Source organism: Phacochoerus africanus, chromosome 14 (assembly GCF_016906955.1).
Source record: "Phacochoerus africanus isolate WHEZ1 chromosome 14, ROS_Pafr_v1, whole genome shotgun sequence".
Taxonomy (NCBI): Eukaryota; Metazoa; Chordata; class Mammalia; order Artiodactyla; family Suidae; genus Phacochoerus; species Phacochoerus africanus.
Genome location: NC_062557.1, coordinates 18,617,372 through 18,677,791, shown reverse-complemented (window position 1 = coordinate 18,677,791; position 60,420 = coordinate 18,617,372). Strand labels below are relative to the sequence as shown.

The 60,420-nt window shown below is 48.9% G+C and overlaps 5 protein-coding genes across 7 annotated transcripts in view; 3 read left to right on the top strand and 2 right to left on the bottom strand.

Annotated features, from left to right (window-relative positions):
• Positions 1-7,398: 7,398 nt before the first annotated feature.
• HIGD1B (HIG1 hypoxia inducible domain family member 1B) lies at positions 7,399-10,064 on the top strand. The gene is given in 4 exon segments (XM_047756872.1): positions 7,399-7,647; positions 8,446-8,608; positions 9,142-9,276; positions 9,916-10,064. Coding segments are annotated over 3 exon segments (297 nt in total). The 5' UTR covers positions 7,399-7,647; positions 8,446-8,511; the 3' UTR covers positions 9,981-10,064.
• A 434-nt stretch (positions 10,065-10,498) lies between these two features.
• Positions 10,499-51,001, bottom strand: EFTUD2 (elongation factor Tu GTP binding domain containing 2). The gene is made up of 28 exons (XM_047756869.1): positions 50,799-51,001; positions 47,497-47,605; positions 38,878-39,043; positions 38,161-38,239; positions 37,416-37,491; positions 36,881-36,946; positions 36,089-36,124; positions 34,073-34,163; positions 32,764-32,846; positions 29,301-29,467; positions 27,426-27,550; positions 24,035-24,098; positions 23,640-23,730; positions 21,614-21,749; positions 20,331-20,458; positions 19,228-19,421; positions 17,536-17,647; positions 17,067-17,207; positions 16,324-16,425; positions 14,933-15,015; positions 13,919-14,005; positions 13,593-13,719; positions 13,306-13,393; positions 12,394-12,512; positions 12,194-12,288; positions 11,597-11,750; positions 11,311-11,418; positions 10,499-10,966 (listed from the first exon to the last, which is right to left on the bottom strand). Exons 2-28 carry the CDS (start codon positions 47,599-47,601, stop codon positions 10,871-10,873), a joined length of 2,919 nt encoding a protein of 972 aa, XP_047612825.1. The 5' UTR covers positions 47,602-47,605; positions 50,799-51,001; the 3' UTR covers positions 10,499-10,870.
• A 152-nt stretch (positions 51,002-51,153) lies between these two features.
• Positions 51,154-55,758, top strand: CCDC103 (coiled-coil domain containing 103). The gene is made up of 4 exons (XM_047756871.1): positions 51,154-51,233; positions 53,361-53,512; positions 53,881-54,013; positions 54,840-55,758. The coding sequence occupies exons 1-4, from the start codon at positions 51,207-51,209 to the stop codon at positions 55,269-55,271; spliced, it is 744 nt and encodes a 247-aa protein (XP_047612827.1). The 5' UTR covers positions 51,154-51,206; the 3' UTR covers positions 55,272-55,758.
• Positions 55,759-56,151: 393 nt separating this feature from the next.
• Positions 56,152-58,007, top strand: FAM187A (family with sequence similarity 187 member A). The gene has a single exon (XM_047756870.1). It carries the CDS (start codon positions 56,573-56,575, stop codon positions 57,812-57,814), a length of 1,242 nt encoding a protein of 413 aa, XP_047612826.1. The 5' UTR covers positions 56,152-56,572; the 3' UTR covers positions 57,815-58,007.
• An 838-nt stretch (positions 58,008-58,845) lies between these two features.
• GFAP (glial fibrillary acidic protein) overlaps positions 58,846-60,420 on the bottom strand; it is a 10,310-nt gene continuing 8,735 nt past the window's right edge. For 2 of the 3 annotated variants that reach the window (XM_047758400.1, XM_047758401.1), the window contains one exon: positions 58,846-60,420. This exon is cut by the window's right edge and continues 28 nt beyond it. In XM_047758400.1, coding sequence (XP_047614356.1) covers positions 60,407-60,420 — 14 coding nt within the window. In that variant the 3' untranslated portion in view covers positions 58,846-60,406. The other variant, XM_047758402.1, reaches the window with a different exon arrangement.

Sequence of the window (60,420 nt, the reverse complement as noted above, 5' to 3'; positions counted from 1 at the left end):
TGTTGCGATGAGCTGTGGTGTAGGCCTGCAGCTACAGCTCTGATTGGACCCCTAGCCTGGGAACCTCCATATGCTGCGGGTGCGGCCCTAAAAAGAAAAGAAAAAAAAATCTATCTTTTCGGCTTCTCTCCAAAAATTCAAAACTTTGAGCCTCCGTTTTCATGTGGCAGCTACTTCTGAGTAACATTTAGCGATCCAGGGCAGGCAGTCTCCACTCAGCTGCTTGAATCATTTTCACTGCCTGCTTGGTCTCTGTATTTAGGTTATCTTCCCCCATATCAGCCATACTCCAGTCCTCATCCCTTCCCCATTATCACCTTACCTCTCTACAAATGCACTTAAAATGACAAGTGTGAAGACCCTATAAATATATGAAAATATGAGTAAAAAACATGTCAGCTAACACAGGAGACAGCGTCATTGTATATACTGATTAAAATATTAAAACTCACATGTTGCTAGAGCAGGAGTAAGTTGGTGCAAATCACTTTGGGAAGCTGGCGATACCTACTAAAGCCAAACCTAGGAATGCACTATGAACCTGCAGTTCCATGGAAATTCTACGGAAACATGTACAAAATACTTGTTCTAGAATATTTATAGCAGCACTATTTGTAATAGCCAAAACCCTGGAAACTACCCAAAATATCCATCAACCGTAGCGAGATAGATAAAATGTTGTATTCACACAATGGTACATTATGCAGCAATTAGAATGAGCAATCTACAACGACACACAACAAGACAGACAAATCTCACAAAACTTCTATTTATATAAAGTGCAAAAACAGGCAGAACTAATCTGTGCTTAGAGGTAAGGCTAGTGGTTATCCTGGGGGAAATGAGAGTACCAGAAGGGAGCAGGAGAGGGCTTCTAAGGGGGCTGGTCCTGTTCTTTCTTGATCTGGATGCTGAATACACAATATGCAGGGGTTTAGCTGCCACATTAAACTGTTCCATTTCAGTAGTGGTAGTGCACTTTTCTGTGGCATATTAAGACTTCAATAAAAACCTTTAAGACATTTGGTTATATATGTATTTGTATATGATATATAAAACATATGTATTGTGTGGTATATATAAATTATATACATATGGGAATGTTTATCAGGTATTATTTTAAATTCACGGATGAACCTGCCAGGGAAGTCTCTCCATCCTTTAGCGTACCTTACTACAAAGCCTGCAGCCTGTCTCTGTCCTGGTAGAGCAAACTTTTTGTTTTGGGGAGATTTTCTTGTTTGTTTTTTTGGCCACACCTGTGGCATGTGGAAGTTCCCAGGCCAGGCATCAAACCCAAGCCACAGCAGTGACAGTGCCGGATCCTTAACTCACTGAGTCACCAGGGAACTTTGAGAGCAGCCTTTTATTTTTTTATTTTTTGTTTTTTTGTCTTTTTAGGGCCGCACTCATGGCATGTGGAGGTTCCCAGGCTAGGGGTCTAATTGGAGCTGTAGCTGCCGGCCTACACTACAGCCACGGCCACACAGGATCCGAGCCGCATCTGCAACCTACACCACAGCTCATGACACCGCCGGATCCTCAACCCACGAGTGAGGCCAGGGATTGAACCCGCAACCTCATGGTTCCCAGTCGGATTCGTTTCTGCTGTGCCATGACAGGAACTCCAAGAGCAGCCTTTTAAAGAGGGAAATGAGACCCAAGGAAGCTAAGTTGTTAAGAGAGTTAAAAAGCCAGAAATACAGCCAAAGACCTCCTAGTCCGGATACTTCTCCTCTATCTAAACTTGCCAGCTAGTGACAACTTTTAGTCCATTTATAGGTGGGGAAGCTGAGGCCAGAAACCTAAGCCAAAACTCCAGGTATTTCCCGGGATCCGGAGCAAACCAGGGCAGCTGCTAGAATGTGAGATCCCTGATGGCAGGGTCACTGGGTCCGAGCTCCTAGAGCCTAGCCCAGCACATAGTAGGTGCTTGGCAAGTATATGCAGAGCGAATAAGTGAAGGAAGGCTTGCCTAACACACACACAAAAAAAGGCTACCAGGAGGAAGGGAAAAAAAAGCCCAAGTTTCAAACAGCGAAATGGGTCTGTTTTCCAGCTTCTGGCAGGGAGTGGTGAAGCCAGCTGGGTGCTGTGAGAACCACGTCACTTTTTATTCACATGAGACCCAGGCAGGAAAGGATCAAGACCCAGTTTGAGAACTTGAGAGTCGCCCCTGGGGCTCTGTGGTTTGGGAACTGTAGGGTCAACTTGAAAGGCTGCAGTGTGTCACTATTTCCGTGACACATTTTCCAGGGTCCCCACTTGGCTGGTAAACTTGAGCAGATTCCTCCATCCTGGGGGATGGGAGCCAAGGACCAGAGAGGTAGGATTTGGGAAAGCTCCCCGCTGGCAACAGGAAGCCCTGCCAGCCCCAGATTGGCCAGATAAGCAGGTCTTGATGACTTGGGCTACAGGGAGGGGAGCGTTAGTAGCGCAATCCCTGCCCCCTCATAATCCCCGGCAGTTTCAGTTAACCTGAGACAGATTATGCCACTCCTCCCTGCCACAGGGACCTCCTTTGAAGCAGATGTTTTTGTCAGAAATTTTTTCGAATAAGGAACACAAGTAGTGTAGAAGGAAGAGTAAGGTGATTCCCTATCAGTGGTTCTCAGAGCCAGCCAAGCAACGTCTTCCATATAATGCTGGAGTTCAAGGTCGGTTTACTTGCAAATGAAGGGTAGGTGATGTACGTGCAGAAGCTGGGGGTTGGGGAAAAGGGGACAAGGGGACGGGGGTGGGGTGGGGGTGGGGGGTGAAGAGACCTCCTCTGGTACCATCTGCTGACAAGGACTTTCGGACACACCCAGGATGCGCTGGCCCAGGACCTACTCTGCCTTGGTGAGACGCTATGGGGTGGGTGTGTGTCCTTGAAGCCCCGGGTTCAGAAGTCTGCTCTGCCTAAGTGTGTACATTCATTAACTTGTATTTCTAAGATGGTGTGAGAATGTGATGAAAGGGACAGGAAAGCACATTGTAATATGCTAATTTTTCATTGTAAAATGGTCTATAGCGGTTATCATGATAGGTTGGGTAGCCCAGCAGCTATGGACCTATTCTGTGGTATGGCTGTTACTTAACCTCTCTCAGCCTTGGTTTCCTCATCTGTAAAATGGGGATAATGCTATCTACCAGTGGAGGCTATTGTGCAGATTAAATATGAGAAGTGCCAAAAAACTTGCAGGCTCTCAAGACATTTCGTCCCCTTGCATAGTGTGCTTTGGGTACGTTGAGTTGTCAACAGCACCCAACACAAGAACTTGAGCAAAACATTTCAGGTCTCTGGAGCATCCATTTGTTGGCTGGTACAGGGGTCTGTACTGGTGTCTTCTGCAGCTCAGAATTATTCCTTCACAAGACATGATTCTTTGTCTGCATCACCACAGTCTGATTCAGCCTTCCAATCATGATTACCCATACCCTTCTAGAATTTTTTTTTTTTTTTGTCTTTTAGGGCCACACCCGAGGCATATGGAAGTTCCCAGGCTAGGGGTCAAATTGGAGCTACAGCTGCCAGCCTACACCGCAGCCACAGCAACGCCAGGTCCGAGCCCTGTCTGTGACCTACACCACAGTTCACGGCAATGCCAGATCCTTAACACACTGAGTGAGGCCAGGGATTGAACCCAGGCAGATTTGTTTCCGCTGAGCTGCGGACAAAGGGAACTCCTAGAATCTTTTAAAATAGTGAGCAGTCTCTCCAGAATGATTAGTGGGTACCCAGGCCTGTGGCTCTTGAGCCTGTCCTTGGATAAATGCTGCGAGGTCCTTGGAACCCAGTGCGTGTTTTTAGAAAGAGAAGGAATGTTGTACCCTCCCCACCCCAGGCACCTTTTAGAGGCTGCCTCAGCCTAGCCACATCATCTGGAAACTTCCATTGCCCCTGCCTGTTCCTGCTACCCACTCTTCGCCCCTCAGGTCCCCCAGACACTACCATACGGCCCAGTGGTTTCTCCCCTGTGATTATCCCAGCCCGTCGGCCTGGGTCCTCCCTATGCCAACCCCAGTGCAGCCTCCTCTGTTCCTTGTCCATTTCATTCATCGTCATGCCCTCACTCGCAGCACTCTTTAGCTCAAGGCAAAAGCTGCATGTTCCTCGCTTCCCCCTTCTTGTCACTCAGCTCCCTTGGGCTATATATAGCACAGCTGTGTCTTCGATTGTGTACAGCCTCAAGTCCAAGCCCTTCTCCCCACCCATTCCCTTCCCCCAACACAGTGAAAAGAACAGGCTGAAGCTTCCAGTTAGGGCAGGGAAGCCCCAGCAACCAGGAGGAGGGGGGTTGGAAACGGACAAAAGTGTGCTGAACTCAGGACCACTCAGGACATGGGAACTTTCCCATCCGCTGTCAGGGACTTTCCACTTCTCCCCCAGCCTGTTACCCGTTCTCTGGCACTGGCTTATTCTGGAGGAAGGGGGCAGGCAGTGTGCAGGGGAATTCTAACAGTCCTCTTATTTATTTGGCCACACCCGCAGCATGAGGAAGTTCTGGGGCCAGGGATTGAACCTGTGCAACAGCAGTAAGCAGATCCACAGCAGTGACAACACTGGATCCTTAACCCTCTAAGCTACTGGGGAATTCCAAAATCATCTTATTTAACACAATGATCCTCTGGGTAGATGCTACCTCCATTTTATAGATGATGACATAGATCTGCAGAGGCTGAGTGACATAAGACCACATGTTAGAACGTGGTCTGATCGCACATCTGACTCTGGCCTGCACTCTGGATTCATTAAGTCTGTGAGCATCCATCATTCAATTAGTCCCTCCTAAATTAGAATTTCTATTGGTGTGACCTAATCTGGAAAAAAGAGGTTTACCAAGCAAATCACTAGTGTAGAAAGGCTTACATCAGAGTTCCCATTGTAGCTCAGTGGAAACGAATCTGACTAGAATCCATGAGGACACAGATTCGATCCCTGGCCTTGCTCAGTGGATTAAGGATCCGGCATTGCCGTGATCTGTGGTTTAGGTCGCAGATGTGGCTTGGATCCCGCATTGCTGTGGCTGTGGTGTAGGCCGGCGGCTACAGCTCCGATTAGATCCTGACCCTGGGAACCTGCATATACCATGGGAGCAGCCCTAGAAAAGCCAAAAAAAAAAGAAAAGAAAAGAAAGAAAGAAAAGAAAAGAAAAGAAAAGAAAAGAGTTGTCTTGTGGCTCATCGTTTTAAGGATCTGGCATTGTCACTCTCGTGGCTCAGGTTGCTGCTGTGGCTTGGATTTGATCCCTGGCCCAGGAACTTCCACATGCCACAGGTGCAACCAAAAAGGAAAAAAAAAAGCAATTTTCTTTTTTCTTTTTTTTTTTAGGGCCGCACTCACAGCATATGGAAATTCCCAGGTTAGGGGTCAAATCAGAGCTGTAGCTGCCGGCCTATATCACAGCCACAGCAACACGGAATCTGAGCCGTGTCTGCGACCTACACCACAGCTCACAGCAATGCCGGATTCCCCACCTGTTGAACGAGGCCAAGGATCAAACCAGCATCCTCACGGATACTAGTCGGATTCGTTTCCGCTGCACCACAACGGGAACTCCCAATTTTATTTCTTCTATTTTAAGAATTTCCCTCTACTTTGTAGTCATTCTCCTATTTGTCCAGAGTAGTGGATCTGATTTTAGGAATGTCTAGAAGTCTGGTCCTTTTTTTCTGTCACTTACTATGTCATTGAGCGAGACATTTAACTCGAGCCTCAATTTTCATCTATGAAATAGGGATGATAATGATAATGGTATCTATCTCATTTAGTTGCGAGGATTAAACAAAATAATCTACTTGAATCCATTAGCATATTTCTAGGCCCACAGGTATCCAGTAAATCATAGCAACTATTAATATTTTCTCAGTTCAGGGTTTAAGATGATGCTGTGGGAGCAGCAACATAATCTCAATGGGGAGAAGTTGAACTTCGCCCTCCATGGTTTGGCCCCTCTTCTCCAAAGGGCTTGGCGTTGATCCTGTCTCATCCAGATATTTCTGTCCCCCTGCTTCTGGCCTACACCATCCATCTCTGGAGAATTCAGGTCACTGTTGGGACCAGGAGAGGCAACACAGCAGTGTGTGTGAATGACTGGGAGGAGAGTTCCCATGGACGCTGGGGAGAGCAGAGGCCCAAGGGAGCTGCTGTGACCCTGGGTCTCTCTCTAGAGCAGTGAGTGCTGGGGAGAGAAGAGGGACATCAGCTGCTGGACAAACTGCCAGTGCCGCAAAGCCCCTTTAGGACAGACACACAGGCTGAGTGTAACCTAGGGGAGGAGCGAAGGCCCCGGGATGGAGTGGGGCTCTCCACGGCACAGCCTATCTTTCTCCATTTCTCAGCAAGAAGGTACTTTGGGGAGCTCCCATCAGGGCTCAGCGGAAATGAAGCTGACTAATATCCATGAGGATGCAGGTTCGATCCCTGGCCTCACTCAGTGGGTTGGGGATCCGGCTTTGCTGTGAGCTGTGGTGTAGGTTGCAGACATGACCTGATCAGGCATTGCTCTGGCTGTGGTGTAGGCCAGTAGCTACTAGCCTGGGAACCTCCATGTGCCGTGGGTGCGGCCCTAAAAAGACAAAAAAAGAAAAAGAAAAGGAAAGAAAAGAAAAAAAGTACTTTGGAGCCAAGCAGACTTAGGTTCAGATCCCGACACTGTCATTTGCTAGCTGTGTACCCTCGAATAATTCATGCAGCCTCTTAGAAGCTTATTTCCTGGTCTATGAACAAGCGGCTGCTTACTTGTGTAGAAGGGTTGAAAGGTCTGAAATGTAAATGCCTGAAACGGAATAGATGATAATGCTGGTCGTTGTCACCTCGTTAACCTGAGTGAGCATCATCCCACAGGCATCCCAAGGGCTCTGAAGATGTGAGGGAAGTCCTGGATGATGCAAATTCCTGGACAAATCTCCCTGGGCTAGAAAACATCCTTGGAGGGATCAAGACCAAGACCAGAAGGTCTATCTCTCATAATTAAGGCATTTCATTTACATCCCATGTTGGGTTTGTTCTTTTTGTTTTTGTCTTTTTAGGGCTGCACCTGTGGCATATTCCCAGGCTACAGGTTGAATTGGAGCTACACCTGCCGGCCTCTGCCAGTCACAGCAACACAGGATCTGAGCCACCGTGTCGCGACCTGCACCACAGCTGATGGCAACATCAGATCCTTAACCCACTGAGCAAGGCCAGGGATCAAACCCACGTCCTCATGGATACTAGCTGGGTTCGTTACTGCTGAGCCATAGCAGGAAGTTTTCCACGTTGTTTCTAAGAGTATTTGGGGCAGTATAACTTGGGGAAGAACCTAGGATCTCCACCCATCCTTGGCTATGTTCCCATGCCAGTTCTCCATACCAGGTCCATCGCTGATCCAGCCACTTACATCCACAGGCTGAATCAAGGTAAGGGCTCCCCTCCACCTGATCTTTCATTTCTTTCCAGTACTCGGAGCTCCAGCTTGGAACTCAGCAGATGGGGGGTTAAGATTGGTGCCCTGTCCTATCTCCTCCCCTCTCCCTTCCTGACTTCAAAGTCTCCATAAAGCCGGTCACTGCTTCCCTGACCCCAGAGTGGCAGCTCTATCATCAGCTCTTGGCCGTTTCAAAACAGCAGACGCTGAGCCCTGGCTAGGCTGCTCGCACCCCACTTTCCAGCCATCTCCCAGGGTAAGCGCTGGCATGCTGAGGACCTGTGGGGCACACAGTCCCTGCTCCTCCAGGAGAGGGGGAACTAGGAATAGAAATTACCTCAAGAGGGGACTTTGTCTCATGCTTAGATCTGGAAGGCATCCAGCAGGCAGAACCCCTGATTTAAGGACCACGACTCTGGGACTTTGTCTAGTCTGTGATCAGACATTTACAGGGGTTTGCAAAGTAGAGTAAGAAGGGTCCGCCACCCAGGGATGAGGCAGGGGGTTGGCAACTGCAAAGAACCTGGCAAGAGATGGACCTGGAGACAGGGGAGCCCCCAGGGACTGGAATTTGTTCTGTTAGCCTAATGTCCAAAATCTACATGAAATTATACACAAATCCATGTTTAATGGTCTCAATCTCTGGCTCTGGTGATTGGGTAACCAGTGCTGTCACATCGTCTGGGATGGCTCTGCAGTTTCCTTAGGAACAACCATCACAGACTCGAGGCCAGTGGGGAACCCAAGGCTAAAGGCCTGTTCCTCCCACCCTCATGTGTGGATTTTTCCAGCTGCTTTTCTTGGCCCAAGGATCATACCCATAGAGACACAGATGGAAGAGGGGGAAGCAGAGAAAAGGGCAGAGTCAGAATGAGCTGGGGAAGAGACAGATGTTAAGAAGCAGCGATGGAGAAATGGTGCTAGTGGTCCAGCCACCGGAGACAGTCACCTGGGACATCTTTTCAAGTAGCGGCTGTGCCGGGCACGGTAAGACAGTCTCAGAGCAGCATCTTCCTCCTGCCCACCCGACTGAGAACTGGAGTTTGTATTGCAGGTGCCTCCTTCTAGGACTGGGCTGAAGCCTCAGGAGACCCAGCTGCTAACATCTGGGGGCGGGATCATGTCTAACAAAGGCTGGTGGGCACCACCCGAGGGCGAGGACAGCGTGTCTGAGAAGCTCCTGAGGAAGACCAGGGAGTCTCCGCTGGTGCCTGTAGGTGAGTAGGAAGCAGGGGGAGTAGGGGGCCTTCTCTCGGAGAGAACATGTCTCCCAGTCCTTTCAAAGAATGAAGCACAGAACTCAAGTGGTCCTACCCACTGAGTAACCAACAGCAAAGGTGCCAAGGGACAAAGGGACACATCCTGACAATGAAACTAAGGGAGTCTGGGTGGATGGAGATGGCAGCCAACCAAGATGGGCACAAGTTTGGGGTCCCCCAGGGCTTCTTCCCCCCAGGCCCTGGGAGAGCAGAACAGCTGTGGGAGCTGGCAGTGGTTGGAGAAGAGCCGGGGCAGAGCCAAGAGGGATGAGAGAGTCATGACGATGGGCTGTTTGTACAGGGAGGAGGGTATTCACTTCACAAACACTGAGAAGAAACAACTCAATACTCTGATAACAGCCCCTACCCACCCCCAAAGCAGCAGCAGGAAGGCAGGTGATTTATCCAGCCCGCCTAGTGAGGTGTCCCTCAGCAGAAGAGCGATGTGCTTGGTGACTGGGGCCCAAGGGTCACGTTTTCTGCCTATACAGGCTTAGGGGGCTGCCTGGTGGTGGCAGCATACAGGATCTACCGGCTGAAGGCTCGCGGTTCCACCAAGATGTCTATACACCTGATTCACACCTGAGTGGCAGCGCAGGCCTGTGCTGTGGGTGCGATCATGCTGGGTGAGTAGCTGGTGGGGTCACGGGAGAGTGGGGAATAAAAAACATTAAGCAAGATCTGGCTGTGAGTCCTGATAGTTAAGGGACCAGGAGTTCAGTCCCTTTCCCCTCTACCAGGCTCCACACTGTGTTCCTGGTGAAGCCCTCGGCCCGAGATGAGTTTACTGGGCTCCCTGTTTATATCTCCTGTGTTCCAGGGGATGGCACCCAGTTAGTTTCATGAGTGTGTCCTAGAGGTGAGATAAGCCATGCAGCAGAACTTACGCTGAATTTTTCTGGATCAAAAGGCAGACAGCTACTCACTAGCTAGGCGACAGTGGACGAATCCCTTTCTCTGAGTCTGGGGCAATGGTCACACTCCGGCTTGCCTCCCTCACACACCGCAGGGAGGCTGCTCAGAGAATCTACGTGAAAGGGCTTCGGGAACTGGCAGGCTGTTTCCCGGGCCGTGTGGCCAGGTGTTTGTAGCAGCTGTTGAGACCTGGGGCGGAAAGCTGAGCAGGGAAGCTGGACTCTCTAGGGAACGGGGCATGTGTCAGCCCCTGGGAGCCTGCGGCTGTTACTCCTCTGGGACACCTGGGAGAGCCCGAGCCCGGGTGGAGGTGCCAGGTCATGGGCTGTCTTTCCTTGTCCCTGACACAGGCGCTGTGTATACAATGTACAGAGACTACAGCAAGAGAGCAGCGCAGGACGCCGGGGAGAAGTAGGATCCCTCCCTGCAGGGCCCGGGGCAGCTGGAAGCTCTTCCATCAAGCCCTGGTATGCACCTAATAAAGTGGTTTTGAGGCAAATCAACAGTGTCTTCTTCACACAGGGGACAGCAGAGTAAGGCTGGTGGAGGGACTCGGAGCAAAGGGCTGGAAATCATAGTCCTGGCCCCCGGCTCCAGGGCACGGGAGACGCGTCAGGGGCAGGAGGAGGTGGAACGGACCTCTGATTCCATAGACCCAACCACTCCCAAGCGACCTCAGGACCCACCCACCAGGAGCGGGAGCTGGAGACAGTCAAGGGCGCTCAATGCTGGTGGGAACACTGAATTAAGAGGCAGGCGTCCCTCCCCCTGCAGGCCGCCTCCCCGGGGAGCCAGGCCGGAAGAAGGCTACAGCTGGGAGCAAGAGACAGTGAAGCCTCCTGGGGGCCAACATACATCCAGAACCCAAGTGCCAGGACGGGACTGTGCTGGAGGACAGGGCGGAGGGTGGGGATGAAAGGAACGGATCAAGGCAGAGGTCAGAATGTTCTGTTCACTTAAAAACCATGTCTAAGGTCAAACTTGTATTAAAAAAAAAAAAAAAATCCTGAGGACAGGGCCCTGTGGGGCCAAAACTTCCATCCCTGTCTCCTTCCCTGAGCCCAAGCTCCTCTCTGTTCTCCGGGAATGGAGCCAGGCAGAGGCCACAGTAGGGACCAGAAGGCCAAACGCTCTTCCCTCTGGGGAGGGGCTCTGTGTTGGAGGCTTGGAGGCTCCTGGGTTAGGGACGACCGCCGCAGCGCCCAGACACACTCTCGCGACGTGGAGTCCAGGTCACACCAGGTCCTAGCTCGAGTCTAGGAAGCTGCCCTGCGCATGGCACAGGAGCTGCCAGGAGTCCAGCGCTCACATGGGGTAATTGAGCACAACATCCTGCTTGGCGAGCTCCAGCAACATAGGATCATCGAAGAACTTGCTGATGCTCACGTCCTCACTCAGGCCCTGCAAAGTGGGGGCAAATGCAAGCAATGAGCCCCGGGTGGCGGGGGACTGACCTGTGCTTGAGCTGGGGGTCAGGTTGGGGGGTGGGGGGGATGTCGGCCGAGCTTATTTCTGGAGCCCTGCCTTCAGGGTGTCATCAGGGGGAGAAGAAGGCTCTCCCTTCCTGGCCAGACTGGGCCTCAGGTCCAGCTGGCTGATGCCTACACAGACGGTGTCTCTCCATGCTGTGCAGTAAACTACTCTCAGTCTTTAGAGAAAGGCCAAAAGGCAAGAAATGAACTGATCTAACTCCTGCCAAGACCCCTGGGGGTGAGGGGACGGCCACGGGCCCAAGGGGCACGTACCTTCCTGCGACGGGTTTTGATCATGAACTCTCGGGCCAGGTGAGGAGCTGGCTGTGGCTCCAAGGGGCGGATGACAATGCTCTTGTCCAGAGGATCACCGGGTACGATCTGAAAGGCAAAGTGGTCTCAGATGTTCCGGGCCGACCTCCCAGACTCAGGCCTAGAAGCAGGACTCTCCCCTAGGATGCTGGTAACCCCACTCAGGGCCCGGCAGGGGAAGAGGTCGGAAGGGACTGGCCCTGCAGAGGTGAGAGGCCACCCTGGGCAGCCGGTACCGTTTTCTTACCTGCCAATGGTGGAAGACAGACAAGGAAAAGGCCTGCCCCTGCGTGTGAGTCCGCAGATCAGTCTCGAAGCCAAAAGAGTCAATGGCCGGGATGAAAGCTTTGATGGTGTAGAGAGGGGAGCCAGGGATGGGAGCATCCTGAGTCACATGTCCCCTGAGACAGAAAAACAAAGGCTGAGTCCCCAGTCCTACAGGGGTCAAAAGCAGAGAAGCGGCATACCCCCAAATGTTGACCATCAAAGAATCAGCACAAGTGTGCTAGAGAGGGCAGGGAGGGCCTGGGGCTCCAGCGAGTTCCCTGGGGAAGTCAGGGGGGCAGCGACCTCTGGGCAAGAGCGGAATGTGGACTGGACAGACACTCTCATCATGGGCACGTTCCCGTGCGTCCGCCAGGAACTGAAGAGGGGGTTCCAGGAGAAAACTCAGATTTTAAGCTGAGGTCAGGCTGGAGACGGCCTCCTTCCTTTCCTCCTCCCTTCTAAAAACCAGCTTACCAGGTTTCAGGACTGGAGAGTGTGGGGAGGCCAACCCCTCCCTCTCCCCCCAGAGGCTGAGCTGCCCCTCGCCGCACTCTCCCTAAGGTGTCTGGCTGCTCACCTGCGCCTGGCCAGGACGGTGTAGACGGCAGAGACACAGTCTGCAGGGGCCTGGACCTCTACAAAGTAGTACGGCTCCATCAGACGAGGAGTGGCCTGCAAGAGAGTAAGAAGAAAGGGTTCCTGGATTAGAGAAGCCTGGGGACTGAGAACCTGGCGAGCGGGCAGGCTGGGGGGCGGCAGCCTGGCCCATGCCCTTACCATGAGGAAGGCAGAATAGACGACTCTCCTGGCTGTGGGGATGATTTGGCCCCCGCCCCGATGCAGGGGCTCCTGGGCAACCACTGCATCCAGGATCTTAAACTTGACATTTCGAATCACTGAAAAGCAAAAAGGAGAGCTGACTTAGGAGTGGTTCTGGCGGTAGTCAAGGGCACAAGGGCAGAGCAGCACTGCAGCTGCCTCAGGCCCAAGAAAGAGCCTCCTGCAGAGGCGCATTCTAGTAGCATATGCGGGGGTCAGAGGTAAGCAGATGCCCGCAGTGCTGGTTTAAGGCCACGCTCGGACAGCATAAAGTATCCCTACACATTTTCTTTTGCAGATATTTAATTATATGGGGGATACGATTAATTCTAGCAATTGTACATGTGTTCCTCCCTCAGTCCCAATCCTGGTCTATAAACCACTCCAATCCCATCTTCCCTTTTCTTTGTGTTTTTAGGGCTGCACCTGCAGCATATGGAAGTTCCAGCCTAGAGGTCGAATCGAGCTATAGCCACTGGCCTACACCACAGCTCATGGCAATGCAGGATCCTCAACCCACTGAGCGAGGCCAGGGATTGAACCCTCATCCTCATGGATACTCATCAGGTTCGTTACTGCTAAGCCACTAGGGGAACTCGCCCATCTTCCTCTTGATACCCTTCCTCAAACACATCCCAGAAATGAGGAGCAAATGTCAAACTAGAGATGACATCCATTTCTAGGAGGTACCAAGCGGCAGCAGCAGGATAGGGAAGGAGCGGAAGCTGGCCCAGGACGTGGACTGGCCCTGAATGCCCCAAGCCACTTCTCCTGCCAGGTCCCAGAGATGAGCCCAGCCCACTGCATAGCCCCAGGTGCAAGGACCCAAGGGGACTGGGGTGGAGAAGGCAGAGGCGCTAGAGGACTTACACTCGTCACAGAGGGGCCCCTCCCTAGTTCCCCACTGGAAACCTTGAACGATGCTGTCCTTCACCGAGCCGAGAAGAGCCTTGTCCACCTGCACAAAACACGAGGGCCCTTCAGCAGTGACCCTGGCAACAGCCAAAGACTTTAGAGGGAGGAGTGGGCAGGCACACCAGTCAAAGGGCACTCTCCTTCACCGGAAGATGCTGGATGCTCTCGGGGAAAGAACACCTTGTAGCTTCTCCCATTTGAGAGCTAGGAGACCGACGCGGCTCCCACCGCTCCCGCCGTACCTCAGAGGGCAGGGTGTCATCCACCAGGATGTTGGGGCCAGTGGCATCAGGGCCAAAAGCCCAGATGGAACGGGCAGCCAGCAGATCCCAATCGTACTTGGTCTGGAAGAACTCGCCCAGCTTCTTCCTGGGGGAGGGAGGGGCCCGGGGATGTCAGACAGTTCTGGGATTCACAGCTCCTCCACGGCTCTAGTCACCACAGCCTCGCCACACTGCACCCAGGACCGCAGAGAAGAGGAGGAGACCACACCGCTCCCGGGAGCGACGCGCTGTGGTGGAGAGCCCGCGGGGAAGCTGTCAGCGCTGGAATCCGAGCCCATTCTCACCTGTTCCATGTGATCTGCACCACCTCGTTCTCTATGTCCTCGGCCAGGCCCTTCTCAAGGGGCTCAGCAATCATGGTGATCTTGTTCCTAGTCAGAAAGGACGTGGGTAACGAGGAGGGTCGCAGGACTATGGGAAGGGCCGTTCTTAAGAAAAGGGGCACCGGAGTTCCCCTCGTGGCTCAGGGGTAACAAACCCGACTAGTAAGCAGGAGGATGCGGGTTTGAACCCTGGTCCTGCTCAGTGGGTTAAGGACCTGGCGCTGCCATGAGCTGTGGTGTAGGTCACAGATGAGGCTTAGATCCTGTGTGGCTGTGGCTGTGGTGTAGGCCGGCAGCCACAGCTTCAATTCGACTCCTAGCCTATATGGGAGCTTCCGTATACCATGGGTGCTGCCCTAAAAAGACAAAAGAAAAAAAAGGGTGACAAGGGGAAGAGCTAAGGCAGTGACATCACTGAAAGCCACAGGGGCAGAGTTGGGCCAAAAGGACTCATCTTCTGTCTTCTGGTTTTTTTCGCCATGCCTACAGCATACAGAAGTTTCGGAGCCAGGGATCAAACCCGTGCCATGGCAGTGACCTGAGAGCCACAGCAGTGACAATGCTGGATTTTTAACCTGCTGTACCACCAGGGCACTGCCCTGTCTTCTTTCATTTGAATCCATCACTATTTTAAAAAGTAAGGTTTGGGGCAAATTTATTTTTGAAAGCTTTGAAAAGCATTTGTATATTACACAGTAGAGCTGCTGCTAGGGAAAATTTTAAGACAGTCATGTTGCACAGGGAAAAATGGCAATAAGAAAATGCACCCTGAAAGTAACTAAGGCAAAAAATTCCGCAGCATGGTGTCCAAAGGCACAAGGGATGAGAGGGCTGGGGTAAAACTCCAGGGACCTGAGCACCCACAGCCTATGACTTAGGGGTCTCTACTGCCACCTCGCTCGTGATTGGGGTAGAGTTTTGGGGAGAGGAACGTGTCCCCAGTGAGTCCCAGGGTCACTAGGACTCTCGGCTTACTTCTTATTGGGAGTTTCAGCAAAGCACTTGAGGGAGGACGTTTCCACTACTGTCTCACAAAACGTGACCACGGGGTCAGCCACCTGAGAAACAAAGCAGACTGTCAGGTTCCCTTGACACTAGCTCTGCGAGAACCCTCATCCTAGTCAGCATTAGTGACAAGCATGACAGCAGGCTAAAGGCTGTACCTTCACTAGGAAGCCTGGAAAACTTAGGTAGTGCAGAATTTATGTTCCTGAGCCAGTGGAGGAGCAAATCAGGGCCTAAATCAGAGACCCCCAGGGTATCTCTCAACATCCACCATTCACTGCACAACCATGGGTGTGTGGGAGCCAGCTTTGGAGGCTGGCGAGGGCCTGTTCCATCCTCCACCCAGGACATCTGCGCAGCACAGCTTTCCCTTGAAGCCCCCACGTAGCCCGCTTCTGGGAGACCCAGGGTCTTCCACAGCACCCGTCCTGGGCTAAGAGGAGCACCTGAGGTCACTCGTTGCCACCACCACATGGCCTTGGAGAAAACGTGTGTGTCAACAAAGAGACTGAGGGGAGTTCTCACAGTGGCTCCACCTAGCATCCATGAGGACACCGGTTTGATCCCCGGCCTTGCTCAGTGGGTTAAGGATCGGTGTTGCCATGAGCTGCAGCGTAGGTTGCAGATGCGGCTCAGACCCTGTGTTGCTGTGGCTGTGGCTGCGGCCAGCAGCTGTAGCTCTGATTTGACCCCAGCCAGGGAACCTCCATGTGCTGCAGATGTGGCCCTAAAAAGCAAAAAATACAACAAAACAAAAAACAAAGAGACTGAGGGGCTACACCAAGACTTCACAATGAATCCAGAAGAGCCAGTTCCCACTCTCTGCTCGAAACCATCTACTCCAAGTCCTAATCACCACAGATGGGTTAACAGCGCAACTCTTTTTTCCTTTTCTTTTTGGCCACCCCATGGTGTGCATATGGTGTTCCCAGGCCAGGAATCAGATCTGAGCTGCAAGTGTGACCTACACCGAAGCTACAAGCAACACTGTATCCTTAACCCACTGTGCCGGGCCGGGGATCAAACCTGCATCCTGGTGTTGCAGCGATGCCACCAATCCCGTTGTGCCACAACGGGAGCTCCATAATGGTGCAACTATTTTCTTAACAGAAGGCTACGAATAACTTTGGCTTGGGAACCTTGAATGTGAATGTAGGATACTGAGAACAACCCCCACTGAAGGGGGCAAACCAGGTCTGAACTTTTCCCACAGATGGACAACAGATCATGCTTTTCCCACACGCATCTCCTACCCCAACAACCCTTCTCCCCTTGGACCTTCCTGGGGAATCAGGGCTTTAGTCACTTGTAAAATCAGTCTGGAGCTGTGAGCCAAGCTCCTGGCCAAGCAGCTGCTTTACCTTGATGTCTATCTCCGAGTACATCTTCCGCAAGTCGTGCATCACACAATCCAGGTAGAGCTCCCCAGTACCCAGAATCACGTGCTCGCCAGACTCTTCCACCTGAAACACAGCCACCCAGGCGGTCACAGGCTGGACTCTCCTGTGCCAGCAGCAGCAGAGAGAGAACCAAGGCTAGAACCTGGCAGGAGGGGCACAAACCCACTCCTCAGTGCCAATTCCAGCCACTTCAGGAAGGACCAGTGGGCAGCAGCAACCTACCCGTCAGTCCTCAAGACACCCGGACCATTGGGCACAGTGCTGCTGGGCTTGAGGTCACGGACGGAATTCCCACCTTAGCCATGGAGGGAAAACCCTGCTCTGTCTGTGGACACAAGCTGACCTTTCAGCCCTGCCAACTTCTCAGAAAGGTTCGCTGGCAGGCTCAGAGTGCAGACGGATCAGAGTGTCTCACATGTTCCTCTATGTTTTTTGGAAACTCAATCCAAGTGTACTTCCCATGGATCGTCTTTCCCATCTAAAGACATGAGTAGAGATGCGCAGGCATGTGCCCTCCCTCCGACACAAACGGATCTCGTCCTGCCTTCGAATGATACTCAGCAGATGAGGGCTAGCCGCTGATGCAGGGCTGCTGGAAGCAGCAGATCAGAGCCGCCTGGTGGATGCAAAGCAGCGGGCAGCACAAGCACGGAGCCCCCAGTGGGGCACACGGGGCTCGGCAGCTGCTGCAGCCCAGGGCCTACCTTGGTGGTGAGCGACGGGTAGCTCTTGTTGACCTTGCGCAGGCCGTCCAGCATCTTCGGCAGCTCGGAGGGGTTGACCGGTTCCACAGCGATCTTGATAACAGAGGTGGTGTTGAACTTCAAGGGCCGGAAAATCTGAGCCTGAGACCCAAGAAGCAGACGTGTGAGGCCACCCGGGAGCAGACTATCTCCCTAAATGGGGGCCAGGGTGCCGCTTGGAGGCAACGGAAGGGCCATTTATTTTGGCAGAACAAAGAGAGGTGGGAAAGAACCAAAGGAGCCTCTCCTAGTTCCTAGTGTCTGAGTACAAGGAGGGTCAGATCCAGAAGGACAGGCCATGCTGAGGCCTGGAAGCAGCAGAGACTCCAGGTTTGTCCACTACAAGTCTGCTGCTTGTTGCTCACGTATGCTGTGGCTCCTCGTGACCCTCTAGCTTAAGCCAAACCAGTTGCCCCTTCAGAAACTCTACCTCCTCATTGCCTCGGGGCTCAGTTATGGTCGCTGTCTTCACAATTGGTTGGTCAACACCTTCGATCAGAACCCAGTTGCCAGCAGGAACGCGGTTCACTTCAATGTGGTACCTGGAGCAGCATCCAATAAGCAGCAATGGAACTTGGGCAGAGTATTGAGTCCATAAAAAGTTACTGAGCACCAGCTCTGTGCCAGGCACCAAGCCAGGAGTGGGGTGAGCAAAACAGACACATTCTAGCAGGGGAGGGATGCAATGAAAAATTAATGACACAGAAGTTCCTGTCATGGCTCAGCAGAAATGAATCTGACTAGTATCCATGAGGACACAGGTTCGATCCCTGGCCTCACTCAGGGGGTTAAGAATCCGGCATTGCCCTGAGCTGTGGTGTAGGTCACAGACGTGGCTCGGATCTGGCGTGGCTGTGGCTGGCGGCTGTAGCTCTGATTCAACTCCTAGCCTGGGAACTTCCATGGTACAGGCCTAAAAAGACAAAAAAAACCCTCAAACAAACAAAAAAACCAATCATACAGCCACACATATACATATAAGTGGTTACAAACTTAAGTGCCACAAAAGAAAAACTAAGGTTATTATATGAAGATAAAACAGGCAAATCTAATGCCAGCTGGGTATTGGTAGTAAGCAAGCCACTGCCCACGGGGTAGAATGTAGGAAGAGACCAAAAGCACCACAGAAGATACTACAGCTCTCTGAGCGCTTTAATTTCCTTCTGCCTTCTAGGGGAAAAGGGGCTGCTGGTGAGACACAGCAGCCACCCTAGGCACAGGAACTGCCTCGGTTCTGTTTTTTTGTTTGTTTTTTTGCCAAGCATGTGGAAGTTCCTGGGCCAGGCACTGAACCCGCACCACAGCAGCAACTTGACTTGAGCTGCTGCAGTGACAATGCAGGATCCTTAACCTGCTGGGCCACAAAAGGACTCCACGGGAGTTCCCGTCGTGGTACAGTGGTTAACGAATCTGACTAGGAACCATGAGGTTGCGGGTTCAGTCCCTGGCCTTGCTCAGTGGGTTAAAGATCCGGTGTTACTGTGAGCTGTGGTGTAGGTCACAGACACGGTTCGAATCCTGCATTGCTGTGGCTCTGGTGTAGGCCAGCGGCTATAGCTCCGATTCGACCCCTAGCCTGGGAACCTCCACATGCCACGGAAGCAGCCCTAGAAATAAGGCAAAAAGACAAAAAAAAAAAAAAAAAAGGACTCCACGGTTCTGCTTTCTAGCTAAGATGCCAAAGTTATGAACCAACAAGCAGCCCCGAAGTGGGGCTACATTTTTGATTCAGCTGATCGGGATGCTATGAGGGATCTAGCAAAGTCTTCTATTTTGGTCAGAGAATAGTCAGTGGAGGTTGGGAAATAATTTCTTTGGGGAATGAAGAGGAAAAAAGGATTAAGAAGAGTAAACATAGACATCCTGCTACACAAATTCACACAAACCATCCAAAACGCAAAGGCAGGGCTCTTGGCATCATCCTGGCGGTAGGTGCCTTTCAGCCCTAACGACCTTGGGTAGTAAGAGCTAGACGTCAACAGATCTGCCGAGGGGGGCATCTCAGCCTCAGCATGGGGAGCCAGGCAGCCACTTCGTTTCTCAGGAGGACCAGCCCTTCAGCTCCCTGGGGCGGTTCCAGGGCAGAGGCCGGGCACGCCCCCAGGGCTCTGGTGCGCAGTACCTGGCCACAGAGATCCAGAGGCGGCCCACGGTGCATATCTGGGAGTCCTCCTCATCCTCCAGGGTGTAGTTCTCCCCCAGGACCTTCACGGGCTGCCCGGCGTGGATGGTGCCGCTCAGCACTCGACCAAAGGCGTGAAATTGAACTCCATCGTCCGTACTGTACATCTTGGTAGTGTGGCACATCAGGGGACCCTGGAGGTGGGGACAGAGTAGCCTCAACCACACATACGCTCTGGATAAGTACCACTGTCGCCACCTCCCTTGTCAGCAACGACCTGAGCTCCACAAGCAGGCAGCCCTCCTGGAGGAAGAGACATGATGACCTCCTGGGAGAATGCCAACAGAGGCCTCCCTGCTCAGTGAATAGATGTCACAGGCAGAGCAAAAAAACCCAACAATAAAAAAACCCTCTTCCTTTTTCCAGGGTGGGTGGGATGAGCGCCCTGGGGAAGAGCAGCAGTTTAGACAGCAGGCTAGCACTGCTACCCTGCATGACTGTTACGATCGCCTCCCATTTCCTCCAAAGAGGAAACTCACAATTCTCCACTGGCTGTAATGTTCGTGCCAGGAAACAACTAGTTTACCTATGGAATGACTGCGAAAGATTTTTTTTTTTTTGCCATTTCTTGTGCCGCTCCTGCGGCATACATATGGAGGTTCCCAGGCTAGGGGTCCAATCGGAGCTGTAGCTGCCAGCCTACGCCAGAGGCACAGTAACGGAGGATCCGAGCCGCGTCTGCAACCTACACCACAGCTCACGGCAATGCCAGAACCTTGACCCACTGAGCAAGGGCAGGGACCAAACCCGCAACCTCGTGGTTCCTAGTCGGATTCGTTAACCACTGCACCACGATGGGAACTCCAAGATTTTTTTTTTAAAAGCCAGGGTGGCCAAGGTTAGCTACCATCTGTTGAATCTTTACTGTCAGGCACCGTGCTAAACACAACCGTGATACAAGCTTTGGATTCAGGTCAGTCTGACTGTTCTCGCGGGGATGACATGCAAGGATGGAAAGGAGAGCATCACTGCTGTGACCAGGAAGCAGTATTCCCACAGCGGAGGGGAAGAAACTCAGAGAACCAGGGCCCAGGGTCCCTTACATCAGGGTCACAGTCACTCATGGCCTCGCCGAGGTCGGAGTCCACACCGCCAGTGTACGTGTGCTCAATCTTGGGCTTGGCGCCCACCTTTGGAGAGGGGATATGCTGCACACACATGTCCACAAAGCCTATGGAGGGAGAAGAGAAAGCCATGACTACACATCTCCCAGGGGAGGTGAGGGGGAGTTCCGACCCACTCAGGATGGTCACAGAGCTGAAAGTGAGGGGACTGATTTTCAGCTCTGAAAGCTATGGTCCTGTGATTCTAGGGGGAGGTGACATCCTGTTTCCTGGGTGGATGCTGCTCAAAGATTTGGAGTCACACCGATGCCAGGGAAGAGCAAGAGCAGGTCTCTGTGGTTCTCTGGAACTCAGCTGACAAAATCTTTAGAGCATCTGTATCAATCCGGGACTTTTTAAGCACTTACTGAGCACTGACATAGAACAAAATAAGCACCCCGACTCTTCCTTTTAGAGCTGCTTAGAATCATCTCTGAATTGACTCTTCCCTTTGGGAAACACTGCCTATGTTTCCGTTCAGTAAGTTACCCTGTTTTTCTAACAGTCCATAAGCCATACGAGAGAGACCCTCCATTAGCACCTGGGGGTGCCCAGCATGTCTGCTTTGAGTTGGGATCTCCCATGTCAGACTGATGGCCAGCCCAGAATGAACTACTCAAATTGAGCACTTTGGGGATTCAGACACCTAATTCCCACCAGACTTAGAATCAAGACACTGCGGGGAAGGCCCTTGGCCAGCACCTCTTCCACATCCCTTAGTTTGCACATTGAGAAATTAGAGTCAGAAGGACTGAGTGGCTGGCCCAGGGCCAGAGCAGCTCTGATTAAGACTCGGGTCTTTTCTCAACCAGTCTGGGGCTTGTTCTGCATAATTAAAATGCCAGGAAGAGGAGCTTGGGGAAAGGGAGATTTGAATCTATGACACCTCTCAAGTCCAAGCCTCATGCTTTTCCCACCATGTTACAATGCCCTCGAGCGCACCTTTCTGACTGCCCCCTGGCAAAGATGCCAGACCCTCAGAATCTGCTTCCCCTTCCCCTTTATTTGCAAGGTCCTTCGGGTAGGAAAATTTAACTGCTTTTGTTTTCCCAAGCTAGAGTTCTTGGAACCATCCACTAAGTAAAACTGCTAGGGAAAAACCCAGGTATCCTGTATCCTGACCTGCAATCTACTGAAAACTGCCTCAGATCTCTAAATACCCATGTACCATGGGGTGGGGAAAAGGTGGCAGGAAATGGTGATGACGATGCGCTCTTTATTACCTGTGAACTCGCCAAAGAATTTTTTGCAGACCAGCCTGAGCAGGGGGCGGATGTTCAGCTTCAGCTCCTCCTTGGTCAGGTGGATGCCAAGCTCATCCAGGGTCCTTGGGAGGCTGGTGTCCACGTCACCCACAACCTGTGACAGGACCAGACACCGCATCAGCTCTGGGGATAGCCCAGGGTGTAGGTACAGAGGACAAGGCAGGGCCAAAGGGCGATATGAAGGGTCACTGAACAGCGTTCTCTTCCACCGGGAGCGCTCTGGGCATGGATATCAATTTGGTTTCAGGGAACTCTTTTGTACCTACACTTCAAATCAACCTTGTGTGCAGCAGGCATGGTTAAATGCCCACACCAGCCTATAGACCTGGCTCTCTCAGACGGGCTGCTGTCCGTGCTGCCCCCTCGTGTCTGAAAAGCAGCGTCTCATCTCGCTCAGGAAATCCCCTACCCTTCCTTCCCTGTTTAGAGCCATCTTAGATTTAGAGGGTCACCGCATTGGAAAGAACCAAAAAAGGTCACCTAGCAGTCCGTCGCTGTCAGGATGGGGCCAAACTAAATCATCCTCGGCCGACCCAAGGTCTTTCCTGAGACAGCTTCTATAAATTTCTTTTATTAATCCATTCCGATCTGACACAAGATATAAAGTCATTTCCAGCACTAATAAATCTTAATTGTGTTATTTTGTCTTGTTGCTATGTTTTAGTATTTTGTCAGTTGGAATGGCCACACACATTCTGTGTATGTGTGTGTGTGTTCACCGTACACAGTGCTTATTAAACACTTGCATAAACACGTACCACAGTTATAAAGTGTAACTGTCTTGGGAGGAAGGGCTGTATGAGAATTCCCCTACAATATTACTACTCTTTTTGTTCTGCCTTCCAGGTAGAATAAAAATCATACAAATGCAACGTTACATTCTTTTAATTGGAGCATCCCACATGCTTAATTAACTACCTCCTCACCACTGTCTGATGCACCCTTTTTCAATGTGACAAGCATCACAGTCATTAAAATCAAGCTCATACAGCCACTCTTTCTTTCTTGTTTTTATCTTTTGCTTCTTAGCACCTATGGCATATGGAGGTTCCCAGGCTAGGGGTCGAATTGGAGCTATAGCTGCCAGCCTACACCACAGCCACAGCAACATCAGATCTGAGCTGCATCTGCGACCTAGAGCACAGCTCAGGGCAACACCAGATCCTTAACCCACTGAGCGAGGCCAGGGATTGAACCTGCAACCTCATGGATCCTAATAGGGTTCATTTCCGCCGTGACACGAGGGGAACTCCCAGCCATTCTTTCAATGGCTGCAAAATACTTCATTTTATGGGTTGTACCATAATTCCATAATCAGATTCTCACTGATGAACATTTATTTCCAGTTCTTTCTCCCCTTTCCTGTTGTTATAAATAATGCTGTAACAAATACATACACACATATATACACTTAAGAGGACTTTCATGTGAAACAACTATACCTGTAAGTGTATCTTAGGGCTATCCCACCCTGGGCCCTATAACTGAAACTATTATTTGTTTATTTTTTAAATTTTATGGTCACACCTGCAGCATATGGAAGTTCCTGGGCTAGGAATTGAATCTGAGCCACAGCTGGGACCTACACTGCAGCTGTGGCAACACCAGATCCTTTAACCCACTGTGCCGGGGACCTGCACTTCCACAGTGACCGGAGCCACTGCAGCTGGATTCTTAACCCACTGTGCCACGGCAGGAACTCCCCAAACTATTATTTCTCAAGTGTCACCTTCCACTGACTAGTTGGTCAAAATCGTTGTATAACTTTTCTCTAGGCTGTGCCTTCTCCATCTCCCCCTTTATGCTGATCTCAACAGCACTTCGAGGACTGCAACGTCCTAGAGTCCAGACAACTGGTGACCAGCCTCCCTCACACTGAGTAATACAAAAACAAGCAGCTTGGGGCAGCAGGAAGTCAAGTTTACCAGCTTTTCCACTTGGGCTCACAAGGGCAGACTGGAGCCAGGTGGCCTGACCCACTCACCTGAGCGAGGATCTTATAAAGGGGCTCCAAGATAAACTCCACGAAGCTCCTCTGGGAGCTGCTGGTTGGGGCTTTTTTTGTGAACTTTCGCCTAAAGAGATCAAGAGTTATGAGTGGTCCAGGAGGGAGAAGGCAGTGTCACCAACCCCAAGGGTGTTTCCTAAATTCTGAATCTGCACAAAGCCGAGGGAAGGAATGTGTGTGACCATGCATGCCTTGGATGAGCTGTGGAGACCTCGAGGGAAATAGCCTCTCACCCTTTTAGAGCTCAGGAAGGAGGAGGAAAGAGAGCAGTTCACATTTAATAAAAAATTAGGTTTTACGCTTAGGAACTTTGTCCTCACTTACTGGGCAAATGGCACACCCTCTAGAGTCACTTCCCACACTCAACTTACGTCTTGGGGTTGAAATAGATGTCACCCCAGAGTCTTTTAGCAAATTCCTGGTAGTTAATATCCCCTGTAAGAAAAAAACGCATACAATTATAATCTATTCCTCAAAGTATTGTTCAAATTGTTTCCGGTGTCCCAAGTGGTTTCTAGCTGAGGAATTTCCTTTCCAAGGTCCAGACATTTCTTTCTACCCAGGCAGGCAGACAAGGATGTGGAGGCACCAAGGACAGTACTGGACCAAAGCTGACAAGATGATGCTGGAGACAAAATGAGCACCCAGGCAGCTCACCCCCAGCACACGTCTTCCCAGACTATGGACAAGGGTACAGTTCATATTCTTTCCCTTGCTGGAACAGCCTCGACAGCCTATGTGCTGTCCTGTCTGCACCTAAACCCTGCCACTTGTGGCAGTGGGGCTCAATAGTGCCCCCATCCCTTCCTGACCCACTGAAGCTCTGCTCTGCTGCCAGTGTGGGCAACCTCCCAACTGCAGCACCATGCTGACACTCTGTCTACCCTAAACCTCTAGAAGGCAGACACCCAGCCCTCTGGAGAGAAAACACCAAAGCCAACCTTTGTGTCGACTTTTATCACTTGATATTTTCATCTGGTCTGCAACTGCTAAACCTCATCAGACTGAACGCAGCAACTATGGCTCTTAAAGTTCAAGATCTTCTGAGTCAAGAGCTCCTATTACACTCCGTTGGTTCCCTGATACCACCAACTACCTCGCGGACAGTTCTACCCAGATGTCAGACTGTTACCTCTTGCTCGAGACGGCATAAAGGCAATTCATCACCTTTTCCTCCAGCCACACTGCCCCAGACTTTCTCTTTCAGTGAAGCCATCATGGACACTTCATCCAAGCTCAAAATCTCTTTCTTCCCCACTTTGTTAACTACCAAATTCTTCCTCTCTTTCCCACGGTACTAGTTACTGAACCTCTCCCTCCTCCATGAACCGCAGCGCCTTTCACACCCCCCTCCCCATCACTGCACTTAACCTGGGCGGCACTGGACCCACTGGACTGGGCTGCTCCAGCACTCAAGAACCAGGCCTAGTGCATAACACAAGGTTCATAATAAACGCTCAAAGAATGAGCAAACGCTTCTCTGCTCCACCTTAGAGATAACATGAAGCCAGCAGTCACAGTCCTGTATCTGAACACTGGCGAAAACATCTGCACAGGCGATGCTGCCCGTGCCCTTCCTCTCTCTGGTCAATCTTTTGTGAGTCTGCACATGTATCTGGCTCCAATCTTTATTAGCTCCTAACTGCCGACAGGATCATGTCTAAATTCCTTAACCTAGCACTCCAAATCCTCCTCGGTGTGGTCCCAACCCAGCCTGCCAGGAGTTTTACTTCAGCATGTCTCCTCGGTGACAGTCCTCTGTTACAAGGCAGTTCATGGGCCAAGGCCGCCTGCCTCTGTGCTTCCTTTCCCAACCCAGCGTGTCCGGGCCTCCCAACCCCTCCTCTCCACTGTCCGAGCCCTGTCTCCTTCGTGCAGTCTTCTCTGACCCCTGGGCCTTTGGAACTGACTTCCCCTCCGAATTCTCTCAGCCCTACCTGCCCACGTCAGCCACCTGGCCCCCCAGCCCTCACCACCTTACACTGCCGCTATCAGCATGGGAAGCTGTCTACCCAGTGGACAAGTTCCCAGGAGTCAGGTTATTCATCATGCTCTGGATTCCTGGTAAGAGGACATAGTATCAATTTTGGGAGGATGGTGTGATAGAAAAAGCACCAAAGTGGACTCTAGTCCCAACACCAGCAATAAGTTCCGTGTCCCTGGGCAGAGTTTTCCCATGTGTAGAACGAAGGTGATGGACTCAGCGATCTCTGTCTGACAGCCCTTCCAATGCTGACTTTCCAAGGTTTTTTTTTTTTTTTTAAATTATTATTATTATTATATTTTCTAGGGCTGCACTCGCAGCATATGGAGTTTCCCAGGCTAGGGGTTGAATCGGAGCTGTAGCTGCTGACCTTCGCCACAGCCACAGCAACTCAGGATCCAAGCTGCGTCTGCAACCTACACCACAGCTCATGGCAACGCCGGATCCTCAACCCACTGAGAGAGGCCAGGGATCAAACCCGCAACCTCATGGTTCCTAGTCGGATTCGTTAACCACTGAGCCATGACAGGAACTCCAGGTTTTTGTTTTTTGTCTTTTTAGGGCCCACACTCGAAGCACTTGGAAGTTCTTGGGCTAGGGGTCGAACTGCAGCTACAACTATTGGCCTGCAGCTACCACAGCCACAGAAACATAGGATCCAAGCCGCATCTGCGACCTACACCACAGCTCAGGGCAACGCCGGATCTTTAACCCACTGAGCAAGGCCTGGGATCAAATCCAAATCCTCTTGGATACAGGTTAGGTTCTTAACCCACTGAGCTACAATGGGAACTCCAAAAACCAAGTTTTAATTGGCCCATTTTTTCCCATCAGAGTGAACGTTTTTCACACTGATAGAGGCAGGACCACTGACTGGTGTGAACAGAAACACTGGCACTGTGAGGCCTCCCACTGAGCTTATCTCCTCAGCTCCCAAAACAGGGGCAATAACAACACCTGGGAAGTACAGTATTCGACACACACGACCCACACGACACAGAGGACATGGTTCCTACTGGAATCTGAGGGACGGGAGGGGCGGAGGTGGCGAGCCCAGGAACCTCTGAAGATTTGGGAAACTGGTCTCAGGGCTGTGGTGTGGAGGCTCCAGGGGCCTATAAAGTCATCCCATTGGGCGTCCGAGTGGACTGCAGACCACTGCAAACTCTCAAGCAGGCCTACAGAAGTTCCACGTGCCTGGATACGGTCGGAAAGCCAGCTGGAAGCACTGGCTTTGAGGAAGACTCCATCTTTGAGGAAGAGGCCTGCACAGCTCTGTGGGCATGGATAATCCCTTTTTTCTTTCCTGCCTACAACCATGGCACACGGAAGTTCCCTCTCCAGGAATCAAATTCGAGCCACAGCTACAATCTATGCTACAGCTAGGACAACTCTAGATCCTCAACCCACTTTGCCAGGCCAGGGATCAAACCTGTGCTGCCACACAGACAACCAGACCCTTAATCTGCTGTGTCACAGAGGGAACTCTGCTAATTCCTTTTTGATAAAATCTGTGTCACTCTAGGAGATTTATTCCTAACATGAGCTTCCTCTTCACCCACTTTTTCCCAGTCACCTTTATCCTTCGATTGTTTAGAAACCACGAAGCCTGAGGAAAGAGCTTCAGGGCCCAAAAGAGGCCCAAATGTGATAATAGTTGATAAAAGGTTCCCTGAGGCAGGGGACTCTGGCATGAAGCCCATTTCTAAACCATTTAGCAGCAAAGGCACACAAGACTCAGGGGAAGCTGGCGAGGCAGACTGCCAGTCAGAGCTTACCAAAGGTGTCAGCATAGATCTTGGCAAAGGAGCCCAGTGTGAAGCAGATGCTGTACTGGGAGCTGGAGAAGCAAACGTTGCCCAGGAGCGGGGAAAGGATCAGGTTCTCGTCGGTGGAATACATGCTGAAACAGAGACGGTCGTGAGCACAGGGCCAGGCTGGGCAGCAGCGCTGGCACAACGCTACGGGTGAGGGGCACGGGCTCGACATCACAGCCTCTCTCCAGCGCTCGCCCTCGGGAGGGGCTTGCGTAATACACTCAGCTTGGCCAAAAGCCCGGTCCAAGAAAGTGACATGATGGAGCTGTTCCCTAACTCCCAGTAACAAGATGATTTCCCAGAGCAGGGAACATTTTGCAGGATCCTAGAGAAGTTAACTGCACTGGACACATAAGGGGAAACTTGGAGGACAGGGACAAAGACCTTGGGACACAGGAAATGAATCTAATGTGATAAGACGGGAGTACATTTTAGAGAAGCCTCCGTTTCATAAATACAGACATAAACACCAATATAAGTAAAGAATGAAAGAAAAGGAAAAGCAACTCTGCTCCCCACTCTCACTGCCCTGCTCTTTATTGTCTTGTTTGGCTTTGCTTTGCAAATTCATGTTAAAAGCCACACAGAAGCCACAGCACCCAAGGTCACTTGCATTTATTAAAAACGCAGCTGTATGCAGGGATCAAATCCACCAACCCTAGCCTTCCTGACACACTGCTTCATGGCATTTAATTCAGAGATGAAGGTACTGGCTTATAAAGAGCAGTCCCCCACCACACTCCCCAGTTGTGCTCCCTAGAGGCAACTGCTTTCAACTCCTTTAAAGCTGCTTCTAGAACATTTAACTCTATATTTCTAAATAACACATTTATGTTGCTTTTTCTTTCTTTCTTTTTTTTTTGGTCTTTTGTCTTTTTAGGGCCACACTTGCAGCATATGGAGGTTCCCAGGCTAGGGGTCTGATTGGAGCTATGGCTGCCAGCCTACGCCAAAGCCACACCAGATCCAAGCCCTGTCTGCAACCTATACCACAGCTCACGGCAACGCCAGGTCCTTAACCCACTGAGCGAGGCCATGGTTCCTAGTCTAATTCATTTCCGCTGTGCCACAATAGGAACTCCTGTTGCTATTTCTTGTTTGGCGGTTGAGATATGACTTCTTTTTGGTCATGCCTGTAGCACCTGGAAGTTCCTGGACCAGGGACTGACCCTGTGCCAGAGCAGCAACCTCAGCTGCAGCAGTGACAACGCCGGATCCTTAACCCGTTGCACCAGAGGAACGCTCCATATTTAATCTATTCTCCAAAGCTGCCCGATACTGTGTTCTAAGTGTTACATGAACTATTTCATTTCTGGTAACACCTCACTATATAAGTAGTACTATTCCTTTTTTTTTTTTTTGCTTTTAGGGCCACACCCATGGCATATGGAAATTCCCAGGCTAGGGGGTGATTTGGAGCTAAGGTGCCGGCCTATGCCACAGCTCACGGCCACGCCAGATCCCTGACCCACGGAGCAAGGCCAGGGATTGAACCCAAATCTTCGTGGATACTAGTTGGATTCGCTTCCGCTGTGCCATGACGGGAACTCCAGTACTACTCCCTTTTTACAGATGTGGACCTGAGGCCCTACAAGCTCAGGGAACCTTACATGGTTGGTACGGGTGAAGATGAGACTGATTCTAGGGCTCAGGGTACTGAGTACAGGGCTACACTGAAGACATGTGGTGAGCTGCACATCTGGTTAAGGAATGGAGTCAATCCCTGCAAAGCCACAGAATGTGCCCCTAGCTAAGTCCAGTAAGCACATCCACGTATGCCAAGAAATCAGAGTTGCCCCCAGAGGTGTTCAAGGTCCATGCCCAGGATTCCTCTACCTTATCAATCCATTGACCTCATCTACGATGTGACGCAGCTTGTAATACGCGTCCGTGGGAGGCAGCTTCAGCTCCAGGATTAGCCGGTCAATCTTGTTGATGCACACGGTGACCGCCAGCCTCTCCTGCACGGCGTGCTTGATCAGCCGCTCTGTGTTCAGCATCACCTGAGAGACATGAGGTTCAGAAGGTGATGATCGGAGCAAAGAGGGCAGAAAAGGCCAAAGCAGAGCCAAAGAAGGCACTGCTTTAAAATATGAAGGACGTGGAAAAGAAGATCTGGGGAAACAGATTGTTGGGGGGAGGAAGAGGGTATCTTGTCCAACAGCAGATGCAGGAATTTTTTGTCTTTTGTCTTTTTAGGGCCACACCTGCAGCATATGGAGGTTCCCAGGATAGGGGTTGAATTGGAGCTGCAGCTGCCGGCCTACACCACAGCCACAGCAACGATGGATCCGAGCTATGTCATGCACTGCAGCTCACGGCAACGCTAGATCCTTAACCCAACAAGTGAGGCCAAGGACAGAACTCATATCATCACAGATGCCAGTCGGGTTCTTAACCCACTAAGGGAATTTCAGATTCAGGAATTTTAGGAGGGCACCTTGCAGGACTGAGAAATGAAGAAATGTTGGGAGTCAGGTCTCTGTGTGCTAGAGAAGGCTTAGGAAGCCGCAGTGGTGCTGAAATGGAATGCTGGGCGTTAGGATGAACTCGTGTTTTTTTCTTCTTTTTTGGTGAACTAATGGTTTTTAATATATGTGCCTAGAAACAGTTACAGATACATAGGGGTGAATGTTACCTGTGTTCACTGAAAAGTCCTAGAAGCAATATGCCCCAGTAACAATAAATATGCCCTAATCTTTGTTTCCAAATACCAGTCCTCAGGAGAAGGAGCCAGAGCTCCTTGGAGAAGCAGCTGACTCCAAGACTGGGGCAGGGAAAGTACAAAATGAGTTTAGGGCATCTTTTTGTGCCCACAAGAAGATGGGGCACGTCAAAAGGATAAAGAAGTCAGCCTGAAGGAGTTCTCACTAGCCAGCGGGATTGGTGGTGTCCCTATAGCGCGAGGACACAGGTTCAATTCCCGGCCTGGCACAGTGAATTAAAGGACCAGGCGTTGCCACAGCTGCAGTGGGGGTCACGACTATGGCTCAGATCTCATCTCTGGCCCAAGAGCTCCCTATGCTGTGGGGCGGCCAAAAAAGAAAAACAAAACAAAAGAAAAAATATAAAAGATATAAGGATCTTAAAGGATTAAAATTCACTGCGTACAATAAAAATACATGAATCTATATTACTAATAAATAATCAACTGGAGAAGAATGGAAAGCTCTTCCTTACAACAAAATTCTGACCAATAAATACAGAAGAAATAATAAGAGAAAAACCACCATTTGTAACTATTATATAAACAAGCTAGGAATGACCAATGGATGATAAAAGAAGTAAACTTTGATAAGGAACAGCATGTTCATACTGACTCAAGGTACCTGCCCACAAATTATTAGAAAGGGTAAAATAAAATAGTAACTTCACACTGGAGAAACCTGGCAGGCCCACCCTGGCCAAGTCATCAAAGTTGACATCACCAGTAATGGGATATGGGGACATCACGGACCTTCTGACATGACGGACTAGTAAAAACACAGCGTAGGAGTTCCATCATGGCTCAGGGGTAATGAACCCGACTAGGACCCATGAGGTTTCGGGTTCAATCCCTGGCCTCGCTCAGTGGGTTAAGGATCCAGCGTTACCATGGGCAGATGTGCAGGTTGCAGACACGGCTCAGATCCCACATTGCTGTGGTTGTGGTGTAGGCCGGTGGCTACAGCTCCGATTCAACCCCTAGCCTGGGAACCTCCATATGCCATGGGTGCAGCCCTGAAAAGACAAAAAAAAAAAAAGAGAGAGAGAGAGAGAGACTATAGAGACATGAAAGTTAAATGCTAGGTTGGGTTAGGGAAAAAAAACCTCTATAAAGGACATTACTGGAACAATCAGAGAGACTGATTACAGTCTCCAGAAAAAGGCCTATATGACAATATTGTACCAATACTAAGTTTCCAAATCTTGGTAAGTGTATGTCCTTGTTAGGAAATACATCCTGAAATACATTACTTTCAATTGGTCCAATGGAAAACACACAAACGTGTGAGGGCACACAAGCATGTACAGAGAGATGATTACAAAGCAAATGAAAGTGCGTTCTCAGTATCACTACAACTTTTCAGTAAGTTCGAAATTACCCCAAAATGAAGTTAATTTTTAAAAAGGGCAACGCTGGCTCCCTCTGCTGGCTATCTCACCAATGACAACATGAATGAGGTTAGCCAAATTAGCTATTCTTTTTTTTTTTTTTAAGGGCCACAGGAGAGGCAAGGCATATGGAAGTTCTCAGGCTAGGGGTTGAATTGGAGCTGCAACCACCAGACATGGGGTCCAAGCCTCATCTTCTACCTGCACCACACACAGCTCAGGGCAACACTGGATCCTTAACCCACTGAGCAGGGCCACAGTGGGAACTCCAAATTACCTAATCTTTCTATCTAGAAATATAAAAAGCACTCTGGCCCTTTTAACTCCAATCTCTTCTTAGTTTAGACAACTTCACTGACATTTAAAATCCGGAGTTCCTGTTGTGGCTCAGCGGAAACAAGCCTGACTAGTATCTATGAGGACACTGGTTTGATCCCTGGCCTCGCTCAGTGGGTTCAGGATCTGGTGTTGCTGTGAGCTGTGGTGTAGGTTGCAAATACAGCTTGAATCCCTAATTGCTGTGGCTGTGGCATAGGCTGGCAGCTGCAGCTCTCATTTGACCCCTAGCCTAGGAACTTCCATATGCTGCAGTTGTGCCCCTAAAAAGCAAAAAAGTAAAATAAAACAAAATAGAATAAAATCCACTTACAGGAATAAACTCTCCTCCCTCCCTATTATTTACATTTGTCATTCCTGTGTTTTTTTTTTTTTTTTGGTCTTTTTGCCATTTCTTGGGCCGTTCCCTCGGCATATGGAGGGTCCCGGGCTAGGGGTCTAATTGGAGCTGTAGCCACCAGCCTATACCACAACCACAGCAACACCAGATCCAAGCCACGTCTGTGACTTACACCACAGCTCACGGCAACACTGGATCCTTAACCCACTGAGCAGGCCAGGGATCAAACCTGCAACCTCATGGCTACTAGTCGGATTTGTTAACCACTGCGTCACGACAGGAACTCCTCCTGTGTTTCTTAAATGACGAGTCCTATCATCTTGAGCTTCTCTGGGCAGGAAGTGAGGGACTCACTGAGAACTGATTTACACCTTTATTTGCTGCCCTAATTTTAAAGCAAGCATGAGCCTTAATCTCACAGACGCTCACGTTCTCTGGCTCCTGGCTCAGCTCACTCAGAGCTCTGGGCAGTATGTAGGGCAAATATAACAGGGAGAGAGGGGTCCCAAAGGACAGAAGCAGACTCACGCCCTCGGCAGCATCAATGAACAGGACCACTCCATCTGAGATGCGCAAGCCAGCTGTGACTTCATCAGAAAAATTCACATGCCCTGAAAAGCAAATACCAGGTAAGTCGCCACTTGTGTGGACACAGGCTGAGGCACAATCAACTTGTATGTGGTCTGCAGGGCACTGCAAAGCATGTGAACCCACAAAGAGCCCCGTTCCCTTCTCCCCACAGCTCCCTGCAGTGTATAAAATTCCACATTAGGAGTTCCCTGGTGGCCTAGTGGGTTAAGGATCTGGAATTGTCACTGCTGTGGCTTGTGTTCAATCCCTGGCCCAGGAATTTCTGGATGCCATGGGCATAGCCAAAAAAAATTTCCATGTTAGTGTCCCATCCTTGGATTGTGCTTTTACACAGGAGGCCCCCAAACATAAAAAGGAAGAAATGTTTTACCAAGCAGGGCATAATGCATTCCACTCACACCCTAGCTTAGTCTAACCATAAGTGAGTCAAGTTCTGTGGGACAGAAGACAATCTGGAGGCAGAAAAAAAAGGCAAAGGAAGGGCTTTAGCATGGAGCTGGTTCCTGGCAAAGTGCTGCTGCTGGGTATGGGTAGGGGTCAGGGGCTAAGAAGTAGGAGGGCATAGGGCACCTGATGGGGCAAAAGGCCAATTTTCCAGAATTCCCATTGTGACGCAGCAGAAAGAACCTGCTTGTACCCATGAGGATGTGGGTTTGACCCCTGGCCTCACTCAGTGGGTTGGGGATCTGGCATTGCGGTGAGTTGTGGTATAGGTCACAGATGAGGCTCGGATCCTGCACTGCTGTGGCCCCCTAGCCTGGGAACCTCCATATGCCATGGGTGTGGCCCTAAAAAGCAAAAAATAAAAATAAAACAAGAGAAAAAGGCAGCCAAGGGACAAGATATGCTGCTCCATGGCAACCTGTATGTCCCCCAGCCACTGGTAAGTACCCGTGGTCTCCATCAAAAGACTGAGATGGCCTGAGGCTGGGGCCATGTCTGACTCATCTTTGTCACCCCAATGTCTAGCACAGGGACTGACAGGCTGAAATTAATATATGAATAAGATTCCCCCAAATTTAAATAGTCTAGAGCAGAGTCAAGAGAGGAACAAGACAGAAGACCTGGAGCACAGTGCGTGCTAATTAACTGGTTAGAAGCAAAGGAAACCATTAAAAATGAAAATTATCTCAATGAACAGAATGTAAAAACAAAGACATAATGCTCTGTTCTGTTGTAGAAATAGTAGGAGCACAAGAAAAAAATAAGTCAAGTTTTGACAGTAGAAGGTCAAGGAACATCCTACCTGGAGTGTCCATGATATTGAAGAGATAGGATTTTCCTTTGGTATCTGGCAAGACCACTGTCACAGGAGTACTTTTGATGCCAACACCCCTCTGAAAGTCACAGAGAGAGAGAGACAGGATGATCTAGAGCTCATCCTATGCAGGAGGGATTTACTCTGCTTTGGGGGCTTCCCAGTTGCTAGTAAGTTATACTACCGTCTCTCCTTGTAGGGTGTGTGATTTTGTAACCTAGTCCTCTAATCAGAATGACCTTGAAGACAAACTATCTTGGTCTTAACAGCATTTCCCAGGATGGGGGAGACTTGGTTCAAATACAAAAAAGTAAAAATAAAAGAACAAGCAAGCAAAGCAGTGGTAAACCATAATAGGAGAATCCAGTCCTAAAATCTTATCTTCCTCGTACACTATAAATAAAAATAATTAAACATCATATAAGTCAAAAGAAACTATCTGGGTTATTTTAGGTTCCTTTTTTTTTGGCTGTGCCTGTGGCATGTGGAAGTTCCCAGACCACACAAGAGATCAAACCCAAACCAGAGCTGTGATAGCACTGATCCTTAACCTGCTAGGCCATGAGGGAATTCCTAGGGTTTTTTTTTGTCTTTTTGCCATTTCTTGGGCCGCTCCCGCGGCATATGGAGGTTCCCAGGCTAGGGGTTGAATCGGAGCTGTAGCCGCCGGCCTACGCCAGAGCCACAGCAATGCAGGATCCAAGCCACGTCTGCGACCTACACCACAGCTCACGGCAATGCCGGATCATTAACTCACTGCACAAGGGCAGGGATCGAACCTGCAACCTCATGGTTCCTAGTCAGATTTGTTAACCACTGCGCTGCAACAGGAACTCCTTTTTTTTTTTTTTTAAATATAGTGAAAGTTATAGTAGGAGTTGCTGCTGTGGTACAGTGGCTTAAGAATCTGATTGCAGCAGCGGAGGGGCAAGTTCAATTCCCCAGCCCGTCACAGTGGGTTAAAGGATCTGGCATTGTCACTGCTATGGCTTACGTCACTGCTGTGGTGTGGTTTCAATCCCTGGCCTTGGAACTTCTACATGCCACAGTCACAGCTAACACCCAACAAAAAAAAGCCCAACTCCAGTCAAATATATACACACATATATTTTTTAAATAGCTAATATTTGTTGATTGCTTATCATATGCCAGCACCGTTTAGAGTTCCTTTGGTTAGTCAAACTTATACATTTGTGCTTTCCATGTGGTCATTTAAGAGAGACAGAAATAAAGGAGGGGAATTCCCATTGTGGCTCAGCAGAAACGAATCTGACTAGCATCTGTGAGGACACAGGTTTGATCCCTGGTCTTACTCAGAGGGTTAAGGCTCTAGGGCTGCCGTGAGCTCTGGTGTAGGTCGCAGATGCAGCTCGGATCCAGTGGCTACAGTTCCAATTCAACCCCTAGCCTGGGACCCTCTATATGCCATGGAAGCGGCCCTAGAAAGACAAAAAAAAAAAAAATGGAGAAGAGGAAACAGAAGGTGTTAGAGGGGAGGGATAAAGATCCCCTCTAGATGGAAAGACTAACCAGATGGAATGGAAAAGACAGAGATATACGTGCACTCCTTTACAGAGAAAGAGAAGAACAAAGAGAGATGAACCTCTTCTCTAAGGGAAGCTGCCCCTAGGAAGAGCGACATATGGATGGAGTCATCCTGTAGATTTTAAGGATGATGTCATTTTAAAAATCATGTTTGGCTTCTGTATAACTTACAGATAAATATACACATCACCTCTTGGCATCTGCCCCATTAGGCTAAATTAAATCCAGTTAAGGACAGGAGGGTCTCTCCTTTTATCCTACAGTTTGCCTACCCAGCTCTCTTTCAAGTTATAGATCATGCGACGACTGGGAGAAGCAGGGAGATAAAGAGGTTGAGGGATGGGAGTTATGGGGGACGGGTGCTGTATGGGCCAAAACGTTATCATAAAAACTTTCCCTACAAAACCACCACTGCTGGGTCTGGTGTGGCAACAATCAGATTCCCAAAGGCACACTTACCTCTTGCTCTGTGAAGAGGATGTCTGTGTAACACAGCTGAAAAAAGAAAAAAAAACTAGTTACCACCTGAATTCAGATTCCTCCCACCCACAAACCATCAATCACTTCCCCTCACCGGCTCCTAACCTGGGGGCCTCTGGCTCAGGAGGAGAACAGATGGAAGACAAGAGGGTGCCCTACAGAGAGTTCAATGAGACTAGGGCCCTCCCAGGTGGAAAATGCTCCTGGATGGTTTTTTGGGGGGAGTCAGGGAAGTCACTAAGGACCAGAGGTGGCTGGAGAGCTAAATCACATCAAATGCATTGAATTCTGCACAGTGGTAAAGGAAGACACCTCTAGCCTTCACGGAACACCCGCACATCAAAACAGTCAATCTGGCGGAGACTGAACTGTTATTGCACTGAGACTTGCAGCCACACTGGGCCTCATTCACAGGCATTTAAATTTATCATGGAAACAACAAGGTCCAACTGTATTATATTTATAGAGTAGGCTATTAATACTATGACAGGAAAGAATAGGCTATAAAAGTCAGGATATATCAGAACACAGGAGGGATCTCAAGTGCAGAACAGATCATCCAAAAATACTGCAGGTTAATATTCTCTATGTCCCTGAGAAAATTGAAATTATTTTCTTAAGGGCTATTAATAGAAATTACAATTATAAAGCAGCATATTATAGGCATCATTACTTATAATGAGAGTGGGAGGTTAGAAGGAAGGAGAAGGAGAGACACCCCCCTGTGTTCTGAATGGTTCATCCCAAACCCTCCACAGAATTTCTACTTACATCTTGGTCATAGCGCTTTCTGATTTCCGGGTGAGTCTGCTCTATTAAACAATCTACAAAACACGTCTGCAAGGGAAAAGAAAGTTATGTTCTGCTGGCCACAGAGGAAAATCGACTCCACCCTCCCCCAGTTACCAATACACCACACAATTCAGGGATAAGGAGAGGAGGAGGAGAGCAGGGGGGATTATGGGACAACAAAGAAATAAAGAAGCCACGGGATTATTTTCAAATGAAAGATGAAATCTTTCTTGGGCAAGCGTCCTCCAGGAAATGAAAACTTATAAAATAAAGTAAGGCCCAATTTCCCCTCTTCTGTCCAGATGTAGACACAAGGCTCAGGCATGCAAGTGGCTTAGCTTTCCATCTGCTGCTCAGGAAAAGCTGGGATTTCACGGCTCGGTTTCACAATAGGCTCCAGGGAGGCCCTGCAGAGTCAGGTGGTCCAGCCTTATGGCCTCAGACCCCAATCAGTGACTCCTAGGCTGAAAAACTCAGCAGAAACAAAGAGCAACCCTGTTCCAAGTTCCCTCACCTTGCCATGGTGGAGATGGCCACAGAGCGTCACGTTTCTGATGAGCTCCGAGTTATCCATCAGATCTGCCAAGAAACTGAAAGGAGAAAGGAAGAGAGAAAAGGGACTCTGGCAACGGTTTTCAAACAAAGGAGCGGTGCAGAGATGTTCTAGGTATTTTTGGCCAGGAACAATTTTCAGCCCAACTGGAGAATGTTCCAAGGCAGACATGAATTTCTACCCCTACACAGTTCAGGCTTTGGGAATGGAACAGACTCATTTGTGAGGTGACACAATCTTGAAATGTCATGGAGCTTTCAATAGGAAAATAATGACATTTAAAAAGCAAGTAAGGGGGAGTTCCTGTTGTGGCGCAGTGGAAACAAATCCGACTAGGAACCATGAGACTGCAGGTTCAATCCCTGGCATCGCTCAGTGGGCTAAGGATCTGGTGTTACCATGAGCTATGGTGTAGGTCGCAGACGAGGCTCGAATCTGGCGTGGCTGTGGCTGTGGTGTAGGTCAGCAGCTGTAGCTCCGATTAGACCCCTAGCCTGGGAACCGCCATATGCTGAGGGTGCGGCCCTAGTAAAAGACAAAAAAAAAAAAGGAAGAAAGAAAGAAAGAAAATGCTGGCAAATTGTAGGGAGAGTTCTGCTTTCACAATAATTCACTGGCTACTTCAACCACAAACCACCTCCTACCTCCACAAAAAAAATGAACCCATACTGTTTGTGCAGAGAGGCTGCAAGACCTTATAACTTACTCCATTTCATACACTGTGACAGGTAGTGTCTGCTCCATCAGAGTGAATTTCTTGGTTTTCACTGGCTTAATAATGGGTTCTAGGAGAAAAAAAAAAGTAGTGATGTGCAGGTAGGCATAAAACATAAAAACACAGAGCCCTATTCCAACAGACTGAGCTTTCAGAATATACGATATATGACATCAATTTATGTTATTCTCATGGATCACTGAGATTGAGAAAGTCCTGGGAATGCTATTTGGCACGAGACAGTGAGGGTCTTGAATTGTGGAGTGAGGTGTTTGGACTTTATTTTGTGAGAGGAAGAGAGAGGGACTAGATAGAGGATGAGCTCGATATCAGTTCAAAAGCACTCCTTGCATTTAAAAGCTTTCCAGAAGCTCAGTGAAAATTACTAAAGTGGAAAATAAGCACTGTGAAGACTATTTAAAGGAGTTGGTATTGTTTGGATATCAGACCAGAAGAGAACTCAAAGACTGTCTTCAAGCACCTAAATGGATATGAGATTAAAAGAAAGAACCCTCTCTCTCTTTGTAACTCTTATTTGCTAAGTAATAAGCTATGAGTTTTAGTGAATATCAAAATGGGGTTAATTGAATGTCAATCTAGACATAGTACCTGAAAGAGAAACTAATCAGTTCATTCACTGAGCTTTCAAGACAGTTTTCTGGTTTCGGATTCAGCGCTCCCCAGCCAGCGCGGCGCCGCCAGACTCACCGGTGAGAGGCTGCGTGTCCTCCTCCTGAACTATGGTCTCCACTTCGGGGCCGTACACCTCCTCGGCTGTGGGGTAGTACTTCTTGTCCTCATGCAGCACCACCTCCATCCCAGGGTGCTCTTCATCATGATCTCCTACATCATCATCGTCGTCCTCGTCGTCCATCTAAAAGCAAGAGAGCGAAGACGGTTGGAAGGGGTGCGCACTTTTCCTGTTCAATGACCGGCCACATTACACGAGTTAAAAGCAATGGCTCCACACACCTGACAGCTTCTTATCTTGAGTTCTGTGCTAGAGAGTCAGCGGGGCAGGTTCTACTGTGTGATGCGCCACAAAGAGAAGACTAAGCCAGGACTGTGGATGGCTCGCCTGATTCAAACTAACCCTTCCAAAAATGTGCGCCACTGGTTACAAGTGGATGGAGATTGGAGAAAACAAATGGCTTATTGCAACACACTCTTTTAAGGGAAAAAGTAACTTCCTCCACGGGCAGAAATGAGAGGCAGAAACTGGGAACACGTCCATACCTTTAAAATTTTCTCTTAGACTCACAGAATTGTTTTTGAAAAATACCTTTGTGACAGATAAATAACAGGTGTTGGCAAGGATGTGGAGAAACTGGAGCCCTTATACCCTGCTGATGGGAATGGAAAATAGTGCAGCTGCTTTGGGAACAGTTTGTTCATTCTTCAAGATGTTAAATACAAAGTTACCACATGACCCAGCAATCCTGCTCCCAGGTATCTAGGCCAGACAAACAAAAACTTAGGTTCACACAAAAACATAAATAAATATTCATAGTAGCATTATTCTTAATAGTTAAAAGGCAGAAACAACCCAAATGTTGATGGAATGATGCATGGATAAATAAAATGTGGTACATCCATACAATGGAATATTATTTGGTAATAAAAAGAAATTTAATACTTATTCTTGGTACAACATGCATGAACCTAAAATACATTACGCTAAGTAAAAGAAACCAGACACAGGGAGTTCTCTTGTGGCTCATTGGGTTAAAGATTCAGTGCTGTCCCTGCTGTGGCTGTGGGTACATCTGTGGTGTGGGTTCGATCCCTGACCTGGGAACTTCCATATGCTGCAGATGTAGCCAAAGAAAAAAAGGAAAAAAAGAAAGAAAGAAACCAGACACAAAATGGCTCATATTCTACAATTCTGTTTATACGAAATGTCCAGAAAAGGCAAATCTATAGAGACAGAAAATAGACTAGTGTTGCCTAGGGATGGAGCGGGGTAAGAGAACTGGGCAGCAATGGTTACGGGGTAAGAGATTTCTTTCCCAGATGATGAAAACATTTCTACAACTGATTATGATGACGGATGCATGACTAGGAATACCCTAAAAAAAACAGTGAAATATACATAGGAAATGGGTGAATTGTGAGGTATGTGAATTTTTTTTCTTTTGGCCATGCCCATGGCATATGAAAGTTCCTGGGCCAGGGGTCAAACCCGCACAGCACTGACCCAAGCCACTGTAATGACTAGGCTGGATCCTTAACCCACTGGGCCATAAGAAAACTCCTGCATGAATTATACTTCAATAAAACTGTTAAAAAATAACTTCGTAACCTCCATTTTGCTAATACACAGGTAATTAGAAAACAGTCAAGCAAAAACTAAAATCAATTTTATATATATATATTTTAGGGCTGCACCTGTGGCATATGGAAGTTCCCAGGCTAGGGGTCAAATTGGAGCTGTAGCTGCCAGCCTACGCCACAGCCACAGCAATGCCAAATCCAACCAAGCCTTATCTGCGACCTGCACCACAGCTCATGGCAATGCCAGATCCTTCACCCACTGAGCGAGGCCAGGGATCAAACCTGCCTCCTCATGGATACTAGTCAGATTCATTACCACTGAGCCACAATGGGACTCCAATAACACATATATTACACCTTCTACTTTTGATGACTGTGGTCCATCACATACACTAACTTATTTAACCAATACCCTATTTTTTCTTTCCTTCTTTCTTTTTGGCTGTATCCACAGCACACGGAAGTTCTCAGGCCAGGAATGAACCCACTGATGCAGTGACCTATGCCACAGCTGTGGCAATGTTGGATCCTTAGCACACTGTGCCACAGTGGGAACTCTGACCAATCCCCTATTTTTTTTTTTGTCTTTTGTCTTTTGTTGTTGTTGTTGTTGTTGTTACTGCTATTTCTTGGGCTGCTCCCGCGGCATATGGAGGTTCCCAGGCTAGGGGTCGAATCGGAGCTGTAGCCACCGGCCTACGCCAGAGCCACAGCAACGCAGGATCTGAGCCGCGTCTGCAACCTACACCACAGCTCACGGCAACGCCGGATCGTGAACCCACTGAGCAAGGGCAGGGACCGAACCCGCAACCTCATGGTTCCTAGTCGGATTCGTTAACCACTGCGCCACGACGGGAACTCCTTTTTTTTTTTTTTTGTCAATCCCCTATTTTTTAACATTAGAGGTGGTTTCTAATTTCTAGCACTGTAAACATCACTGCAATCAACTACTTTTCATACACATATCTCTGTAAACATCTCTCATCATTTCTTCAGGATAAATCCCAGAAGTAAAACTCATGGGCCAGGAGTTCCCAGCAGAAACGAATCCGATTAGGAACCATGAGATTGCAGGTTTGATCCCTGGCCTCACTCAGTGGGTTAAGGATCCGACACTGCTGTGAGCTGCAGACACGGCTTAGATCTGGTGCTGCTGTGGCTCTGGCATAGCTGGCAGCTATAGCTCTGATTGGACCCCTAGTCTGGGAACCTCCCATATGCCATGGGGGCAGCCCTAAAAAAAAGTGAAACAAACAAACAAAAACTAAAAAAAAAAAAAAAAAAAAAACCCAAAAAATTGCTGGGCCAAAGAGTACACATACCTCAAGGTTTTGATGTGCATCCCTACCCTGCAGAAATGCCTTCACAACTCACACTCTCAGGGGTAGTAGCACATAACAGCACAACACATGTTGGAGTTAGATGAGAGGTCATGTGGCTTATAGTCCGCCGTTCATTCAACAATTTTTTTTTTTTTTTTTTTTGCTTTTTAGGGCCGCACTCATGGCATATGGAGGCTCCCAGGCTTGGGGTAGAATAGGAGCTGTAGCCTCCGGCCTCTGCCACAGCCACATCAGACAGATCAGAGCCACCAGATCTGCAGCTGACACCATAGCTCACAGCAACACTGGATCCTTAACCCACTGAGCAAGGCCAGGGATCGATCCCGCAATCTCATGGTTCCTAGTAGGATTCATTTCCACTGGGCCACGATGGGAACTCCCATTCAACAGATATTTAACAAGCACCTACCCTGTGCCAGGCACTTCTCTGGACACTGCCCTATTCCTCACACATTAGGAATCCTACAAGATGGGAGTTCTTTTTAAAAAAAATTTTTTATTAAGATGGGAATTCTTTAAGGGCTATTCATGTTTGTGTCCTCAGTAAATGAGAAGGGGTGGAAAAAACAGAAGGATCCGGCGCTGCTGTGAACTGTGGTGTAAGTCACAGATGCGGCTCGGATTCCGAGCTGCTGTGGCGTAGGCAGGCGGCTACAGCTCTGATTCGACCCCTAGCCTGGGAACCTCCATATACCACAGGTGCAGCCATAAAAAAGAAAAAACAAAACAAACGAGGTTACCAAAGGGGAAAGGGAGGAAGGGATAGGATAAATCAGGAGTATGGGATTAACAGATACAAAGTGCCATACATTAAAGAGATAAGCAAGGAAGATTTACCATTCAGCAGAGAAAACTATACATATTCAGTATCCTGTAATAACCTATAAATGAAAAATAATTTGAAAAAATATATATAACTGAAGCACTTTGCTGTACACCCAAAACTAACAGAGTGTGTAAATCAACACAACTTCAATCTTAAAAAATGAGAAGGGACGGGATCCAGTTTCTATTAGATAGAAATAAGAACAAATATCCGTAAGAACAGGAGGGAAGGCATATGTCACAGATGCAGAGAGGGGGGTAATTTCACCCAAATTCCAGCACGTCAACTTCTTTCTTATGAACATAAAACTCTCCAGTGGTGAGCCGACTGGCTACCTCCTTCCAGCTCTACACTCTACTTCTATTAAGGGACTCAAGACTATCTTAGCTCTTTTAGCGGCCATATACATCCTACTGCTGGTGGCTTCCAGACAGCTATCAAGCTAGCTCTCTTCGTTCTACACCACTGAATGCATTCTAAATCCAATTATAGGATTTTATGTAATAATTTTCAACTACCTGTAATTATTTCTGAGTGTCCTGACAGCAGCTCAAACTTGACAAGTCTAAAATAAAACCAAACAAGCATCTTTTTCTCATTTCCTTTCCCGTTAATAACCAGCCTTCATCTAGTTATCCCAGCTCCCATCACTCAAACAATGGCCCCAATCTATATCCTTCCACTGTGACGAACTTCTGGCTGGTCTCCACGCCTCCCAAACCTCCCTTCACTGAAGGAAGGATCCCAGCATCCTGCTTTGGTCATGTCACTCCCAGTTCTCCATTCTAGGCTTTCCAGAGTCTGGCCCCTCCTCCTGTTTCACACCCACAGCTGTCCCTTCCAGGGACTGTGCTTCGACCATTAGGAGGAGAAATCATTTCCTCTTAACACACAACCCCTGGGTCCCTGCTCACTCCAGTCCTTTCTAGAAGGTCCTTTCTTCTTCCCTGTCTCCATTATGAAAATCCTATTCATCTCTTGACTGTTACACACCTTGCTAAAAAGTGTTTTTAAAAATCTATGGACCCGATGCGGAGTAGGAGGCCACAGGAATTCGTAATCTGCTGCAAAAAGTAGGAACTAGTACAGCCGTGCTGAAGACTAATTTGACAGCATCAACACATTAAGTATATATATGCTCTGATCATCAGCAACCCTGCTTTTGGAGAAATAACCCAAGGAAATGTTCACACGGTGCATGAAGGGATATATCTGAGAATATTCAATGCAGTATTATCGGTGGGGAGGAAAGGCTGGTGGCAGGTAACCTGGGGCCCTTCACTAAGAGAGTAATAGTAATGCACACCAGGGAGAACTGGGCAGCAACTGAATGCCACAAACTGGACATACCCAAGTGTGGATGGATGTTAAAAATGCATCACTCACCACAAGGCTGAGGGCAAAAGTAAAAAACAGAATGATAACAGGTAATAAGATACCATTTACTTGAATTAAAATTACATAGACTCAAAGACATAGAGAAGAGTCTTGTGGTTGCTAAGGGGAGGGAGGGAGAGTGGGATGAACTGGGAGTTTGGGGTTAGTAGATGCAAACTATTACATTTAGAATGGATAAGCAAGGTACAGCACAGGGAACTATAACCAGTCTCTTGGAACAGACCACGATGCAAGGTAATATAAGAAAGGGGGAGTTCCCGTCGTGGCGCAGTGGTTAACGAATCCGACTAGGAACCATGAGGTTGCGGGTTCGGTCCCTGCCCTTGCTCAGTGGGTTAACGATCCGGCGTTGCCGTGAGCTGTGGTGTAGGTTGCAGACGCGGCTCGGATCCCGCGTTGCTGTGGCTCTGGCGTAGGCCGGTGGCTACAGCTCCGATTCGACCCCTAGCCTGGGAACCTCCATATGCCTCGGGAGCGGCCCAAGAAATAGCAAAAAGACAAAATAAATAAATAAATAAAATAAAATAAAATAAAATACAAGAGCTAGGAAAATATTCTGAAATTAAAATGTAATAAATTTGCTATTTAAAAAAAAAAGAAAGGGAATGTATACATACATGTATGACTACGTCACTTTGCTGTATAGCAGAAATTGGCACACACTGTAAATCAACTATACTTTAATAAAAAATAAATTAATTAATTAAAAAACCCACATGCATACAGTGCAACTATACATGTTTTTTGCAACTCATACAAACAAAGAACACACATACATTAGAATGACTGTGGTTACGAGTATGAGCATAAGATAGAAAAGAAATTAGTGAGTTAAATAAATAAGGGCAGAGCCTTCCATAAGCAATAATACTGTGGAACTAGAATATCATTAACTCAACCCTCTGGACCGAGGTGAAAACATTCACACATTACTTAACCATTTCTTTCTTTTTAAAATTTTTGTTGTTGCAAACAGCATTAGTGAGATATGTCACACTCCACACAATTCACCCATTTTAAGTGCCCTGTTTAACGGTTTTTAGTATACTCAGGGTTGTGCAATCATCACTACAATCAAATTTAGAACATTTTGATCTCCCCCCCAACTCCTGTACCCTTTAGCCATTACCCCCCAATTCCTGCCCCCAACCTGGGCAATCACTAATCACTCTACTTTCTGACTCTACAGATGCCTACCCTTTCTTCAGGTCCACTTCCTCAGATATATTTCTTGGTCATTTCAGCCAGGAATGATCCCTCCTTTCATGATCATGTATTACTATAGATACAAGTTAGGATCACTTAACTGGTGCTTGTCCTTCCCTGTTTCGGATTATAAGCATCTCTGCACTGCATGTCCCCTGCCAAGCAGCAGGTTCCTGGAGAGCAGGGATAGCGCCTTGGCTCTTTTCTGCACCACATCTCTTGCAAGTAGTTAAGTGCTCTATAAATATTTAATGAATGAATGCTTGGACTTTATTTAACCCAGAATTCAAGTTTGTTGAGATCACTCTGAATTTAGATTCCGTTATGCAATGTAACAGTTTATGTCATGTGCAAAGTTTATAAATCTCTCTTCTCTAGTTTCACCTAAGTCATTGATAAAAAGGTTGGAAAGGATGGGACCAAGCATGCACAGATGCTTGGGGCATGTCACAAGAACTCTGGCGGTGATCCAGTAATCAACACTCTTTGGGTCCCACTGTTCAGTTGGCTGGGACCTCTCCCAATCATACTGTGACTCAGCCCATTTTCTTTCCACAAGGACATCATGAATTACAGTGGTAACCTTGGGAAGGGCCCTGATATGAAATGAGGACCAAAGAAGACTTTCTATTTGGTCTGCATGAAACTGGATTCATGAATTACTTGTGCAATGAAAAAAAATCTCTTTAAAATAGTATCTTAAAGAGAAAAAAATTGGTTTATTAAAAAAAAATACTTCAAACGCCCTGTCCAAATCAAGAGACATAATATCCACAGCATACATACCCACGACCTATATCTAGCTTAATATCTCAAGCTAGTAACTGAATCAAGAGAAATTTATTTTTTGTTTCTTTGTTTTGCCTGGACCTGTGGCATGCAGAAGTTTCTAGGCCAAGTATTGAACCCAAGCCACAGAAAGACAATACCAGATCCTTAACCTGCTGAGCCACCAGAGAACTCCAAGAGAAGTTTATTTTTATAAAACTCATACTAGTGGAGTTCCTGCTGTGGTGCAGTGGGTTAACGATCCAGCCTGTCTCTGTGGAGGTGCCAGTTCGATACCCAGCCCAGCGCCAGGGGCTAAGGATCTGGGGTTGCTGCAGCTGTGGTATATGTCACAGCTGCAGCCGGGATTCGATTCCTGGACTGGGAACTCCAAATACCACAGGAGCAGCCGGGAAAGAAAAAAACAAAAACAAAAACAAACCCCACAAAACAAACAAAAAACCCCCTTGTACTAGCTTCCTAAGTGTGCAACAGTCATCTGCTCTGCAATTCCTTCCATGATTTTTACTACGGGTGCATATTACATGTACCAGTTTTTGGCTTATCTCCAAATAATGCAGAATGCAGCGGCTTATCTCCACCTTTGAAAAGTAGGACGAGTTGCCTGAACCACTATCTACCACCATGGCCACTCCCCATTTGCTTAAAGATGACCTCGGTAGTTCTCAGCTTACCTCCCTGCAAGGTCTCCCTCGCCCTCCCACCCACGATGTAATTCATCTGGCCCAGAGATTGGAATGCATCTAAAGGTACCAGCTACTCCCTTTTCACCTCACCTGTATGGCTTCACTTTTCTTTTTCCAGTGTCTACTCTATTTTTTCTAGCTTGAAGGATATTTTCTCAGGTGGAGAAGACAAACGGCAGCCAGGACTTCTGTCCTCCTTTCCTGCTCTTTCATTAATATCAAGCCTCCACTAATGAGCAGTGGGCCTATCTACTTCTTCCTCATCTTGTTCTAAAAAACTGTTAAAACACAAAAGCCTTATTTGGCATCTTTTGTAAGCCTCAGACCATTCAGAACTTCATCCCCCATAACTCTCCTAAGAAGAGTCATAGAAATCTATGCCTCCCTTTTCTATTGCTTCCATGTATCTTTCAAAACCCCAGTTCATGAGGGAGTTTCCAGGGCAGTGGCATTTGAAAAAGTTGACTACCTTTGATAAGTTGGAATTATTCATGACTGCCAAAAGGCACTTCAAACAAATGGACAAAGGACAACTACCAGATGAACTAGAGCTCAAGAGTATAAAACCACCTTACCAATGAGATTACCTTATGTTCTCCTTTGGAACTTCAGTAGCCAAGCTTTCTTGGGGCGGTGTAAGACCCGAGTAAGTCATAATAATGATAAAAAGGGCAACGTTAGAGCTATACACAGGGTATTCTGTGAGCACAGAGGATTCATTACTTTATTACTTTTTCTTTTTTTTTTTTACTTTGTTGCTTTTTTGAAAAAGAGAGAACTGGAAAAAGTTATTTATTTGTTTTACCTCATCAAGATCTTTGGTCTCTCTGCCCAATTCATCATCATCTTCATCAGAATCAAGCTCTGGTCCAATATAATTCCCAAACTCATCATATAAGTCAGTATCCATGATGCTAAAATTCAAAAAGAGAAGTTAGATGCTGGCAAGGTGATCAAGGCCTCCACCCGAGCCGATGGTTGACCACATCCCGTCACACAAATCTCCTCTGCAGTGACGTCAACCAGACTCCTCTTCCCAAGTCCTGCACATTCACCTCCTCTCGGTACTCACTGGCCCTTTCTACACACTTTTCTCCCAATTCTTTTTTTCAATACTAAAAAAAAATTAAATAAATAATTTAAAAATAATACCAGAAAGTCACAAAAAGAGCACCAGTAAGTTTCTTTTTCCTAAATTATTTGAGAATAAGTTGCTGACACAATGTCTCATCACTGCCCAAAACTTCAGGGCAGGAGCTGACAAACTACAACCTGTGGCCAAATCTGGCCTGCCAACTGTTTCTATACAGCCCCAAAGGTAAGATGTTTTTCATATTTCTAAGCGATTGGAAAAAAAATTCCAAAGAGCAATATTTCATGATACACAAAAATTAGTTATATGAAATTCCCATCTTGGGTCTATAAAAACAGCTTCGTTGGAACACAGCCATGCTCATTCTTTTATATTGGCTGTGGCTGCTCTCACACTCTAACAGCAGAGTTGAGTAGCTGTCACTGAGACCATATGGCCCACAAAGCCTAAAACATTTACTAGCTGGTCCTTAACAGCAAAAGTTTGCCTAACCCTTGCTTTAGCGTGTGTGATTCCTACAAACAAGGACATTCTCCTACATAACCACGATATAATCACCAATATCAGAAAATTTATATTGACACATTACTGCCACCTAATCCACAGGCCCCCATTCAAGCTTCACAAACTGTTCCAACAGAGTCCTGGACAGCAAAGGATCCAATCCAGAGTCCATGTTTGTGTTTAGCTGATGTGTCTTTAGTGTCTGTCTTTTTTTCTTTTTTTGGCCTTGCCTGTGGTATGCAGAAGTTCCCAGGCCAGGGATTGAACCCACACCACAGCAGTGACAATGCCAGATCCTTAACCCACTGCACCACCAGGGAACTCCTTTAGTGTCTTTCAGTCTGGAACAGTTCCTCACTCTTTCCTTGATTTCTGTGATTGGACACTTTTGAAGATTATAGGCTAGTGAGTTTGTAGAACGTCCCATAATTTGGCTTTGTCTGATGTTTCAGCATGGTTAGATTTAGGTTATGCATTTTGGGCAGGAACATCATAGAAATGATGCTGTGTTAAGAGCATTTCCTATCAGGTGGCACATGATTTTGATTTGTCCCATTGATGGTGATGCTAACTTAATCCCTTGATTGCAGTGGTGTCTACTAGGCCTTTCCACTGTAAAATTACTTATTTTCTCTTTGTAATTACTAAGTATTGTGGGGTTGTCTCTACTTCAATTATTGAGATTCTTTTCAAAGTTCAAATGCCTCTTTCAAGCCTTCCTACAGCCTCAATTTCTTATTCTCCTATACTGCTTATTTCTTCTTTTGTGTCCTTCTCAGCCTTTAATTCTGTCCTGAATGGTAGTTAACTTACCAATTACTCTAACAACTCAACAGCTTACAAGTAATAAACAATAGACCAAAGCATGGATTAATGGGAAGGGCTCCGGAGGTGGAAGACTCCAGATATGAATCCAAACTGTCACTTAATAACTATGTCACTTCAGGTAAGTTAGTCACCTCTCCAAGCTTGAGTCCTCATTTGGAAAAACGAACCGATTAATCCTCATTGCATTAGGGGTTATGAGAGTTAAATAAAATAGTCTGTGTAAAGAATTTGTCACATTTGACTAGGCACAATAAATGTCAGCTGGCATTGTTTTTTGGCCATTTTTTTTTTAATTTTAATTTTTTTGTCTTTTGTCCTTTTAGGCCTGCACCCACAGCATATGGAGGTTCCCAGGTTAGGGGTCTAATCAGCACTGTAGCCATCGGCCTACACCACAGTCACAGTAATGCAGGACCCGAGCCACATCTGCAATCTACACCACAGCTCACAGTAACGCTGGATCCTTAACCCACTGGGTGAGGCCAGGGTTCGAACCCGCAACCTCATGGTTCCTGTTCGGATTTGTTTCCACTTCACCATGACGGGAACTCCTGGCCATTCTTGAATATAGGAATTCCGTGTTCTTTGTGCCCACTACCAATCCCCAAAACAGCACCTCACATAAGTAGGAACTGGATAAAGGTTAACTGAATGATATGTTTAATTTTAAGATATTGATATTTCTTGCATGAGGTTAATCCCTCCACCTCCCTCAGTGCCCCCTACTGAGAGCTGACTGTGGATAAAATAAAGAATTAAGAACTCCAAGCACTAGTAATTAAATGAAATTATTACAGAAAGTTTCATATGCATAAAGATTCTTTTTAGCTCCAAAGAACTATCACATCCTTGCTCATTTCATTCTCCCAAAACACCTATGAAATGACCTTATTTCTGCTTCAGGACCACTGCACTTACTATTCTCTTTTGAAATGCCCTTCCCTTGGACATGCATAGTTAGTTGTTTCTTCATCTCACTGTCTCTACTAAAATGTCACCTCTGAGAACCCTTCCCTTGTCACTGTAAAAAAAAAAAAAAAAAAAAGCTCCCCATACACACACTCTGCAATCCTCGCTTTCACTGTTTTATTGTTTTTATTAATGTTTACCATTAGCTAACACATATCTGTTCATGTATTTATGTCATCTCTCCAAATACAGCTTAAGCAAAAACTTTGGATTTGTTTTTTGTTTTTTTCACTTAGAGAGGTGTCCGGCACAAAACAGAACCTCAGTAAATATTTGTTGAAAGACTAAATGAATGGCTCCAACAAGCAAAGAGAAGATAGTTGGCTTGCTCACAGTTGCACAAAACTAGTGAGCTTCGGTACTAAACTTCACTGCAGCTTCCCGCTACATTCCAAGTTTCTCAAAGGAATACAGAGTAAGGGCCAAGGGAGCTTGGTAGAGAAGGGGTGAAGAGGGCACAGATGGAAGAGGGAGTGAGACAGGGGAATGGACAGTGAGAGAACGGCCAGAGAAGGAGTTTTATAAATAGATGACACTGAGGGAAAACCGGAATCCGTGTGTGTTGCGGGGAGTTCATTCCCTTTCCCGCTCCACGCCTCAATTCACCCATTTGTAAAGTAAAAGTGGCAAACCGCATGTAACGTTTCTTCCAGATATGACATTTCCCATCCCATCGCAGCGACCTCGCCACGCTTTGACCAGGGCCAACTCACCTCCCGTTGCTGGGCCAAAAACACCAAGTCTGCCGCCTGAGGCCTTGCTTCCGCCCCACGCCGCCGCACCACCTGCGCCCGCCGTCCGGAAGGACCCCGCAGACGCAGTGGTCGCGTTTCTGCCACGGAGGACAGCCCTCTGCCTGAGAACCAGCTTGGAGGAATGGCGGCCGCGGATACAGGAACTTGCAGGACAGAGTTGTGGGTCCCCAAACCGAGGCGTAGACTGCTCCAAAGAAAGCGAGGCCTGAGGGAAGAGTGAATCTGATCAGGCGCCCCGGGGCCACCCTGACGTGGGGCCTTCGAGCAGGTCACGTGGGCGGGCCTGTTGAAGCAGTTGCTGGGCAACCACAGCTGCTGGGCGTGGTCTACGTCGAGCCGTTTTGGTTTGGGATCCCTAAAGAAAGAATGGAAACCAAGGCCGGGGCTGCTGGGGTGAAGTTCAGGGGGCGGGAGGGTTAGGTATTGTACTTACTCACTGAGTGGGGAGGGCTCAGGATTGAACAGGAACCGGATGACCTGAGTTCAGTTCCTGGCCAGCCCAGCCTCCTCCTTGGTGTTCCGCTTACTGTGTTGGGGTGGAGGGGGAGGGCTCCGGGCTTGTTGATCTGCTTTCCTGCCCTAGGGCTGTTGATGATGACTTCACCACCTAATCTAGCTCAAAGCTCTAAATTCTTTGGAGTTTGAGGTTTAAAGGAGTCTCACAGCAAGTAAATGCCAGAGTCAAGATTAGAACCCATATAGGTGATCTCCTTACGGAACGGATTAATCAACCTCAGATACGCGGAGGCTGCAGAAATACAGTGGCAGAACTAAAGAGGTTACCCAAGTACCCCGGGACCTGTGCTCTAGCCCTGGTCTGGACAGAGGGATTTGGGAATGGGGATCATTGAGTCCCCTCTTCTACCACATCTAATTGATTTCCTGTTCAGCCATTGCATCTGGTTTGGGTTGAAAGTATGTTCCTTGTTAAAGACATTTAACAATGGGTACAATTTTATCCCTGGACCTAAGAGTCATTTATAAGGGAGTTCCCATCGTAGCTCAGCGGAAACGAATCTGACTAGTGTTCATGAGGACACGGGTTCGATCCCTGGCCTCGCTCAGTGGGTTAAAGGATCTGCTTTCCTGTGAGCTGTGTGTAGGTCGCAGACGTGGCTCGGATCTGGCATTGCTGTGGCTGTGGCATAGGCTGGTGGCTACAACTCCTATTCGACCCTTAGCCCGAGAACCTCCATATGATGCGGGTGCAGCCCTAAAAAGACAAAAAAAAAAAAAAAAAGAAGAAGAAAGAAAAGAAAAGAAAAAGAAAAATCGAATTCAAATAAAGATGGTTCAAATGAAGGGGGAAAAATATATATAAAAGGAATCAGTTATAATAGTTCTGCTTTGGCGTGAGAGGCTCTATCACAGCTCACTATGGAATGACCCATGTGGAAGCAGGAAGGGGCTGAATTCTGAAATCCAAATAAATGCTTCCTCAGCCAAAGCACCAATGCTAAAATATTTTTAGAGACAGAATAAAAACAAATGAAAAATTAGAAAAAAAGAATGAAAAATTGCCATTTGCAACAACACTTAGAGGGTATTATGCTAAGGGATTATAGGATACCACAGGGAATTATAAGTCGGACAAAAATATTGTATGATTTCACTTATATGTGAAGTCTAAAAAAACAAACGAACAAACAAAACAAACATTTATAGACACAGAGAACAAACTGGTGGTTGCCACAGGGGAGGGGAGTAATGGGATAGGCGAAATAGATGAAGGCAGTTAAGAGGCACAAACTTCCAGGAGTAAAATAAGACATAGGAACATAATAACACAGAATAGGGAATATAGTCAATAATATTGTTGGGAGTTCCCTGGAGGCCTAGTGGTTAAGGATCTGGCATTGTCACTGCTGTGACTCGAATCACTGCAGTGGTGTGAGTGCAATGCCTGGCCTGGGAACTTCTGCATGCTGTGAGCACAGCACACCCCCCGAAAAAATAATTAAGTTATTACAATTCTGGGGGGAGTGAGCCCAAAGCATACGGAAGTTCCTGGGCCAGAGATCAGATCTGCACCACAGCGGCCACTCAATCTACAGCAGTGAAAATGCTGGATCCTTAACGTGCTGAGTCAGCAGGGAACTCCCTGGAATAACTTTGAATGATGACAGGTGGTAATTAGACTTATCATGGTGATCATTTCACAATGTATATATCAAATCACTATGTTGTACACCTGAAACTCGTATAACATTGTATGTCAATTATACTTCAATTAAAAAATACTTTTAGAGGCAGAGAACAAAATTAAGGCAGGGCACTAAATTGAAATTCAAGACACTGTTTTCAGTGACAAGTCTTAAGCGAAAACTCACTATGTAATGCCCCTCTGTAAAAGAGAGAACTAGATTTTTAGGCTTTTGTCACACTCTCCAAGGTAAGTAACACGATATCCAAAGTGTTTTGGAGTCATTTTGTGGGCTGGCAAAGAATCCAGATGCACCCCCCCCACCCCCACCCCTGATATTGACCTTCAGCTGACACTCATTCCCTTTGCCTTCGCAGGCACAGGCCATGGAAAGGAATGACATTATTGACTTTAAGGCTCTGGAGAAAGAGCTGCAGGCTGCCCTCACTGCTGATGAGAAGTACAAACGAGAGAACGCTGCCAAGTTACGGGCAGTGGAACAGAGGGTGGCTTCCTATGAGGAGTTCAGGTTGGCTTAATGCCCTTTTTCTCAGGCGCCCCTGTAATGATTTACAATAGTAGATAAGAGCATGTGCTTTGGAGTCAGACAATTCTGGGCTCTGTCCTGGCCCTGCTCTCTACTACCTGTGTGATCTTGTGGAAGTTATTTTACTAATCTGAGCCTCTACTCCTCATCTGTAAAAGAGATGCATAGAAGATTCTGAGCACAATGTCTGGCATCTGGGAAGTGCTCAAAGGTTGTCAGCTATTGCTGCTGTTGTTACTATTGTCATATTGGCTTGCCAGCAGGTACAGCCTATATTATGGAAAATCCAGCCATCTCACACCTATAGGCAGCATTGGGTCTTTCCCCTAATCTCCGTCCTTTGCCCACAGGGGTATTGTCCTTGCATCACATCTAAAGCCACTGGAGCGGAAGGACAAGATAGGAGGGAAGAGGACTGTGCCCTGGAATTGTCACGCTGTTCAGGGAAGGCCCTCCCAGGACGACACCACTGAAATCTCTCCGGTAGGTGGGTCCCAGCTTTATCCTCTGCCCTAAATCTCCAATCCTGTCTTCTTTTTCTCTTTTTTTGGCAGCACCCATGGCATATGGAAGTTCCCTGGCCAGGCATAGAATCCAAGCTGCAGCTTCTACCTATGCCACAGCTGCAGCAACACCGGATCCTTTAACCCACTGTGCCACAGCGGGAACTCGAATCCTATCTTCTTACAACACATACATTTTTCTCATTTATCTCATTAAGCCAACAGAGGCAGTTTTCTGCCTTCAGTCCCAGAAAGAAAAGTAACTAGTGAGTGGCGAGGCTGAAAGAGGGCAGAACAAGTCAGAAAGGTGGGTTTGGCCGGTCCTTTCAATCAGCCTAGTGGCTTGCACTCCCAGCTCAGATTTGGGTTGCTCTGCCTTGGGTTACATGCTATAAAGTATATGATCCTCTGGCAGTGCTGGGAGGGAGAGCCAGCCTGTCAGATTCTGACACCCATCTTGAGTTCCTTTCTCTCCTCCTGAGGTTTCCAATTACCTCCCCCTCTACCCCCCTCTCAGAGTAAACTGACTTATTGTCCTAGAGCCGGGCTATATCCACATTCATCAATAGGAAAATCCTGGTACAACTGAGAATCTCCAATCATAGCCTGGGTTCCTTGGGAGCCTCCCTCCCCCTCCCATCCCCAGTTCCCTCATCTGAAAATGAGACCCACAGGGCCCATAGCCTTGGCAGTGCTCAGAGAGTGGTACCAGAGCTCAGATGAAAACCCGCAGACTCCGCCTCCCTCTTACGGTCATACAGCAGCTGGAAGAGCTCTGGACTCTCTTTCCTTCCTTTATGATCCAGGAGAAAACGCTCTTCCAGCCTGAGACCTCAGCTGAGTTCTACCGTGATTGGCGGCGATACTTGCCGACCGGGCCAGAGCGCTACGAGGCCCTGCTGCGGCTCGGGGGTCCAAAGCTGGGCCACCTCTTCCGGATGGACGTGGGGTTTGGACTCCTAGGGGAGATGCTGGTGGTGCTAGCTGATCATGTGAGGCCGGCTGACGGGTCAGTGGTGCTGGGGATCCTGCACAGCCTGGCCGGCACCGGGCGCTTCACCTTGAACCTGAGCCTGATGAGCCATACCGAGACAGAGAGCTGCAAAGCCTTGTTTCAGAAGCTGCAGGCCATGAGTGCCCCCAGCCTGGAGGGGCAGGATCTGGGGGAGCAGCCTGGTGGGCTCCGGGAGGAGGAGAGTCTCCTACAAGAGCTGCTAAGGCTGTACCGGGTGGAGTGATGGGACCTGTTACCTTCAGAGGCCCCCCCAGTGGTCACTGGAGGCAATTTTTGGTTGTTGCCTTGGGGGTTCTGCAGAACTGTAATGAAGGGACCACACCCAGTTCCCTTGTAGACTGGGAATTTTCACAGCAAAAGCAGGAATTGAGTCTTCCCTTCTCCTCCAGCCTCTGGGGCTCCATGTTCTGACCTGTGTAGATCCACAGGATGGTCAAGGGCCCAAGAAGTTGAAAGAGTTTTGCTTCCCACCCTTAAAGTCTGCCAGGTTGCTGGCCCATGACCCTGAGAGATGGGTGTGCGCCCAGCCAAACACTGGCACCCCCAGTTACAGCCTCCGCTCAAAAAAGGAAAAAGCCAAATTGTTAATCTTCCATGGTAAACAAATACTGATCTCCATAGCTCTTTATTTTTATTTTTCCCATAGCGCTTAACAGGAGTATGTGTAACCGAAAACGAATGAATAAACATTTAATAGAGAAAGGATAAAATGCTACCTCATATGAGGTACAGTTATTTTTTCCCAGGGGCCGAGTTCCGTGTAGGTTGGGCCTGGGAAACTCCCAAGCTATCAGCTCAGATCCAGCCAGCCTCCCAGGCTTCTTCAGATGTCCAGATGAGCAGGCAAAGTGGTTTCCTTCATGGAGTTCCTGTTGTGGCGCAGCTGAAAGGAACTCGACTAGGAACCATGAGGCTGTGGGTTTGATCCCTGGCATCGTTCAGTGGGCTAAGGATCTGGCATTGCTGTGAGCTGTGGTGTAGGTCACAGACACGGCTCGGGTCCCATGTTGCCATGGCTCTGGCGTAGGCTGAGGCTACAGCTCCAATTGGACCCCTAGCCTGGGAACCTCCATAAGCCGTGGGTGCAGCCTTAAAATGCAAAAAAAAAGGTTTCTTTCAACTCCTGGATTAACCAAAGGGAAGACCTTTCCACCAGGTGGGTGGAACAGGGCCTGGAGCAGAGAGGCAGAGATTTCCCTGTCCTGGTGTCTGGGGCCTTGCCTCTCATTCTGACCTCCCCTGACCCATTCTTGGGTGAGTGCTAGTGTTCTAGAAAGGGGAGAGAGGGCCAGGTTCTAGAATGGTTTCCCTCAAGATCATGTCTGGTATGTTCGAAGCGCATCTCCTACAGCAACTGGGAGTAAATCGCCCGGTCCTCAGTGGCTTCCTCTCCAGATGGCTGCTGTTTTTCCTGGCTGCTTAATCTTCTCCTCACGCTGATGTCTCCTCCCAGAAGTGATTTCTAGAAGCTCCCCAGGCCATCAGTCATTCTCCCCCCCACCCCGACCCTTCCCTTGTGCAGGCATGAACCCGGTCCACACCACTGTGCTCCTGTGTGTGTGGGGGAGTCTCCAGGCCTTTGAAATTGTGGAGAAGGAGAACATTTTTCAGAGGACGCCCTGCCCGGCTTTCCTGATGTTCGACAATGCAGCTTACCTGGCCGACATGAGCTTTGAGCTCCCCTGCCACTGCAAGCCCGAGGAGGTGGCTGCGGTCGTCTGGTACTATCAGAAGCACCTGGGTAGCAGCCACAGCAAGGTGCTGACGGACTTCGATGGACGGGTGCTGACCGAGGCGGCGCAGGTGCGCGTGGGCAGCGACATGCTGGTCCGCTTCAGCATCCGCATGTTCAGCCTGCTGGTCTTCCGGGCCCAGCCCGAGGACTCGGGCTTGTATTTCTGCGGCACCCGCAAGGGGGACTACTTTTACGCCTACGACGTGGACATCCAGAGCGGTGAGGGCATGGTGGCCACCTTCAAGGACCAGGGCCAAGAGCCCTTCGCAGACGAGTACCACGGGAGCCTCCACGTCTTCACCACCTTCTGGGAGTGGACCCCCTGCGACCGCTGCGGGGTGCGCGGGGAGCAGTGGCGCATTGGCCTGTGCTACCTGCAGAGCCCGGACCTCTCCCCTCGCTACCGCCGGACGCTGCCTGACGTGGTGTCCTGTGGCTCCCGGGCCGTGCCGAGGCCGCTTCGGGCCAAGGTCGGCGACCACACCCCCGAGCTGCTGGTGCGGAGCTGCCTGGTGCCCTGCGAGACGACGAAGATCCAGAAGGGCGTGATGGCCATCTTCAACTACGTGTCCAAAGTGGGCAGCCGGCCCTGGCTGCCCCAGGTCCCCATTCAGTTCCACCAGCAGAGACTGGGCCACGGACTCATCATCTCCTGCCCCGGGGCCCGGCCGGAGCACGCCGTGGCCTGGGACAAGGACCGCCAGTACCTCTACCGCACGCAGTACCTGCGGGGCGTCAACCGGTCCATGAGGGTGTTCATCGACCACGGCAACCATCTCCACATCCGCTTCACTCGGCTGGAAGACCGGGGCATCTACTATTGCTGGCGGCAGGGGGAGCGCATCGCTGGGTTCCGACTGGGCGTGACACAGCGAGGCCGCTACCCCGCCTCCTTCTCCGACCCCGAGACTCGCGCCGCCCTGCGGCTCACCCTGATAGGCTACCTGCTCATCACGGCCGTCTTCGTCACCGTTCACCTCTGTCGTTGCTGCTGTCACTTATTTCGCTATTGGCCCGACCTCTCCCCCTAGCTCTGGTTGTGCTCAGATACGTTTTGTTAAATGATACCGGGTGCCTCTGGGTGGGCGTCCTGGGCTGGCACATGTGGACAGAGTTGTTAGCTCTAACGGGCTCCCCACTTTCGCAAACCAGTCTGGGTCTGGATCTGGGAAGTGGGGAAGCCTAAGGCAGGTGGGAGGCGGGGGACTGAGGCCCAGGATGGAAGTAGCCATGGGTCTTCTGACTTCACATTCTGAGAAAAAAGACGAAAACCTAATATTCATCAGCTGTTTGGTGTTGAACGGTGTTTGAGGTGCTTTATTGTCTTGCCTTGGAGGATTGCCAAGTGATTACTGCTTGAATTGGGGCTAGCAGAGAGAGGAAGAGAAAAGTCGGGGTACCTAGTATATACCCTCTTTGCCTTCTTTCCCAGCCTCATCCCAGGATTGGCAGGTAGAAATGGTGGGTTTGGAAATAAGGGTAGAGAGGTTCCCGTCATGGCGCAGGGGAAACGAATCCGACTAGGAACCATGAGGTTGCAGGTTTGATCCCTGGCCCTCCCTCAGTGGGGTAAGGACCTGGCGTTGCTGTGAGCTGTGGTGTAGGTCCAAGATGCGGCTCAGATCCCATGTTGCTGTGGCTGTGGTGTAGGCTGGCAGCTACGGCTCCAATTGGACCCCAGCCTGGGAACCTCCATATGCTGTGGGTATGGCCCTAAAAAGCAAAAAAAAAAAAAAAAGAAAGAAAGAAAGAAGGTAGAGACTAGCACAGGGAAATAGATGAGGAAAATGGGGATTAAATTTAGGGCTTTCCTTAGAGACTGCACCCAGGCTGGGGGCCAGGGGTGAGGAGAGGGGTGGGAAACAAAGGCTGGAAGTGGGGAGGGGGCACCAGGGCTGCAGGGCAGAGCAGAGTTGGAGATGGGGTTTGTCATGTGGCGGCTGCTGGGGCCAGGGGTGGTGGTGGTGGGGTCCCAAGATAAGCAAGTTGGGTCTTGTCCAAGGCTACTTCCTGCCCCCCTTCCCCCAGCCCCAGCCTCTGCTGAACAGATCAGAGTCCACTCTGGGGAAGGCCACAGCAGTTGTCTTTATTTACGTCAGTGACTAAAGGCAGCAGGGTGCCCTGAGGTTAGCAGAGTGGGTGGCAGGAGGGAGTGCGGGAGGGCACCCAGTCTTGGAAAGAGGGAGGGGCTCCTACTTCTCCCTCTTTCTGGCCTTAGAGGGGACAGGGGGAGCCTGGAGTGGGCCCTCTTAGCCCCACTTGTGGGCACCGGTCATCTCGGGCCCATCAGTCTTCCCGCAGACAGCAGAACAGGTGCTCTGGGTCAAAGTGTCTGCCCCAAGCTGGCCTGCCTCCAGGCTGCAGGAATACAAACCAGTGTCTTCACTCTGCCTGGGTCTTGGTTTCTCAAGTTATAAAATAGGATGCTACCTAAAACACACGGGGGACATTTCGTATTTAACTAACAGGGGACCAGAGGGGCCTTGGCTTAGGGAAGGGCAGCGGTCACTGTGGGGAGCAGAGGGTCAGCCGTGTAGCAAAGGCTTCTCCTGTAGTATGTGCTAGAGTCAGGTGGTGGCAGCTGCAGGGGCTCACAGACCTGGGTGGGCAGGGGTTATGCAACAAGGAAAAGGACAAAGAACCGGGATAAAGTGGGCCCTGCCCCTACAAGCAGCAGTCTCTTTCTCTCCTGTTTCACCGTCTTCAAGAGGATGAGTCACTTTCTTGAGTCCCACGACCCAGAGGCCAAGTGCATCTGCTCGCCCACAGCCTCCAACTCTGATGCCAAACATTATCCCAACTGCCTCCCCCCCCCCTTCTCTACCTGCCCCCCTCCAGCCTGTATGTGGGGAGTCCTCCTGGGCTTGATCTCTCTGTACCCATGCCTAGGAGCCAGGGCCCCCTCTACTCCCTCCCAGCACCCCTTCCCTCTCCACTTACACTGTAGTTCCCCCAAGTGCTGAGAACCAAGCTCCTGTGTGCCCACTGCATGCCCACATGGCAGCTCAGTGGGGCCGAGACACTTGAACCATCACTCAGGAGCCTCCTTCTGTGATCTGGGCAGGCCAGGCATTCTGGTGGCAGGATAGCCCCACCCACCCTCAGACTGGTCAGGGTCAGTCTAGAAGAATAAGCCTCTGGCCAGGGCCTCCTTGCCTGTGGGGACCTCCCCTTCCTGCCTCAGAGTCTCTGTTTTCCTCCAGCAGCCTGAGGAAACTCAAAGGCCCAGTTCCCAGATACCCCCAGACACCTCCGGCTCTGGCAACAGTTGCCATGACAACAGGGATTCAGGAGATGGAGGGTGATTTATTAGGTCTCCCTGCTCTCCCCAACTTCTTTGCTCCCTCTCAGTTCTAACTCAAGCTGCTGGCCAGACCCCTTCAGGCTGCCGCCTGGGTTGAGTGTCCTGTTAGAGTTGCTGGGAGTGGGGGTGAGTGCTACCTGGCAGGCTTAATGCTGATGGCGCCTAGGGCAGCAAGCCGGCATAGATGGAGGGGGAAGAGGAGCAGCGGGGGGGTGGGAACGCGAGTCTGGGAAAATGAGCTAGCAGGAGGAGCAACTACCCTGACTCCTGCTGCAGGCCCCTCAGAGTGCGGGGCAGGGACCACCCGGTGTGTCCTGCCTCACACCACATCCT

Bases quoted from the DNA above. Each gene is read 5' to 3' on its own strand.
- EFTUD2 (XM_047756869.1), bottom strand. From the start codon at position 47,601: ATGGATACTGACTTATATGATGAGTTTGGGAATTATATTGGACCAGAG. The intron at 24,099-27,425 runs GTAAGCTCTGAC...TTTTTCTTACAG, and splicing joins GATCTATGCTGACACCTTTG to GGGATATTAACTACCAGGAA. The intron at 19,422-20,330 runs GTAAGGGACCCT...CCCCACCTCCAG, and splicing joins TGAGTGACTGTGACCCTGAT to GGTCCCCTGATGTGCCACAC.
- CCDC103 (XM_047756871.1), top strand. From the start codon at position 51,207: ATGGAAACCAAGGCCGGGGCTGCTGGG. The intron at 53,513-53,880 runs GTTGGCTTAATG...CTTTGCCCACAG, and splicing joins GCTTCCTATGAGGAGTTCAG to GGGTATTGTCCTTGCATCAC. The intron at 54,014-54,839 runs GTAGGTGGGTCC...TTTATGATCCAG, and splicing joins ACACCACTGAAATCTCTCCG to GAGAAAACGCTCTTCCAGCC.
- FAM187A (XM_047756870.1), top strand. From the start codon at position 56,573: ATGAACCCGGTCCACACCACTGTGCTCCTGTGTGTGTGGGGGAGTCTC.